This window comes from Chlorocebus sabaeus, chromosome 9 (assembly GCF_047675955.1).
Source record: "Chlorocebus sabaeus isolate Y175 chromosome 9, mChlSab1.0.hap1, whole genome shotgun sequence".
NCBI lineage: Eukaryota > Metazoa > Chordata > Mammalia > Primates > Cercopithecidae > Chlorocebus > Chlorocebus sabaeus.
In genome coordinates, this window is record NC_132912.1 from 72737924 (window position 1) to 72810012 (window position 72089).

General features: G+C 40.8%; 1 protein-coding gene and 1 non-coding gene across 2 annotated transcripts; one reads left to right on the top strand and one right to left on the bottom strand.

Moving 5' to 3' along the window:
- Positions 1-2431: 2431 nt before the first annotated feature.
- DNAJC12 (DnaJ heat shock protein family (Hsp40) member C12) lies at positions 2432-45381 on the top strand. The gene is made up of 5 exons (XM_007963296.3): positions 2432-2686; positions 15933-16011; positions 27312-27451; positions 36177-36381; positions 44832-45381. The coding sequence occupies exons 1-5, from the start codon at positions 2609-2611 to the stop codon at positions 44924-44926; spliced, it is 597 nt and encodes a 198-aa protein (XP_007961487.2). The 5' UTR covers positions 2432-2608; the 3' UTR covers positions 44927-45381.
- On the bottom strand, positions 33346-33452 carry LOC119628166 (U6 spliceosomal RNA). The gene has a single exon (XR_005244475.1). It is a non-coding gene; the product is annotated as a U6 spliceosomal RNA (small nuclear RNA).
- Positions 45382-72089: the final 26708 nt, after the last annotated feature.

A 72089-nucleotide genomic window follows, 5' to 3' on the forward strand; every position in this document is an offset into this window, starting at 1 on the left:
GAGCCACTGCACCTGGCCAATACTATACTTTTTTGTTTGTTTGTTTTAGACAAGATCTTGCTCTGTCACCCAGGCTGGAGTGCAATCTCAGCTCATTGCAGCCTCCACCTCCTGGGTTCAAGCAATTCTCGTGCCTCAGCCTCCTACGTAGCTGAAATAACAGGCATGTGCCACCACACCCAGCTAACTTTTTTGTATTGTCAGTAGAGATGAAGTTTCGCCATGTTGGCCAGGCTGGTCTTGAACTCCTGGCCTCAAGTGATCTGCCTGCCTCAGCCTCCCAAAGTTCTTGGATTACAGGCATGAGCCCCCATGCCCAGCTCTAACATTCTATTTGTTTATTCATCCATTGATGGACACTTGCATTGCCTCTACTTTTTGGCTATCGTGACTAATGCCTTGATGAACATGAGTATATAAATATCTTTTCAAATTCCTGCTTTCAATTCTTTTGTGTATTTACCCAGAAGTGGAATTGTGGGGTCACATGGTCATTCTATGTTTAATTTTTTGAGGAACCACCATTGCATTCCACCATGGCAACTTCACATCATTAAAAGGCCATTTATCGGTGATTTAGATCAAGATATTGTGACATACAAATAGAACTTCAAATACCTTAAAGGATGTAGTGAAATTTCCAAAACAAAATTAATTGTACTTTAAAATTCTTTTTTTTTTTGAGATGGAGACTTGCTCTGTCGCCGAGGCTGGAGTCCACTGGCACGATCTTTGCTCACTGCAACCTCCACCTCCCAGATTCAAACAATTCTCCTGCCTCATCCTCCTGAGTAGCTGGGACTACAGGTGCATGCCACCACGCCTGGCTAATTTTTGTATTTTTAGTAGAGACAGGGTTTCACCATGTTGGTCAGGCTGGTCTCAAACTCCCGACCTTCTGATCCGCCTGCCTTGGTCTCCCAAAGTGCTGGGATTATGGTGTGAGCTACCGTGCCTGGCCTTAAAATTCTATATAGAACTTTTAGCAAGATAGCATGTACAATGAAGGATTAGTAAAAATGATGCTTCAGTACTTTTTCTTGCTTCTCTTCAGAAATAAACCTTTAAAAAGATGTGTATAGGTGGGCTAAAAGAAAAACTATTTTTTCCCCTAAGATGGGGGAATTCAAAGTGTTAAGGCCAGGCATGTTGGCTCACATCTGTAATCGCAGCACTTTGGGTGGCCAAAGTGGGAGGATCACTTGAGTCTAGGAGTTTAAGATCAATCTGGGCAATACGGCGAGATCCTGTCTCTCTGAAAAAGGAAACAAAGAAAGTGTTAAGGCAGTTAAAGTGTTGTGTCCCTGACCACTCACCTTTTTCTCTAAATCCCAGACCTGAGCTGTGTTTCTTAGGGCCAAAATGAACTGAAACATAAATTGCTTGGACCCACCTCAGACCAGAGACACTCCTGAGTCTGGAGAACCAACCCAGGAGAGGCGGGCACAGCCATCTGACCTGAGTTATCATATAGTTCTTCTCATTGTCCTATTTTATTTTCTCTACAGTATAAATCACTATTTTATTATTTTATTTTTTGAGACGGAGTCTTGCTCTGTCACCCAGTCTGGAGTGCAGTGGCACCATCTCGGCTCACTGCAACCTTCGCCTCCCAAGCGAAGTGATTCTTTCTGAGTTCAAGCGATTCTTCTGCCTCAGCCTCCCAAGGAGCTGGGATTACAGGTGTGGGCCACCATGCCCGGCCTACAAATCGCTATTTTAAATGATCCTGTTTTTTTTTTTTAAATGTTTTTCAGCTGTCTTCCTTTGTCAGAACGTAAGCTCCATAAAAATCAAGACTGTGTTATTGGCCGGGCGCCGTGGCTCACGCCTGTAATCCCAGCACATTGGGAGGCCAAAGCAGGCAGATAGCTTTGAACTCATGAGTTCGAGACCAGGCTGGGTAACATGGCAAAACCCCCTTCTCTTAAAACAAAGCAAAACAAAAACCAAAAATGAGCCGGACATGGTGCTATGTGCCTGTGGTCCCAGCTATTCGGGAGGCTGAGGTGGGAGGATCGCTTGAGGTGGGGAGACGGGGATTGCAGTGAGCTGAGATCGCACCACTGCACTCCAGCCTGGGCGACAGAGTGAGACCTTGTCTGAAAATAAATAAATAAATAAAATGAAATATTTTAAACACTCAGAAAGGCTCCCACTATCCTTATTAACACATCCTAAGATTTTACCACATTGCTTCAAATTTTCTTTTTCTTTTTCTTTTTTTTTAAAGGGTAGAGACAAAAATATATAGGAGATGGAGAGGTAGCTAATGTGGCAAGTTTCTGAAAATAGACAGTCTTTATTAACTCATAACACAAATGGTTCAGGTACATCTCTTATATAAACTCAAACTACAGATCCCAGGCAGCACTGCAATAATAGACACGTGGACTATTCTTTTCTTCTCTGTAAACAGCCAATGAGAGGCAGAGTTTACAAAGGTCTAGGATGACATCTGCTGTATTGACTGTGGCCAGTCTTAAAGCTAGTTGTTGCTATTTGGAACGTGCTGCTCTAATTCAGATTTAAAGAGTTTCTTCCTGTTAATTTGAAGCTCACTGTGCCTCTTGTTTCCGAGGGAAGGAGGACTGATTAAGTCATCTAAATGGATGCAATACTGAATTACAGGTCAGAAGATACTGAAGATTACTACACATTACTGGGATGTGATGAACTATCTTCGGTAAGACAGTGGATAATGTTTTTATCACAACAGTATTCTTTTTCACAATAGTATTTCAAGTTTTTATTTAAGGTTTTAACTTTGAATTTTTGGTCACATTGCCTACAAACCTAACCTTGTATTGTTTTAAAGCACTTTTGGCTCAGAGAAAGTTAAGAATTTAAATGTATGTTGGGTTTTTACTTGAATAGTGTCCTATGGGAATTTTATGGAAGCTTCTGATTAAATGTGTATATTCTGGCACATGGCCATATGCTCTGTTTCACAATACAGTATATTAAAAATAAATATTTAAAATTTTATTGTAATTTCTGATGGCAGTGTTTCACACTATACATAAGCTATACCTTTATCATGGTGACTCATAATTGAGGTGAAATGAAATTTCTTATAAAATTAGGGATTTTAATATATTTTATTAAAATGTGTACTCCTATGTGAGCAGTCAAAATATAAACCAAGAAGCGTCCTTTTATGTTAATATTTCAAATTGTGTGACAGAAATTGCTTCTTGAAAGGGTGGCTTCTGAAACAAAATGTGTGGAACCTCTGTAGCTGTTCACTGGATCTGTAAGAAAACAAAATTTTTAACGTTCCCAATAAACAATTATAAAGGTTGTAGAGGTTTTTTAAATTATGGAAAAATAATTTATAATTCCCTCTCCCAAGGATAACACTATTGATATTTTGGCATATTAATCTCCAGTCTTCTTTCTATGGATATTCTTTAAAGACATGTTTGGGAGGATATTATATGTACTTGTTGATTCCTGCTTTTTACCCATTTATATTATAACAAGGACTTTTCCATGCTATTAAACTTCCCTTGTACACTTCTTAGTGGTTGCAAAATATTTTATTTTACTGTGTTACCACAGCTGAATTATTCTCTTATTGTTAAATATTTTATTTATTTCAAATTTTTGAATATTTCAAATAATGTTGAGATTAATATAAAATATACTCATTATTAAATTATATATTATTAAATCATGTTATTAGGATATATTTATGTTTTATAATTAATATATTTTATTTTATTTATTTTTATTAAAATCTAAGTAGTAAAATTAACATTTTAAAGCAAAATGTTTTTATATTTATTGTTGTTTCATAAAGGCATAGTTCATTAGTAAAATGTACTTAGGTTTGTTTTAAGAATAGAATGCATTATTGGATACAAAGGATTAAAATCTCTGTTTTTGCCATGCTGAGGAAGTTATCTTAGACACGTTGAAATTAAAAAAACTGCCCCGCCCCCATAATAGCTTATAATGGTCTTTCAGTTGCATAGTTCTTCTCAAGAATGTGTTACCCTTGTTTATGTTGGTGGTGATTTGCTTATAGCAATTGAGAAAGCTTATTACCATTTTTACCATGTGTTTCACAGTTGAAATTATACTATTATCAAACGATTTTTGAAGGAATACTTTAAAATCAAAGGAATATAATTTAACTTGATAAGGCTCACGATTTAGATTTAAAAAAATACATGCTAGCCTATAAAGTAAGGGTCATTATATCTCCCTTATCTTGTGACCTATTTAGTCAGTCTTTTATTTATTTATTTTTTTTAATTTTACTTTAAGTTCTGGGATACATGTGCAGAATGTGCAGGTTTGTTACACAGGTATACATGTGCCTTGGTGGTTTGCTGCACATATCAACCCAACATCTAGGTTTTAAGCCTCGCAAACATTAGGTATTTGTCCTAATACTGTCCTTTCCCTTGCTCCCCACCCCAGCGACAGGCCCTGGTGTGTGATGTTCCCCTCCCTGTGTCCATGTGTTCTCATTGTTCAACTCCCACTTATGAGACAGAACATGTCGTGTTTGGTTTTCTGTTCCTGTGTTAGTTTGCTGAGAATGATGGTTTCCAGCTTCATCCATGTCCCTGCAAAGGACATGAACTCATTCTTTTTTATGGCCGCATAGTCAGTATTTTGAAGTTTTGCTATTGTCTTTTCAGTCTACATAGAAGGAGGATTCATTCTGGACAGCCTAACAGAAAATAATCTCATTGTTAATGTGTAATATTCAAAATGTGGTTACCAGGTGGAGTCATACTTCCTTGTCTCAATTTTCCTTTTACTGGATGTATTTTACTAGTCTTTCAATAGCATATCATATTTAGATAACAATTATTTATTTTTAACGAAATATTTGTCATAATATTGTCACTTCTTTGTATATATATATCATTTTTTCTCTCTCTTTTTTTTTTTTTTTTTTTAGATGGAGTCTCGCTCTGTTGCCAGGCTGGAGCGCAGTGGCATAATCTCAGGTCTCTGCAACCTCTACCTCCTGGGTTCAAGCGATTCTCCTGCCTCAGCCTCCTGAGTAGCTGGGACTATAGGCACATGCCACCATGCCTAGCTAATTTTCATATTTTTAGTAGAGACGGGGTTTCACTGTGTTGGCCAGGATGGTCTCAATCTCTTGACCTCGTGATCTGCCTACCTTGGCCTCCTAAAGTGCTGGGATTATAGGCGTGAGCCTCCGCGCCTGGCTTTTCTCTTCTTTTTATAGGTATGCTTCTCATTAAAAAAATATTTTTATGACACTTTTTACTAATATGACATTTCCTTTACTTGATTTATATTGGATAGATTGCCTTTATTTCAGGTATTCCTTCATTTGATGCTCTAAAATTAACCAGAACTCATCATGCCCAAAAGCATTTTAGCTGTTATAATTTCAAAACAATTTGATATTTTAATTTTACTTATCACAATTGAATTGAGACACCCATGTAATACTTTTGCTTCGGTATATAGTTCTTACAATTTCAAGTTTGTGCTGGAAATTGATTAAAGTTATATATTCGATTCTCCTGCTTCAGCCTTCTGAGTAGCAGGGATTATAGGTGCATGCCACCACACCCAGCTAATTTTTGTATTTTTGTACAGATGAGCTTTCACCGTGTTTTCCAGGCTGATCTCAAACTCCCGACCTCAAATGATCTGCCCGCCTTGGCCTCCCAAAGTGTTGGGATTACAGGTGTGAGCCACCGTGCCCAGCCTCTATGCCTCAGTTTTCTAACCTGTAAATGGGAGTAAATAGTACCCACCTCACAGAGTTGTGGGGATTAAATAATATATGATATATAAAGTACTTTGAGCAGTGCCTGGTGCAGAGTGCTAAGTTGTTGTGGTTGTGGTTGTGGCTGTTGTTTTGGCCCCCACAGTGTTACTGTGCACTTGGAACTTAGTACACTTATCCTATCCTTGAGTTTGCATTATTTTAAAGATGTTTTATTTTGCAGTAATTTTTGACTTACAGAAAAGTTGTAAAAATAGTACAGAGTTCCTATATACCCTTAACCCAGCTTCCCTTTATGTTAGCATCATACCTAATGAAAGTACAATGATCAAAATCAGAAATTAAAAAAAAATTGTAGCTCTGAGGCATTTTATTATAAAAACTTGGTACTCATATACATAAACTAAAATGAACTTAAAATTCATCATACATTTACTTCATTTTTTAGCTTGACCTTCTAGTAAATCTCTAGCTTCACTGATTTTGACTGCTATGATTTAAGAGTATAATTTATTGCAGGGCGCGGTGGCTCACACCTGTAATCCCAGCACTTTGGGAGGCCGAGACGGGCGGATCACGAGGTCAGGAGATCGAGACCATCCTGGCTAATGCAGTGAAACCCTATCTCTACTAAAAATACAAAAAAATTAGCCGGGCGTGGTAGCGGGCGCCTGTAGTCCCAACTACTCGGGAGGCTGAGGCAGGAGAATGGTGTGAACCTGGAAGGCGGAGCTTGCAGTGAGCCGAGATTGCGCCACTGTACTCCAGCCTGGGTGACATTGCAAGACTCTGTCTCCAAAAAAAAAAAAAAAGAGTATAATTTATTAATGAGCATCTCTTATTTTCCCTTTATTGGCAGTAGGGCTTACCCTTGGTATTAATGCTCCTTCTTGTTTTGTCATTTTGGGTTCAAACTCACCTCAGTAATAGCCACCACTGAAGGCAGATTTTGGTAGACTTTGAAAAACTTGTTTTTCTTGAGGCTCCATGTGCTCCATGACTTGCAAAACATAACGGCCTGCAAATCCTGCAGCAGCAATGGTTGGTCCAGCTGCTACCATTGTACTGGCCATGGTTCTGACTGGGCTTCCCTGCCTCTACCGAGAGCATGGATCATCCCAGCCCAGAGGTCACGGCCAACAACTGCACATCTTTGCCAGAGAGTGACGCAGCCGCTGACCACAAGCACAAACCACCAAAAAATCAGAAAATTAACATTGCTACAATTAACCCTACCACGGTCCAGCAAACATTTTTTTGTAAAGGACCAGATAGAGTCAAGACTAGAATAAGGCAAGTAGGGTGTGTAGGATGCAAAATTTAAGGAGGCACTAACATTTAGGGTTGTACACATACAAAAATTTGAGAGAGAGAGAGAGAGAGAGAGAGAGGGAGAGGGAGAGGGAGAGGGAGAGGGGGAGAGAGAGAGGATATTTCCTTAAACCTAGGTGTCCTGCTTGCCTCCCCTGGTGCTGATCCTGAGATAGCAAATATTTTAGGCTTTGCAGGCTTTACAGTCTCTGTCCTAACTGCTCAGCTCTGCCATTGGAGAAAACAGCCATAGACGATATGTAAGTGAATGATCTTGGCTGTCTTCCAATAAAGCTTTAATTAAAAAACAAGTAGCAGCAGGCCAGAGTCAGTTAATCCCTGATCTAAATTATAAGTCTTATCTAATTTCATCAGTTTTCCTGCTAATGCCCTTTTTCTGTTCTGGGATCCAAGCCAGGATCCCTTATTACGCTTTGTTGTCTTGTTCCCTTAGTGACCTCCAATCTGATGCTTTCTTCTACCTTCTTTGTCTTTCATGACCTGGACACTTTGAAGAATACTGGTCAGTTATTTTGTAGAATGTCCCTTAATTTGACTTTGTTTGATATTTTCTCATGATTAGATTAAGGTTGTGCATTTTTGGAAAGAACTCAGAAGTGATGTTGTGCCTTTCTTAGTATCTCATGTGGGGGTGCATGATATGGATGTGCCTTACTGACCTTGAGCACTTCGTTAAGGTGATATCTGTCAGGTGTTTTCTGCTAGGTTTTTCCAGGTAGGGTTGTTATTTTTCCTTTTGTAATTAACAAATATCTTGGGGAAGATACTTTGAGACTGTACTGTTTCTCCTCAAACTTTTACTCACTAAGTTTAGCATCCTTTGGTGGATCTTGCCTGTAACAATTACTACTATGGTGTTTGCCTAATGGTGACTTTCTTTTTCTCATTAATGTTACATTTATTAGTATTCTACAGTAAGGAAATTCTTCAGTAAGGAAAAGCTATCCCTTCTCCCACATTTATTTGTTTATTCGGCTTAGTTTTTATCACTATCAATTAATAGCTACTGTATTTTAAGTGTTATAACCCAAATATTACCATTATTTATTTTGTGTCTCAAATTGTTTCTATTTCTCATGTCTTAATTAATTATCATTTGATTAGAATGATGTAGGAGGATCTCTCATTCATTTAAGAGATATTGCTAGTATCTGGAATTTTGTGGGAAAAATCTAGTTTTAAACCGAGTGAAAATAATATATATCAATTAAATCAGTATTAAAAAGGTGAGACATGGTGCTAATGTATAAAGAACCTGGTATCCAATTGAGGAGCCAAAGCTAATACACAGGAAACAATTTGAGAACAATTAAATATTGTGCTGTGTACTGTTCTATAAGTGCAGCAGAAATTAAAGAAAGACTATCTGAATAGATTTCAGAAAGAGATGGGACTTGAAATGGCTTTCCTACTTGGCCATAATTTTAATGCATGGTGGGAGAGACAGGGCATTTCTATGGCTAGGAAATCTTGGAGAAGATTCATCCAAGTGGGAATTGGATTAGTCTCCACAGCACACTGGAGTATTTCCTTGCTTAGACAAAAATACTTTGCTGCAGAATATGGAAAAGATAAGTTTCTAAGTTTTAAATTTAAGTTCTAAAATTAATATATGTTCAATAAGGAAATGTGGAATACAAAGAAAGCACAAATAAAAATGTTAACCTACGTGTTTAACATTTTGGAGTATGACTTATACAGGTTAATTATCTGTGCATATATGCTATATCTGTATATGTATATAAATAAGTAAATGCATATGTGTGTGTGTATGTATGTATGTATGTATTTTTGAGATGGATTCTTACCCTGTGGTCCAGGCTGGAGTGCAATGGTGCGATCTCAGCTCACTGCAACCTCCACCTCCCGGGTTCAAGCAATTCTCCTATCTCAGCCTCCCAAGTAGCTGGGACTACAGGCATGTGCTACCATGCCCAGCTAATTTTTTGTATCTTTAGTAGAGATGAGGTTTCACCATGTTGGTCAGGGTAGTCTCGAATTCCTGACCTCATGATCTGCCCACCTTGACCTCCCAAAGTGTTGTGATAACAGGCGTGAGCCACCACGCCTGGCCTATGTGTATGTATTTATATGAGTATTTTTGTATGTATTTGGAATCAGACTACATGGGTTCAGTTCCTAGATGTGCTACTTATTAGCTGTGTGACGTTGGGAAAATTCCTTAATTTTTCTATGTCTTGATTTCCTAATCTGCAAAATGAGAATAATGTTAGTATTAACCTCATACCGTTGTGGGAATTAAATGAAACACTCTATGTAAAGTGCTTAGAAAAGTGCCTGCCACATATTAAGTATCAATATTTTTTGAGACCGTCTTGCTCTGTCACTCAGGCTGGAGTGCAGTGGCGCGATCTCAGCTCACTGCAACCTCTGCCTCCCAGGATCAAGCGATTCTTGTGTCTTAGCCTCCCAAGTAGCTGGGACTACAGGCCATGCCAGGCTATTTTTTTATTTTTAGTAGAGACAGGGTTTTGCCATTTGGCAATTGACCAGGCTGGTCTTGAACTCCTGACCTCAGGTGATCTGCCCGCTTCAGCATCCCAAAGTGCTGGATTACAGGTGTGAGCCACTGCACCCAGGTCAATAAATTTAAAATAATAATAATTATCATTATTATATACATGCATGTTACATAATCCCTTTTGAGATAAGATGTGGATTTAAATTGCACATAATAGTTATATATTATATGCAGTATAACATAATATATTGCACGTAATATCTTACCTTTTCTCATAGAAATATTTAAATTTTCTCAGGTTGTTAAAAATCTTTTATGACAAGATAATTTTTTAAATGACTGAAGTGTTCTAACTTACAGTTACATTACAATCAACTCTAACAAATATCCTATTATTGGACATATAGATTGTAAGAATTAAAGAAAGAGGAGAGAAACACGAAGGGCGGCTCGACAGTCAACAGGGACAGGTTTATTTATTTATTTTTATTTTTTGTTTTTTTGAGATGGAGTCTCGCTCTGTCCCCCAGGCTGGAGTGCAGTGGTGCAATCTCGGCTCACTGCAAGCTCCGCCTCCGGGGTTCACCCCATTCTCCTGCCTCAGCCTCCCGAGTAGCTGGGACTATAGGCGCCGGCCATCGCGCCCGGCTAATTTTTTGTATTTTCAGTAGAGACAGGGTTTCACTGTGTTAGCCAGGATGGTCTCGATCTCCTGACCTCGTGATCCACCCGCCTCGGCCTCCCAAAGTGCTGGGATTACAGGCGTGAGCCACCGCGCCCGGCCTGACAGGTTTATTTTGAATAAACCTGAGAGGGGCGGCTGGCTGAGTTAGGTTAGAGACGCACTCTCTTACAGACTAAGAGTTTTTAAGGATTCAGGGTGGGAGAGTTTATCAGAGGGTTGGACTGCTTCTCTGTCTCTTTGTTGTGCTTATCTGGGAAGGAGAGTTGTGTGTCTGTTTCCATTCGTCTTTCTGCAGCTGCAGGCATACCCCTCGAGTCTGCTTTTTGCTTCCCTATCTTGGTACACCTGAAGAGAAAGGAATGTGCTTATTAAGGCCCACTGTTTTACTGGGGTCTATTGTATGAGGGTGAAGTTTGGCAGCTACTCCAGAGACTTTCCCCCACCTCCCTCTGTGCCTGAGCTGTCTTATTTGTGTTTTACTGTCTGCTCTTTCTGGCTACTTGCAGTTCGAAGAGAAGTGATTTCCTTGAAATGCATGAGGCTAGAAAGGGAGCTGGAATTTAAAGTGGCAGTGTTTGTCTGAGTTAATGGTGCTCCTGCTCTATCCTAGGTTTTTGTTTAAAATTTATATTTTATTCTTGGACCTTCTTACAGCTATTCTTTTCTTACCTCTGATTATCTCCTTAGACAAATTCGTAAAATTGGAATTGTTGAATCAAAGACTAGGAAATAAAGGCTCTTCATATACGTGTGTGTATCTATATACAGAGAGATAGAAAATAGAATATTTAACACTTTAAAATTTAAAAACAAGTCTAATTCTCTGTTTTATTTGTTAGATAAGCAGGTTATAGTGAGTAATGGTTAAAGACAGCACCCAGAAGGAGGAAACACATAGTTAATTACAGTTCTTAACAGGAAGTCATCTTTTCCTATTATTCGAAGGTGTTCTCAGAAGTTTAACAAAGAAAATAATAGAGTTATTAGTCTGGGTTTTATACATATGCCTATCTAATACAGCCTGACTTTGACTGTAAAAGTGAAGACATTTCTTATGACAGTTGGCTAAGGATGACATGGAGCTGATCTACATATACAGAGATAAATACACACATATATCTATATATATATAGACACACACATATATACACACACACATACAAACATACATGTCTCAGTTTTTTTCAAGAAAGTCTATACCTATTTACGTCCCCACCAGGAGAGCATGAATGTTCATTTCTTTGCACTCTCAGTAACACTGGTGATTACCATCCTTTGTATATTTTGATTTATTTGATTACGAGTAAAGTTGAACATTTTTTGTATGTTTACAGGACAACAGGGTAGGCAGTTTTGCAGACTACTGGACTTGGGTCAGGAAGGCAGGATTTGGTGGACCTTGACATGGAGGGCGTCAGCTCCAACAGACTGTACTTGGCAGTGGGCACATGGAGTAGGGAGACCAGAAGATAAATACAATGTGTTCAAGATAAACTAACCCACTTTACCAGTTTACATAAAGCCAGCTCTGTGGGAGCTTTGTAATAAACTTTATGATAGTAAAGCTATGAAAAATAAGAAAGAAAAAGACTTTCTTAATTTTTTAAAATATGAATTTGTTAAAACCTAGAAAATATAAGGAAGAAAATAACAATCATGCATGTAAACAAACTGATAATCAACCATTTTGACACATTTGCTTCCATGTACTAAATACTGGAATTTTTTTTTTTGAGATGGAGTTCCACTCTTGTTGCCCAGGCTGAAGTGCAATGGCATGATCTCGGCTCACTGCACCCTCTGCCTCCTGGGTTCAAGCAATTCTCCAACCTCAGCCTCCTGAGTAGCTGAGATTACAGGCGGCCGTTACCACGCCTGGCTAATTTTTACATTTTAGTAGAGATAAGATTTCACCATGTTGGTCAGGCTGGTCTCTAACTCCTGACCTCAGGTGATCCACCCACCTCGGCCTCCCAAAGTGCTGGGATTACAGGCATGAGCCACTGTGCCCAGCCCAGAATTTTTTTTTTTTTTTTTTTTTTGAGACAGAGCCCTGCTCTGTCACCCAGGCTAGAGTGTGTCAAAATCTCGGCTCACTGCAATCTCCACCTCCTGGGCTTAAGGAATTTTCCTACCCCAGCCTCCCGAGTAGCTGGGATTACAGGCTCATGCCACCATGCCCAGCTAATTTTTGTATTTTTAGTAGAGACAGAGTTTCACCATGTTGGCCAGGCTGGTTTTGAACTCCTGACCTCAAGTGGTCCACCCACCTCAGCCTCCCAAAGTGCAGGGATTATAGGCGTGAGCCACTGCACCAAGCCCAGAATGTTTTCTAGTGGGATAGAAATTAAAAAATAAAACAGCAGCAACAATAAAACCCCAAAACTTTCTACCTTTGATATATAGGTATAATTTTATCTATTTATATTATTTAAAAGCCCTAAGATGTATATACATATGCATATATGTAAATGCATTAAAAGTGCATCTTTAGGCCAGGTGTGGTGACTCATGCCTATAATCCCAGCACTTTGGGAAGCCAAGGCAGGCGGATTGCTTGGGCCCAGGAGTGGACAACATGGTAAAACCCCATCTCTACAAAACATACAAAATTAGCTGGGTGTGGTTGCCCATGTCTGTAGTCCCAGCTTTTTGGGAGGCTGAGGTGGGAGGATTGCCTGAGCTCAGGAGGTGGAGGTTGCAGTGAACCAAAATGGCGCCACTGCACTCCAGCCTGGGTGACAGAACAAGATGCTGACTCAAAAAAAAAAAAAAAAAAAAAAAAAGTATGTCTTCAAGGATATAACGTGTTCTCCTGGGTATATTCCTTGAATGAGGAATAAAAGGATTTTGATTTTTTCACTTTTTTTCTGTAGTGATAGAATGTTTTTCAAAGAGAGTTTGTAAGTATTTATAAATGACTTACTAATTTAAAAATGCTTACTACTACACTCTATAGAATATTTAATAATTTAAAATTTAAAAACAAGTCTAATTCTCAGTTTTATTTGTTATATAAGCAGGTTATGGTGACTGATGGTTGAAGACAGCACCCAGAAAGAGGAAACACATAGTTAATTATAGTTCCTAACAGGAAGTCATCTTTTCCTATTATTCATAGGTGTTCTCAGAAGTTTAACAAAGAAAATAATAGTTATTAGTCTGGGTTTTATACATATGCCTATCTAATACAGTCTGACTTTGATTGTAAAAGTGAAGACATTCCTTATGCGAGTTGACTAATGATGACATGGAACTGATAAAAATATGTTTCTACCATGAATCTTTTGACAATATTCAGCTGAGGTGCTTGAGATTTAATTTCTCAAACAAGAGCTAATTTGTTTTCACTAATTAGTGGTTAGTAAATATGGAACCCCATGGTAATTTCCTAAGCCTGATGAATTTGGCCATAGGGCATGGTGACACATGCCCGTAATCCCAGCTGCTTGGGAGGCTGAACCAAGAGGATCACTTGAGCCCAGGAGTTCTGGGCTGTCATGCTGCGCCGACGGGCTGTCCACACTAAGTTCAGCATCAATATGGTGACCTCCTGGGAGTGGGGGACCACCAGGTTGCTTAAGGAGGGGTGAACCAGCCCAGGTTGGAAATGGAGCAGGTCAAAACACCTGTGTTGATCAGTAGTGGGATCGTGCCCGTGGATAGCCACTGCACTCCAGCCTGGGCAACATAGCGAGACTGTCTCTGAAAATTAAAAAAAAGGAAAGAAAAAACAAAGTTTGACTGTTAAGTTAACAAAAAACTCAGCTCTTTTTAGTAACTATCTGAATGACTTTAGACTTTAACCACCTATATTTAATAATAGCCACTATTATTGAGTTCTTATGATGATCAGGTTTTGTGTTAAGTGCTCTACTTATATTATTCATCTGATGTAAAGATGAGTAAACCTAGACACATGGATGTTATGTAACTTGCCTAAAGCCTTGTGGCAGAACTGGGATTTCAAACCAAGCCATCTGCCCAGGTGCGGTGGCTCACGCCTATAATCCCAGCACTTTGGGAGGCTGAGGCGGGGGATCACCTAAGGTCAGGAGTTCGAGACCAGCCTGGCCAACATGGTGAAACCCCTACTAAATCTCTAGTAAATCTCTACTAAAAATACAAAACTAGCCAGGTGTGGTGGTGGGCACCTGTAATCCCAGCTAATGTGGTGGTGGGCACCTGTAATCCCAGCTACTCGGGAGGCTGAGGCAGGAGAATCACTTGAAGCCAGGAGGTGGAGGTTGCAGTGAGCCGAGATCACACCACTGCACTCCAGACTGGGTGACAGAGCGAGACTCTGTCTCAAATAAATAAATAAATAAATACATACATACATAAAACAAAAATAAATAAAATAAAACCAAGCAGTCAGATTCTAGAGCCACATAACCACTATTGTTTCCCGCTGCTGTCATTGCAATTACAATTAATAAACCCAAGTCTTAATAATTCATGATAATAGGGATTAGATGGGTAAGTGAAATCAAATCAAATCATTGATGCTGCTCAAATCTCATTTTAGTTTGAGCTGGAGTTTCTGTTTTCCAAATCAAAATCTCTAATGAAGCTCCTAATTGGTAATAAAATTATCACGTTTAGATTATGTTCTTTTTCATTTAATTCTGAAATTATTAATAAAAAAGAGACCAAAAGACAGGAAGAAGGAGCTTTGTAATATATAATTTATAAATTATAACTTATAATTCAGAGACAGTTATCCTTGAGTAATGGTGGCTAAGCATCTTTGAAGAATTTGGATATTTTATATATTCCTAGGAGAAACCTACCTGACCATTTTGGGTATGTATGTATGTATGTATGTATGTATGTATTTATTTATTTAGAGACAGAGTCTCACTGTGTCATCCAGGCTGGAGTGCAGTGGTGTGATCTTGGCTCACTGCAACCTCTGCCTCCCAGGTTCAAGCGATTCTCCTGCCTCAGCCTCCCGAGTAGCTGCGATTACAGGCACCTGCTACCACATCTGGCTAATTTTTGTAGTTTTAGTAGAGACAGGGTTTCACCATGTTGGCTAGGCTGGCCTCGAACTCCTGACCTTGTAATCTGCCCGCCTCGGCCTCCCAAAGTGCTGGGATGACAGGTGTGAGCCACCACGTCTGGCCTGGATATTTAAATATTTTGAGCTCATAGATCTCTTGGGCCATCATTTAAATTAAGTAGTTAAATTGTCATCACAACAACTATTTCAGTAGGAGTGTTTATTGGATGCTTTCTGAATTTCATTATTGAGGAAATTATTTCTTAGAGGAAAAAGTCAAAATAGAAATATAGGGATCAAAAAAAGTTGGGTTGATCATGGCTGTTTTGGGGAGGATTGATGCCCCAACTTCTTCCTTTATGACATTTAAGTTTGACCTTTTTTTTTTTTTTGAGATAGGGTCTTACTGTGTTACCCAGGCAGGAGTGCAGTGGTGCCATCATAGCTCACTGCAGCCTTGAACTCCTGGGCTCAGGGGGTCCTCCTGCCTTAGCCTTCCAAGTAACTGGGACTACTGGCATGTGTCACCATGCCCAGCTAATTATTTTATATTTTGTAGAGACTGGATCTCGCTTTGTTGTCCAGGCTGGTCTTATTCCTGGCGATCCGCTTGCCTCAGCCTCCCAAAGTGTTGAGATTACAGGCGTGAGCCACTGCGCCTGGCATGACACCTTATTTTAAACACTGATTTTTGTTTTAGGTTGAACAAATCCTGGCAGAATTTAAAGTCAGAGCTCTGGAATGTCACCCAGACAAGCATCCTGAAAACCCCAAAGCTGGTAAGAATTTAATAAAGGCTGTTTCTCAAGAAAATGAGTAGTATATAGAACCAAAAGCCACTGAATAGTAACTTAATTTTTTCTTGTCTATTATGCTGAAACGTATTCTTTCTTTGCATTATTGGATGATAGAAAGGGAGAGGGCTGTGCAGGATCTTTTCTAACAGTAGTCGTTTAAGATCCATTTTTCTTTCTGCTATAATGTGTTGCTTTGTGGTTTAAAATTCTTCTAGTTCATGCTTTATTTCACCAGTTATTGAGTGTTAACATAACTTAAGTATATTTGTAACCAGGTGGTTGTCTTTTTTTTGTTTTGTTTTGTTTTTGAGACAGAGTCTGTGTCACCCAGGCTGGAGTGCTATGGTGCGATCATGGCTCACTGCAACCTCTGGCTCCCGGGCTCAAGCGATTCTCCTGCCTCAGCCTCCCGAGTAGCTGGGACTACGGGTGCGCACCACCATCCCCAGCTAATTTTTTTTTTTCTTGTATTTTTTTAGTAGACAGGGTTTCACTATGTTGGGCAGGCTGGTCTCGAACTCCTGACCTCAAGTGATCCGCCCGCCTCGGCCTCCCAGTGCTGGGATTACAGGTGTGTATCCGGCTAGGCGGTTGTCTTGATGAAAAACTTGTGATTTCTTCGTTACTGGGAACTCGAATATATCCATATAGTCATACTTTTGTTTCTTTCCTTCACTATCACTTAAAGATGCTTATGCCTATCCAGGCTTGTGAAAAATGTGAACAAACCAATAATCCCTCGGCAACCTGTCTCTCTTCTCTACTTCCCTGCCTCTCTTCTTCTCTTCAGACCCAGACTTCCTGAAAAAGAAGTCCACAGTTGATGTCCCTATTTCCCTTCTCCCTATTTTTCCATTTATTCCACTCTGACTTCCCTAGTTTCTCAGAAATAGACCAAGGACTGCCTGAGTATCAACTCTAGTGGTTACCTTTTGGTACTTATCTCTCCTGAACTTGCATCAAAATTTGGCCCTGGTGACCATACCTTCCTCCTTGAACGAAAGTTTTTTTCTCCTAGCTGTCAGGATACTATGCACTCGTGGTTCTCCCCCAGCCTCTTTGGGCTGCTTTCTCTCAGTCTGCTTTGTGACTCCTCTGTTGCCCCAAGGTTCCCTCCTAAGCTCTCTTCTGAGCCCACTCCCCATTTTATCCTGAAGCCTTGTCCAGGTCTGTAGCTTAAATCACCAACTCTTTTGATGGCCCCCAAATCTATCCTTAACCTAGTTCTCACTCCCCATGTTAAGACTGTAGTTTTGACTGTTTCTGGGAAATTTCCATTTGGAAACATTTCAAAGTCACCCTGTCAAAAATTAGACTCACTATTGTCTTACCCCCTCTGAAATCTTGTTTATTTTTCTGTGTTATCCCATCTCTGTAAATGACACCACCATCCATTCAGGTGGTGTCATGGAAGCCTTGTCTCCTTCCTCTCCCTCATGTCCATATTTGGGCAATTGCCAAACACTGTTGCTTTACTTTCCGGGTCTCTTTCCACTGTGTCCTCCTCCCTTCATCCTGGGTGCCATTGCTGTAGGTAAGCCCCCATCATTTCATGCCTGGATTGCTACAGCATTCTTTAAGTGCTTCTCATTGCAAATTTTTCTTTTTAATTATGGAAGAAAATAATATGCACAAAAAGGAATAAAGAATACTCTAACAGATGTCCACATATGTTCCACCCAGCTTAAAACTTTACCAGTGCAGTTGAAGTCTCTTGTGTTTCCCTACTCTGATTTTATCCTCAGGGTAGGTAATATTATATCTTAATTTTTTTTTTTTTTTGAGACGGGGTTTTGCTCTTATTGCCCAGGCTGGAGTGCAATGGCACAATATTGGCTCACTGCAACCTCTGGCTCTTGGGTTCAAGCGATTCTCATGCCTCAGCCTCCAGAGTAGCTGGTATTACAGGCATGCACCACCACGCCCAGATGATTTTGTATTTTTAATAGAGACAGCATTTCTCCATGTTAGTCAGGCTGGTCTCGAACTCCCGACCTCAGGTGATCTGCCCGCCTTGGCCTCCCAAAGTGCTGGGATTACAGGTGTGAGCCACTGCGCCTGGCCTTAATTTGATGGTTATGTTTACTATATGCATATAGCATGTGAGTATATGTGATTTTTCTACAAGGATAATATCATACTAAGACCTATCTATAAATCCACATGGCACAAATCCAAACTCTTCTTTATTTAGAAAATGTTTTCTTTGACTGGGCACAGTGGCTCACGCCTGTAATTCCAGCACTTTGGGAGGCCGAGGTAGGCGGATCACCTGAGGTCGGGAGTTCAAGACCAGCCTGACCAACATGGAGAAACCCTGACTCTACTAAAAATACAAAATTAGCCAGGTGTAGTGGCGCATGCCTGTAATCCCAGCTACTCGGGAGACTGAGGCAGGGGAACTGCTTGAACCCAGGAGGTGGAGGTTGTGGTGAGCAGAGATTGCGCCATTGCACTCCAGCCTGGGCAACAAGAGCGAAACTTCATCTCAAAAAAAAGAAAAGAAAAAAAAAAAAAGAAAATGTTTTCCTTGTCTTAAAGTTCTTTATTTATTTTCTCTAGAAATCATTGATTCCTTTGATTTGCAAAAACAGATCATTTTTCTATATGTGAGGTAATCTTTTGTTAGATATTTAACTATTGCTTCTGCTCATTTGGTTTTTTTATCCTTTTTATTAACTTGTTTAAGGTACCATGAGCAAATAATAAGTGTGAGCTTGATAAATTTGTGCATATGTATAACCGGGTTAACCACTGCCCAGACAGATGTGGAACATCTTCAGCACCCCAGAAATCCCTTTCACTTCTTGTTCAAAGTCAGCACCCTCTCTCATTTTTTGATCTCTATCACCATTGACTAGTTTTGCAGTTTTGGATTTCATATAAATCAAATCATATGGTATGTACTCTTTCGTGTGTAGCTTCTTTCACTTCGCATTATGTCTGTGATGTACTGTGCGGTAGTTCATCCTTTGTCATTGTTGATAATTTAGGCACAAATCCCTTCATGCTGTGTACCTTAATTCTCCATCCCCTTTTGCTTTCCTTTGCTGTGTCTAGAATTTCATGTTTCAGCCACTCAGAACTACAATAGTTCCTTCATGTGCCCTGCTCTTTCTATACCCCAGCCCTCTATGCTTGATGCTTTCTGCCTGGAACACTCTGTGGCTCACACATGTCCCTGACTACTTGGCCAGGTTGTGTTTCTGTGTCAGGTCTCAGCTGACCATCAGTAGGGAAGTCCCGTGTGTCCCACCTACCAAGAGCACCCTGTACGTCAGGCAGCAGACTGTGTGTCACACTGTCTCCTTATTGCATGTTTACTTATTAGTCATTCTGGAAGCTCAGTAAGGCAGACGCCCTGCTTGTCTTGTTCACAGTTGTATGCCCCTAGTGTGGCACTTACTGAAGAGGACATCTATTCTGCACAATTTCTTGAATAAGTGAATGCATAAACATTTCTCTGTCTCTCTCTTTTTTTTTTTTTTTTTGCATCAGTCTCACTCTGTTGCCCAGGCTGGAGTGCCATGGCACAATCTCGGCTCACTGCAACCTCCGATTCCCAGGTTCAAACAATTCTTGTCCCTCAGCCTCCTGAGAAGCTGGGATTACAGGCATGAGCCGTCACACCTGGCTAATTTTTGTATTTTTGGTGCAAAAGGGGTTTCACCATGTTTGCCAGGCTGGTCTTGATTTCCCAACCTCTGGTGATCCGCCTGCCTCAGCCTCCCAAAGGGCTGGGATTATAGGCATGAGCCACCCAGCTGGGCCTGAACATTTCTTTTTTTTTTTTTTTTTTGAGACAGAGTCTCACTTTGTCGCCCAGTCTGGAGTACAGTGGCGCTATCTCCGCTCATTGCAAGCTCCGCCTCCCGTGTTCATGCCATTCTCCTGCCTCAGCCTCCTGAGTAGCTGGGACTACAGGCGCCCACCACCACGCTCGGCTAATTTTTTTGTATTTTTAGTAGAGATGGAGTTTCACCGTGTTAGCCAAGATGGTCTTGATCTCCTGACCTCGTGATCCGCCCGCCTCGGCCTCCCAAAGTGCTGGGATTACAGGCATGAGCCACCGCGCCCGGCCCCTGGCACAAACATTTCTTTAGGGAACATATTAACCACCTGTCTGAACCGGAGTTAATATTAAGATAGGTGTCCTAGCATAAAATTATAAAAATTTAGGTCAGGTTCGGTGGCTCACGCCTGTAATCCTAGCACTTTGGGAGGCCAAGGTGGGTGGTTCACGTGAGGTCAGGAATTTGAGACCAGCCTGACCAACATGGTGAAACTCTGTCTTTACTAAAAACGCAAAATTAGCTGGGCGTGGTGGCGCATGCCTATAATCCTAGCTACTTGGGAGGCTGAGGCAGGAGAATCGCTTGAAACTGGGAGGCAGATGTTGTAGTGAGCCGAGATCATGCCACTGCACTCCAGCCTGGGTAACAAGAGTGAAACTGTGTCTCAAAAAAAAAAAAAAAAAAAAAATTATAAAATTTGATAAATAACTTAAAAACAACCACCACCTAGGTTATTCTTTAACTGGGTTCTTTTCAGTGAAGCATGACTGTGAGTTGTTTCTCTGTCCCTGACAAACAATCTTTATTCAGGATACATGATGAATCACTGTGTAATTATTGCCATTTCTAGTTGCCATAGTGATGGGGGTTTTCATGTATGGGCTGCCTCAAGGCGTCTTGTTCAGAGAAACACTGGACTGTGTAAATATTGTTTAAAATGAAAAGGCACACAGACATCAATATCTTCTCTAGTCAGGCATGCATTTGATATATGATTCAACCTTTGGGTAGAGGGTGTTTTTTAATCTATTTAAGCATCCGTTTACTCAGTTTTCATTAATACAACTTTCTGAACATTTATGTGGATCTTTATACACTTGGATGATTAAGGTTACTTAATGATGAAAGTATTTCAAATATACATATGAGACAGGATCTCGCTCTGTCTCCCAGGCTGGAGTGCAGTGGTGCAATCTTGGTTCACTGCAGCCTCAACCTCCCAGGCTCAAGCAATTCTCCCACCTCAGCTTCCCGAGTAGCTGGGACCACACATGCGTGTCACCACACCTGGGTAATTTTTTTGTATTTTTAGTACAGACGGGGTTTTGCCATGTTGCCCAGGCTGGTCTCAAACTCCTGGACTCAAGCAGTCTTCCTTCCTTGGCCTCCCAAAGTGCTGGGATTACAGGAATGAGCTGCTGTGCCTGGCCAGACTATTTCAAAATCTACTTTTTTATTTTTTGTGGGGGACAGAGTATTGCTCTGTCGCCCAGGCTGGAGTGCAGTGGCACAATCTCAGCTCACTTCAACTTCTGTCTCCTGGGTTTAAGTGATTCTCTTGCCTCAGCCTCCCGAGTAGCTGGAACTATAAGCGTGTGCCACCACGCCCAGCTGATTTTTGTATTTTTAGTGGAAACGGGGTTTCACCATGTTGGCCAGGATGGTCTCAAACACCTGACCTCAAGTGATCCACCTGCGTCGGCCTCCCAAAGTGCCAGGATTACAGGAGTGAGCCACTGCACCCAACCTCAAAATATCTTTAAAAAATCACTTGGATACTGAAGTTTAGCTTGACAGAAATCCAGAATATAATGGACAGATTGTGAAATGTATCTAATTAAGGTGAAAAGCTAGACAGTAGAGGAACTTCAGGTAGGAGAAATTAAACTCATATCTATACCTTTTTGGTCCGCTAAATATAGCCTCAACTGTTGCCATTGAAATTACTGATGTGGTAGCATGATGGAGTAGTGGATATAAACACAGGCTTGTTTGTCTGGATTGCTCCCATTCCACTTACAGTCTAGTTGATCTTGGGCAATCTTTCTGAGCCTCAGCATTCTTGTAGGTAAAGCAGGTAGACTAGTAGTATATTACTCCAAGCATCTGCTGTGAAGATTAAATGAGGAGTCCCACATGTGGGAAGTGCTTAATGGATGCTGGCAATTTTAATTCAGTGGATTGTCTTTCCTTGCTTTTATGTAGCAGCCCAAGGTAGACATTTCACATGATGGGATAGTTTTCTCTTTTTATAAGTAATGATTAGATCATTCTTTTATTCCCTGAAAAAAAAAAAAGTAAATCTAAGGCCACTAGAAATCCCTTCCCCTCTGCAGATGTGGGTGCTGCAGACAGGACTGACTTTGCTATAGAAATAGTGTCCCTGATCCCCAGAGCTCCTGGCGGGTGCTCATGCCAGCGCTTTGTGTGGGTGACAGTAACTGTTTCAGATTAACACTTTATTAACTTCTCCATGGCTATGAAGAAAGTAGACTTAAGGCTGGGTGTGAAGGCTCACACCTGTAATCCCAGCACTTTGGGAGGCTGAGGTGAGCAGATCATGTGAGGTCAGGAGTTTGAGACAAGTCTGGTCAACATGGTGAAACCTACTAAAAGTACAAAAAATTAGCTGAGTGTGTTGGTGGGTGCCTGTAATCCCAGCTACTGTGGAGGCTGAGGCAGGAGAATCACATGAACCCAGGAGGCGGTGGTTGCAGTGAGGTGAGATCGTGCCACAGTGCCCCAGCCTGGGCTATAGAGAGAGACTCTATCTCAAAAACAAAAAAAAAGAAAGTAAACTTCAGACTAAATTAAGAACCTGTGGAATGGCATTTTTGTTACTGATGTGCAAACTTCAAAGACATTTGGATATTAGAAGAAGGGGAACAATTTGTCCTTTGTTAACTAACATCTTTTAATGTCTCAATTTTTTTTTTTAACTTTACAGTCTTTACTGTTTTTCCCCATAGAATAAAAGTAATATAATTAATAAATAAATTGGAAGAAAAAGTCTGCTTTTATCTTTCCCTGATAGAGAACTGCTATTAACAGTTGGTATATTTTCTTCCAGATTTTTTCAAAGCGTATTTTGACATCATAGCATTATTATTTCTCAAGTAATTGTAAATGGCATACAATTAAAATGTGACTGTTATAATGCAAATTCTATTGTGAAATATGAATTTAAAATAACCTCTGTATTTTGAAGGTAGACCCAGGAGTTAAATCAGAATGTCTCGCAAGACTTCCAGCATCATTTTCTCATATAAGCTTACAAAATGAGATCTCTCTTCCCAGAACTGGCACATGTTTACTTTGTGTGACTCATTTGATTAATTGCTACATTAATGGAAAAATATAAACCCAAACTTACCTTTGTTAAATGTGGTGAAGTGGATGGAACAAGAGAAAGGTCGTGTTATAGGAAAGATAAGGTTTCTTTTTTCTTTCTGCTTATCAACTGTTGTTGAGGGACTTACATCAGAATAATTCTAAGCAGCTTCTTTCATTCTGGGAATTCTGGAAAGTGAAGCCAACAATGACGAAGGTGACTCACAGATAAATACATAAATTTTTACAAGCACCACACGAGTAGCAAGTGGCATGTGCATCCTTGGTGGTAATTTAATAAGCTTTTTATTCCCATTGGGAAAAGTGACATCTCATTTATATAATGGGACATTTGCATTGTCGTCAGCAACAGGAAGGATTGCTCTCACTGGACCAAGCTGCTATGGCAAGATACTTTTATTCATTCATTTATTTTCCTGTAGCGTTCAATAGCCCCATCTTTTTTTTTTTTTTTGAGACTAAGTATTGTTCTTGTTGCCCAGGCTGGAGTGCAATGGCATGATTATGGCTCACCGAAACCTCCACCTCCTGGGTTCAAGCGATTCTCCTGCCTCAGCCTCCCAAGTAGCTGGGATTACAGGCATGCACCACCATGCCCGGCTTATTTTGTATTTTTAATATAGATGGGGTTTCTCCATGCTGGTCAGGCTGGTCTCGAACTCCTGACCTCAGGTGATCTGCCCATCTCAGCCTCCCAAGGTGCTGGGATTACAGGCATGAGCCACTGCACCCAGCCTCATTTAGCATATTTTCAAGACTCATTCATGTTGTAGCACATATCAACATTTCATTCCTTTTTATGGCTGGATGATAATTCTTTTATGTGGATATACCATATTTTGTTTATCAATTCACAGTTGATGGACATTTGTGTTATTTTCACTTTTGACTATTATGAATAATGCTGCTATTATATGCTAGTTTTTGTGTGGACATATGTTTTCAATTCTCATGGATATATACCTAGGATTATACAAGTTGGGTCATATGGCAACTCTGCTTAATATTTTTGAAGAACAGCCAAACTGCTTTTCAAAGTGGCTATACCACTTTACATTCCCACCTGTCATGTGTGACAATTCCAACTTTTTCACATTCTAGACAATTATTATCCTTTAATTTTAGCCATCCTAGTAGGTATAAAGTGGTATCTCACTATACTTTTGATTTGTATTTCCTCGAGGACTAGTTCTGCTCAGGATCTTTTCAGGTGCTTATTGGCTATTTGTATATCTTCTTTGGAGAAATGTTCATTCAAGCCTTTTGTCCATTTTGCATTTGAGTTATTTGACTTATTATTGAGTTGTAAATGTTCTTTATAAATTCTAGATATAAGTACCTTATCAGATATATTATTTGCAAATATTTTTTCCCATTCCATGGCCTGTCATTTCACTTTGTTCATGGTATTCTTTGAGACACAAAAGTTTTAATTTTGATGTAGTCCAATTTATTTCTTCTTTTGTTGCTTGTGCTTTTGGTGTCATATCTAAGGAGCTCTTGCCTAAGCTGAGGTCACAAAGATTTATTCCTATGTTTTTTTCTCAGTTTTTTTTATGGTTTTAACTCTTACATTTGGATCTGTGATCCATTTGAGTCAATATTTGTTTATAGCTTAAGGTAGAAATCTAAATTCATGCTTTTTATATATTGATATTCAGTTGTCCTAGCACCATTTGTTGAAAAGACTGATTTTTCTTCATTAAATTGTCTTGGCATTCTTGTTGAAATCAATTGACTGTAAATGTGAGGGGTTTGTTTCTGGATTCTCAATTCTATTCCATTTATAAGTATGTCTATCCTTATGTTAGTACCACACTGTTTTCACTACTGTAGCCTTGTAGTATAAGTTTTGAAATTCAGAAGTGTGAATTCTCCAACTTTGCTCTTATTTTTTTCAAGAGTTATTTTTGGCAATTCTGGGTCCCTTGTATTTGCAAACAGATTTTAGGACTAGATTGTCAATTTCTGCAAAAAAGGCAACTGGGATTTTGATAGCGATTATGTTGAATCTGCAGATCAGTTTGGGGAGTATTATCATTTTAGCAATAGTAAATCTTTATGAACATGGGATGTCTTTTCATTTATTTAGATCTTTTTTAGCGTCTTTTGACAATATTGTGTAGTTCCTTCTTTTGTTCAATTTAAAAAAATATATTCTTCTTGAAGCTTTTTTTTTTTTCTTTTGAGAAAAAGTCTCGCTCTGTCGCCTAGGCAGATTAATGGTGTGGTCTCAGCTCACTGCAACCTCTGCCTCCCAGGTTCAAGTGATTCTCCTGCCTCAGCCTCCTGAGTAGCTGGGATTATAGGCACCTGCCACCATGCCCAACTAATTTTTTTTTTTTTTTGTATATTTAGTAGAGACGGGGTGTCACCATGTTGGCAAGGCTGGTCTCGAACTCCTGACCTCATGATCCGCCCACCTGGGACTCCCAAAGTGCTGGACTACAGGCATGAGCCACCGTGTCTGGCTCTTGATGTTCTTATAAATGGAATTTTCTTAATTTTGCCTTCAGATTGTTCATTGCTAATGTGTAGAGACATCACTGATATTATTTGTATATTGATTTTTTTATTTTTTGGAGATAGAGTCTTGCTCTGTCGTCTAGGCTGGAGTGCAGTGGTGTGATCTTGGCTCACTGCAACCTCCACCTCCCAGATTCATGCAATTCTCCTGCCTCAGCCTCCCGAATAGCTGGGATTACAGGCACCTGCCGCCATGCCCAGCTAATTGTCTTCTTGCTGTGTTTTCGCATGGGGGAAACAGAGTGAGCAAGTCGTATGGGTTTCTTTTATGAGGGCACTGATTCCATTCGTGAGGGTTCCACCCTCATGACCTAATCATATCTCAAGAGTTAGGAATTCAACATGTGAATTTTTGTTTGTTTTGAGACAGAATATCGCTCTGTCGCACAGGCTGGAGTGCAGTGGTGCGAACTTGGCTGCCTGCAAGCTCTGCCTCACAGGTTTCAATGATTCTCCTGCCTCAGGCTCCTGAGTAGCTGGGATTACAGGCGTGCACCAGCACGCCCGGCTGATTTTTTTTTTTTTTTTTTTTTTTTGAGATGGAGTCTCGCTCTGTCACCCAGACTGGAGTCCTGTGGCACAGTCTTGGCTCACTGCAACCTCCACCTCCCAGGTTCAAGAAATTCTCTCCCTCAGCCTCCTGAGTAGCTGGGATTACAGGTGCCTGCCTCCACCTCCAGCTATTTCTTTTTTGTGTGTTTTTAGCAGAGACGGGGTTTCACCATCTTGGCCAGGCTGGTCTTGAATTCCTGACCTCGTGATCCACCCACCTCGGCCTCCCAAAGAGCTGGGATTACAGGCGTGAGCCACTGCACCTGGCCTATATATGGATTTTGTATTCTGCTCTGCAGAAGGTTTTTACTTCACTGAGGAGCAGAAGAGATTTTGGAGGTGTTTCTAACAGAGCCATAAAAGGTTTCTATTATATGCCATCTGGTCAAGTAGATTAGTGACAAGCTACCATTTGTCCCAGCATCTACCATGTTATTTATTATACTTAAGGCCTCTCATTTCTCTTAGGACAAAAAGCAGACCAGCATCCTTAACATGACATCTCAGGCCCTAGTTGATTGAGCTATTGTCTGTCTACTGTATAGCCCTCCATCCTTCATCATTCTGCCCCTAGCATTGTGTCCTCCAGCCACACTGGCAGTTCCTACTTCCTCTAAGTCACCGTGCTCCTTCCTGCTTTAGGGTCTTCAGTTTTACTGTCCCTCTAGCCTAATTACTGCCCTCTCTCACACCCAGCACTAAAAAAGGTAGTTTTCTTCCTACAAGGTAGAACAGTATTTTTTCAAGTTTACAAATGTCTCTTTCCCCTGCTAATAATGTCTATTGTTCACATCTATGTCATCAGCACCAGGAGTAGCATCTGGCACATGACTGAGGCACAATACAGGGAGTGGATAAACTGTGTGCCAAGCACTTCACATCCATGATCTTGCTTGTCCTTGTAATACCCTTTACAAAAGCTTAATGAGGTAAATTGGCCCAAGGTCACATAGCTAGTAAGTGGCAGAGTCATGGTTCTAGTAAGACCAGTTGGATAGTTTTGGAGTTTAAAATATCCCCTCCGAGAAAGAAGTGCTCATTTCTTGATTTGTTTTCCAGTGGAGACTTTTCAGAAACTGCAGAAGGCAAAGGAGATTCTGACCAATGAAGAGAGTCGAGCTCGCTATGACCACTGGCGAAGGAGCCAGATGTCGATGCCGTTCCAGCAGTGGGAAGCTTTGAATGACTCAGTGAAGACGGTGGGTTTCTTGCTGGGGATGACGTGAATTTGTGAAGCTCGGGATGCCCATGGATTAGACTCATGTAGTAGCTTAAAGAGTCATTTGGCAATAGGAGGGAGAAAACCAAGAAGTTAGCAGAGTCTGGATGTAATTTAGTGTCCATAAATCCCATGAAGAGAAATTCACCAGAATAGAGGCAATGAATTTGTGCCAGAAGATCCTGTGACTACATTTTTTTTTCAGTCTCTTTGGCTGTTTGTTTCAGTATACACACTCCCTGTTATTGCTTACTGTTTTATGAGCTCTAATAAACGTGCTTCTCAGGTTGCTCATGAATTGCTGAGTTTTAACCATTGTAAATTCATATTCTCCATCTTTTTCATTTATGTCAGCTTGTTCTCTTTTTAAGGCTTAGAATTTTCATTAAAAAGGCAGGATCTGATTAGTCAAAGAAAGTCATGAATTATTCCTATTAAACATTCTGGTGAAAGAATTGTTAGACTTTAAAAACATTGTGTTATCTTCTTCCTGTCATTAAAAGGCATAAATATCAAAATATTCACTCTAATTACTGTCATATGTTTATTTTGTTCAACATTGACCTTTGTATATTATAGACAAATTGTAATTTTAAATATTTAGGCATGATTTATTACCTAGATTCTCTCCATTGGAACATTTTTCTATGACATGGGACTTATAATACAGAAATTACCTCATAGGTAAGTTTTCAGGGACAGTTATTAGAATTAGTGTATAAAATGATTCACATCTCTTAAATTATAGTCCTTCAGGGTTACATTTAGATTTCCTTCTTCAGAGTTTTTATTTTTGAAGACTTGAGCAAATTGTTGATAAAAGGCCCATAATACTGAAGGGTGTTTTTGAAATAATGGGGAAGAGCAATGAAAAATTCCAAAGTATATGATTAAAGCCACTCTACATAAAGTGTAAGCTGTTTTCTTCTTTGCATTTTGGAAAGAAGTGTGCATTCATGTGGATTTAAGATGGGCTAATTATTTATGAGAGACTAACCATATGATTATCGTATAAATGCACAAAATTACTAGAGGGAATCTTTCAAAAAATTGTGACTTTATGTATCGAAAAATAAAATTTTTGTCATTTTCGTTGCATAAATTCAAAATTCCTTTTTGACACTAGCTAAATATTTTTCTACCAACTCTGCATAACCATATTTCCCTGTCTTCTAAGTGTCACATACTGTAACTGCAACTGGATTCCTGACTCTTGCTGTTCTATTCTATTCTATTTATTTATTTATTTATTTATTGAGACAGAGTCTCGCTCTGTCGCCCAGGCTGTAGTGCAGTGGCGCGATCTCGGCTCCCTGCAAGCTCCGCCTCCTGGGTTTGCGCCATTCTCTTGCCTCAGCCTCCCGAGTAGCTGGGACTACAGGCGCCCGATCCCAAGTCCGGCTAATTTTTGTATTTTTAGTATTTTCAAAAACTCTTCTCCAAATCCCCACTTGGATTTATATTGCCAACATCTTTCCATTAAATACTAATTTCCTGTCTCCAAACACATCATTTCTGCTTTGAATGTAGCTTAACTGTGAACTGTTCAAGGTTTTACAATAATTACATCTTAGATACTACTGGCTGCATCATTTCTCTTGTCAGCAAAGTTGAAATAGTATGCTGGGCTATATTTGGCTTTAAATTTATTTTTATTAGTGGTACAAAAATGATGAGATGCCTATCTCTCTGCTTCAAATTAGCATTGATTTTTTTTTTTTTCTCATATAGTCTTCTTTGTTTGGGCTAAACCTTATTGTTTCTGATATCCTTCTATTTCTATTCCACAGTGGACTTTGAATCGTATATACCAAGTATTACCTGTTCTATACCTCATTTGATAGACATTCTATAACTTTCCTTTCATTCCTTTTTGTTCTTTTTTTTTTTTTTTTTTTTGAGACAGAGTCTCACTCTGTCGCCAGGCAGTGGTGCAATATGGACTCACTGCAACCTCCGCCTCCCGAATTCAAGCGATTCTCCTGCCTCAGACTCCTGGGTAGCTGGGACTACAGGCACACAACACCACACCCAGCTAATTTTTTTTGTATTTTTAGTAGAGACAGGGTTTCACCATGTTGACCAGGATGGTCTCCATCTCCTGACCTCGTGATCTGCCCGCCTCGGCCTCCCAAAATGCTGGGATTACAGGTGTGAGCCACCGCCCCCGGCCTCCTTTCTGTCTATGCCTTACAGTAACTTTTGCATGTGAGAGCCTCACTTCTTTCTGTAACATTTTAATTGTCGCCTTGTCTTTTTGCATATTTCATCTGTTCATCATTTTGCATTTGCTACTCTAGAGACATTAATAACAATGATCATACCTAGTATTGTTCATCACCTAAGAGATCACGTCTATCATTTTGTAGATAAATGTCACCATTAGGGTGTTTGTGTCAGGTATTCAGTAGTGTCCCCTTTATTCCCAGTTTTGCTTTCCTTGGTTTTAGTTACCTGCAGTCAACCCCAGTGCAAAAACAGGTGAGTATAGTACAATAAAATATTTTGAGAGTGTAAGAGCACATTCACATAACTTTTATGACATATATTGTTATAATTATCCTAGTTTATTATTAGTTATTGTTGTTAATCTTTTACTGTGCCTAATTTATAGCTGTGGCCATGCGGGCGTAGTAGGAAGCTTTCCTGATAGGTAGTCTGTGGCCAGTTGGACCCACCCCAGAGACACCTTGCCCAGCTGGGAACCAAGAAACAATCAGCAGACAAACAGGCCCACGTGGGGCTGACCCAACCAGCCCTCCCAGAGGCAATCAATTTGTCAAATGATCAGTTCACCAAAAATGTGTTTCCATTAACTCTTTATAAAATTTGTAGCAATTGAAGTGGCATGAGATAGTTTTAACAGCTTATGAGAACTATGCCCATATGGCCACAGTTATAAATTAGGCACAGTAAGAAATTAGTAACAATAACTAATAATAAACTAGAACAATGATAACAACATATGTAATAAAAGTTATGTAAATGTGCTCTTACACTCTCTCAAAATATTTTATTGTACTATACTCACCTTGTTTTGGACTGGGGTTGAACTATAAACTTTATCATAGGTGTGTATATATCAGAAAAAGCATAGTATATGTAGAGTTTGGTACTACCCAAGGTTCAGGCATCCACATGGGGTCTTGGAATACCCCTTGAGGATAAGGGTAGACTATCATATATGCCATTCTGACGATAAAATGATTATAACTTTATTATTTCAATTTCAGTGACATGTATCTAAAACGCATACCCAGCACATTTATACATTCTTTTTTTCTTTTTTTTTTTTTTGAGACGGAGTTTTGCTCTTGTTGCCCAGGCTGGAGTGCAATGGCGCCATCTTGGCTCACTGCAACCTCTGCCTCCCAGGTTCAAGCAATTCTCCTGCCTCAGCCTCACGAGTAGCTGAGATTACAGGCATACGCCACTACGCCCGGCTAATTTTGTATCTTTAGTAGAGACAGGGTTTCTCCATGTTGGTCAGGCTGGTCTCAAACTCCCGACTTCAGGTGATCCGCCCACCTCGGCCTCCCAAAGTGTTGAGATTACAGGTGTGAGCCATCACGCCTGGCTAGATTGTTAAATCTCATAAATTCCCTTTCCTTCATACCATCAACCCTGTGTTTCTGCTTTTTATTTCAACAGTATAATCCCTCTGGAAGGAAAAGCATTGTTTGGGAGCATTATTAGTCCCTGTACCCACAAGGCAGGCCAAATCACAGTATACTTTTGTAGCATCACACACAGGATCATATCTTGGGAATTTCCTTTCGGAAAATTCCTCAAATGAGCCACAGCCTCAGGGGTGCCACATTTTTGTAAATTAAAAACTTAAAAAATTTTTCAATAGCTTTCAGGGTACAAGTGGTGTTATGGTTTGGATTTGTGTCCTGCCCAAATCTCATATTGAATTGGATGAGGGTCCTGATGGGAGGTGATTGGATCATGAGGGTGGATTTCCCCCTTACTTTTTTCATGATAGTGAGTTCTCATGAGATCCGATGGTTTAAAAGTATGTGGCACTGGGGCCGGGCACGGTGGCTCACGCCTGTAATCCCAGCACTTTGGGAGGCCGAGGCAGGTGGATCACGAGGTCAGATTGAGACCATCCTGGTTAACATGGTGAAACCCCGTCTCTACTAAAAATACAAAAAATTAGCCGGGCGTGGTGGCGGGCGCTTGTATTCCCAGCTACTTGGGAGGCTGAGGCAGGAGAATGGCATGGACCTGGGAGGTAGAGCTTGCAGTGAGCTGAGATCGCACCACTGCACTGCAGCCTGGGCAACAGAGCAAGACTCCGTCTCAAAAAAAAAAAAAAAAAAAGTGTGTGGCACTTCTCCCTTCTCTCCCTTTCCTGCCACCATGTGAAGAAGACCCTTTCTTCCCCTTCACCTTCCACCATGATTGTAAGTTTCCTGAGGCCTCCCAGTCATGCTTCCTGTTAAGCCTGAGGAACTGTGAGTCAATTAAACCTCTTTCCCTCATAAATTACGCAGTCTCAGGTAGTCCTTTACAGCAGTGTGAAACGGACTAATACAAACGGTTTTTAGTCACATGGATGAATTGTATAGTGGTGAAGTCTGAAATTTTAGTGCACCATCACCTGAGTAGTATACGTTGTACCCAATATGTAGTTTTTTATCCTTCAGTCTCCCAGCCTCTTACTTTCTGTATATTATACCACTCTGTATGCTTCTGTGTACCCATAGCTTAGCTCCTATTTGTAACAAAGAACATACAATGTTTGGTTTTCCATTCCTAAGTTACTTCATGTAGAACAATGGCCTCCAGCTCCATCGAAGTTGCTGCAAAAGATATAATTTTGTTCTTTTCTAGGGCTGAGTAATATTCCATGGTGTATATATACCAGATTTCTATCATCCAGGAGTGATGCAGCTGAACTGGTATTTTTTCCCCACACTGTCTGTCACTTTACTACCCACTTATTTATTTCTCTTTTCGTTTTCTAGAAGTTCCTCCTGATAGTTTAATTTGTAAAAATATTTTAAGACCTCACCCAGGTCAATGAATATGTTGGCAGTTTAAATTTAGACATGTAGTATTGGTCTGAAAAAAAGGGTTTGGAGTAAGGAGGATTCAGTAATCCAGGTCTTTGGGATCCTGGGATAACCTGAAGAGTTATCCCAGGATTCCAAAGAATCTTAGGGAAATGTATCTTTGTCATGCTAAATGGTTTTACCCACAGAGACCCAGGGTGTGGATGGCTCTCCCTTTAGCACCAAAATATATGGCAGCATGGATTTAGGATGCCTATGGGAAAAAGAAGCCACAGCAAAGGCACAATCAAAATGAATGGCTGAGAAAAATTCTCATAAGCCGCTAAAACTATCTCATGCCACTTCAGTTGCTGCAAATTTTATAAAGAGTTAATGGAAACACATTTTTGGTGAACTGATCATTTGACAAATTGATTGCCTCTGGGAGGGCTGGTTGGGTCAGCCCCACGTGGGCCTGTTTGTCTGCTGATTGTTTCTTGGTTCCCAGCTGGGCAAGGTGTCTCTGGGGTGGGTCCAACTGGCCACAGACTACCTATCAGGAAAGCTTCCTACTACGCCCACATGGCCACGGTTTCACCAGCCAGATGGGAAACAGTGTGCAATTCAACACCTTCTGCTAGTTCAGAAGGCAATCTGTCTTAATTGGATGTTATCCAAAAGCAGGTCAGAAATCACCCTGACAAATAAAAAATTCACTCGTGGTGATCGCTGATCCAGGATAATAATAACCAGTCAATTCTGTATAGCTACTTAGCTGATCTATGGCTCATCTAAGTCAATGGATTTAAAAAAATTTTGTGCCAATGTTTACTGGAATGTAAACCAAATTTTTTATTTCCCTGTGTATGTGTTTTTTAATGAATACTTCACGAATGTGCCTGTTATCTTTGCACAGGGACCATGATAATAATCTTTGTATCATTCCAATTTTGGTATATGTGCTGCTGAGGCAAGCACTATTTCCTAGTATTGACGAAGGTCTAGAATGTAAGAAAAAGACTTCCTAGAGAAAAAAAACAACTCATTTAAGAAAGCTGGTAAACAAGTTAGTTGTGAAGGCAGAATAACAACATAGCAATTTCATAAACTGTTAAGATTAGTGGCCTTTGCACCTAGGTTTGCTGTCTGTTTAGTGTTAGTTCCTTCCATGCATATATAGATTTTCTGTCTTGTGCATTTTATTATCTTGCTCTACAGACTCTCCCCTTTCTAGTCTCTCTCTTAGTCGGTATCAATTGCTGTCATTTGATATCTTTTATTGCTGCTGATCCTATTGAAATGAGTAGCTCCATAATAGACTAGTTCGCTTGATGTTAAATGTTGTTCTGTGCAACTAATACCCTTGTGGAGTTGAGATATATGCTTGTGAACACAGAAATGAGTGATTTGCAGACTATCTAACTGTGTCCCAGCAAACAGTGATGCTTAGCATCACTCTGATGTTAGTCCTTTGATTGAACTACAAAGCATGAGAAGCACTTGTATCTGAGGTTAGATACAGTTTGGGTATTTCTTCTGTATATTTCTTTAATGAGGATCAGCAGATGTGGGATTCTGATGATAACATATTTTATTCTGATTTACTCACAAAGGAGATGGATAAGACTACTATTTCAGAACATCTTTTCACTGAAACCTTTAAAGCATTTACTGTGGGTTAGACATTAATTCTATCTAAGGCAGACCACAGGTACTTTGATTTCAAGAGAGAAGTACTGAGGCACAGAGATCAACACATCATGTACAGGCCACCTTGCTGGCTTGTGAAGCTCACAGTTTACATTTTCAGCTCTCTGGGCCCTGAATTCTCGAACGTCTTATTCCCTGCTTTTCACTAACCTTCGTAGTATCGTTTTGCAGAGGAAGTCACTGGCAGCCGTCTTTATTTTGTGCATATGCGAAAACCAAATCAAAACAACAAATCTAAACCAACCAAAGTCAATTTTTTTTAATACCAGCTGAGGCATTGCCTCTTTAAAAAATTAACATTTTTATTTTGAAATAAAATCTACAGAGAAATGGGTAGTACTTGCATTTACAATTTAGCAAATGGTTTTGAAGTGTTTGCTCTCTAACTATTCCCTTCCCACACATATTGTTGGCACCAGGAACCTCCCTCCTTAAATGTTTTTGCATCGAAACTTCATCTAATTTTAAAAATAGAATATTTTCTTTTTTTTTTTTTTTTTTGAGACAGAGTCTCGTTCTGTCACCCAGACTGGAGTGCAGTGGTGCAATACCAACTCACTGCAACCCCCGCCTCCTGGATTCAAGTGATTCTCGTGCCTCAGTCTCCCGGGTAGCTGGGATTACAGGCACATACTACCTTGCCCAACTAATTTTTGTTTTTTTAAGTAGAGATGGGGTTTCACCATGTTTGCCAGGCTGGTTTGGAACTCCTGACCTTGTGATCCACCTGCCTCGGACTCCCAAAGTGCTGGGATTACAGGCGTGAGCCACTGCGCCCAGCCTAAAATAGAATGTTTTCTAATTGTAGATATACATAATCTTCTCATAGAAAATTTGGGAAATACAAAAACAAAAGATGTAATTCTGTTACACATATATAACTACAGTTACATTTTGGTGCCTTTCATTCCCATTTCTTTTTCTTTCTCTTTCTTTTTTTTTTTTTGAGACCGAGTCTTGCTCTGTTGCCCAGGCTGGAGTGCAATTGTGCAGTCTTGGCTCACTGCAACCTCCGCCTCCTGGGTTCAAGCAATTCTCCCGCCTCAGCCTCCTGAGTAGCTGGGATTACAGGTGTGCGCCACCACGCCCAGCTAATCTTTGTATTTTTAGTAGAGACGGGGGTTTCACCATGTTGGCCAGGATGGTCTCAAACTCCTTGCCTCAGGGTTGCCTCAAGTGATCCACCCACCTTGGCTTCCCAAAGTGCTGGCATTACAAGCATGAACCACTGCGCCCAGCCTCTATTCTTTTTCTTGTTAGGGTGAGAGCTGATTACATTTATTGGTGGCAATGACTGCTTTATGGGGTGGTTCTTGGATCTTGGGATTGATTAGCCTGTGGACTGGTTATATTTGAAGAAGAGGATTCAGGATGACCCTTCTTTGTAGTTGGGAAGAGATAGGTTGAAGGTGGGAATAAATGACTTCTTTGATTTGAATAGGGCATAGAGCTAGAATATTTATAATTTTAGGGTGTTAAAAGGCTATGTTTCCCTCTAGTCTTGAGTTTTGGTAATAGAACCAGTATGTCACCGTTTCTTAGTACTTCAGGAATAGCTTCCCACAGTATCCAGATGAGGTTTTAAGAAATAGTTAGGCATTATTTTGGTTGATGGTAGGGCTAATGATTCCACTTGAAATATTCTTGACACAGCAAATCAAAAGCGCTCTTTTTCACTGTATTCATTTGTTAATTCGTCCATCCATCTCTCCATTCATTCATCCATCTGTCCAATTTTTAGATCTAATAGGAAATACCTATACAGAACAGAAAATAAAAAAGGTACAGAAGGGTGTATGGTGAAAAGTAACTATTAATAGTTGGATTAATTACTATTTGGATTAATTTGAGTAACTTCTTAATAGTCAAGTCTAACATGTTGTTAATTAGCGCTACAGTAGTAGGTCAGGTGTTACTACATATCAAACTTTAAATATAGAAAATCATATAACATCAATTTAATTTTTGTATCTCTGCTTTACATTAATTTAGTCCATGCACTGGGCCGTCAGAGGTAAAAAAGACCTGATGCTGGAAGATTCTGACAAGACTCATACCAACAAGATTGAAAATGAGGAATGGAATGAGCAAAGAGAAAGAAAGAAAGAGGAGCTGGCTTCAACCACAGAGAAAACGGAGAAGAAAGAACCCAAGCCCCTGGAGAAGTCAGTCTCTCCGCAAAATTCCGATTCCTCAAGTAAGTCATGTTCTATAACTGCAGAATGGAGAAAGTCTGAAATTAAAGAGCTTTGTTTATAATGCATTTATTCTTAACTTTTCCAATTTGCACAGCAGTGCCAAGTTTAAAGATTGGTTTAGCATCTTAAAAGAAACTTAGCATTGACACCGAAACTGGAAGGCATTCCTCAGAAGGGAAACCTTGAGACAATTCTCAGTGTCTTTGGCTTTACTGAAATAACACTAGCTAACATTGATTGAATGTTTACTATGTGCAGGAACACTCTTTACATATATTAGTTTACATTTATTATCTCATTTAATATTAATTTTACATATATTAACTTATTTAATTCTCACTACAAGCTTGTAGGCTGATATCAATATTATTCTCATTTTATAGATGAGAAAACCAAAGTCCAGGAGGTTGAGTAATTTGCTTAAAGTCATACAGCTTGTATGGGAAGGGAAAGGGGTCTGAACCAAGGCAGGTTGGCTTCAGAGTCAGTGTTCCGAGGCATTGCCCTATCTTGTGATAATGCCTTATTTAATTTAATTTTTTTTTTTTTGAGATGGAGTCTCACTCTGTCATCTAGGCTAGAGTGCAGTGGCATAATCTCAGCTCATTGCAACCTCTGCCTCCCAGGTTCAAGCGATTCTTGTGCCTCAGACTCCCCTGTAGCTGGGACTACAGGTGCCTGCCACGATGCCTGGCTAATTTTTATGTTTTTAGTAGAGATGGGGTTTCACCATATTGGCCAGGCTGATCTCGAACTCCTGACCTCAGGTGATCCTCCTGCGTGGGCCTCCCAAAGTGCTGGGATTACAGGTGTGAGCCACCACGCCCAGCCCAACAATGCCTTATCTGTAAGTAGCTCTCTAGACATTCTGAATCATTTATAAATCCACTGAAGCAGATGGTATTATAGAAGTTTACCTCCTGGTTACCAAGCTACACTACCTGAGTTCACATCCTAGCTCTACTGCTTATCATCTGTATTACTTGGCAAAGTTACTTAACTTCTCTAGACCTCAGTTTCTGCATCTATAAAATAGGGATTATAATAGTACTTGCTCATCCAGGTGCATTGCTATGCACTTGTAGTCCTAGCTACTCAGGAGGCTGAGACGGGAGGCTGGCTTGAGGCCAGGAGTTCAAGGCTGCTGTGTGCGATGATCACTCCTGTGATTAGGTGCTTGCATTCCATCCTGGGTGACATAGTGAGACTCCATCTCTTAAATAAAAAATAGTACCTTCTTATAGAGTTACCATGAGGATTAAATGGGGAGATACATACAAAATGCTTAGCACAGCGGTTCACCTCTAGGAAGCCCTAGGTAAATGTTAGCTGTTTGTGTCATTTGTCTATCTGACAATCTATCTAGCCATCCGACTAGTTTAGATGTGTTATATATACACACACACATTGTAACTGTCCTTCAAATTATGTGTTGATTCTCAGGGTAGTGATGTAACACCCTATTCGAATTTAGCCTTTAAGCAGAACATTCCTGAACACCCTAGAACACTTGTATTAAAAAGAAGATAGTTTGATGGCTTGTGATGGATTATAGTCTTTTGAGAAATAGTCACTTCAAATCTCTTTTTGGGGAGAACTTTTACATGTTCTCTTCTTGCTGGAAATAAAGTTTCATAGTGTTTGATTCAGATGTCTCTGTTGGTTACCCAAGAGATGGCTGTGGAGTCTGCACATTGATTGCATCACCCAGTAACTGGAAATGGTTATAATATAACAAACTGATCAAAGGAGAAGCCCGAAATGTAGAAAAACAGTGTTTTAAGCAAACACAGGAGTACAATCACTCCTCTGCATGTAAACACGATGAATGTTCAGTTATGTGTGTCTTGAACCCCTGGGGGTTCCCTGAGTCATTCTGTTTTTGTCAGATGTAGACCAAGTCTGTGCACACCAGAATTAGGTGTAGTGTGGGTGGGGTGAGAGATACTTCAGAGACTCAGGCATAATGCTGAGGCCTCATGAGCCCCTCTCATAGGAAATTTTCCTTCTTTTTAAAAAAAATAGTCATTAGATACTGAATAAAAACAAAAGAAGTATAGACTTGCTGTTAAAAAATTCAAAGAATCATATATAGGCAATAACTTAGTGTCTACCCCAGGCTGCCAACCTTCTCTGCTTCTATTTCTTTTTTTCTTTTTTTTTTTTTTTTGAGACGGAGTCTCACCCTGTTGCCAGGCTGGAGTGCAGTGGCATAATCCTGGCTCACTGCAACCTCTGCTTCATGGGTTCAAGCAATTCTCCTGCCTCAGCCTCCTGAGTAGCTGAGATTACAGGCACACGCCACCACGCCCAGCTAATTTTTGCATTTTTAGTAGAGACGGGGTTTCACCATGTTGGCCAGGATGGTATCGATCTCTTGACCTTGTGATCCACCGCCTTGGCCTCCCAAAGTGCTGGGATTACAGGTGTGAGCCACCGTGCCTGGCCAACTCTGCTTCTATTTCTTGAAGTAACCAAGGCTGATACTCAGATGTGTTTCCTTCCACTACTCTCTATGCTAATACAAGTGTGTATATGTGCATTTATGAGAGCTTTAAAAGTAAAGAATGGGGTTATACTGTACACATTTCTGTGTGTTACACGGTGGTTAAGAATGTGGGTTCAGCTTTTCACTGATGAGTTGTATGACCTTGGGCAAGCTAGTTAACCTCTCTGCATCTATGTCTTCTTAATTATGTAATGGTCAAAATATTAGTGTCTACCTCATAAGAACTTTTTTTTTTGAGGAGTAAATAACTTAATTGTCTGGGTGCAGTGGCTCACACCTGCAATCCCAGCAATTAGGGAGGGTGAGGTGGGTGGATTGCTTGAGGCCGGGAGTTTGAGACCAACCTGGGCAACATGGCGAAACCATCTCTAAAAAAAAATACGAAAATTAGCCAGGAGTGGTGGTGCGTGCCTGTAATCCCAGTTACTTGATCCCGGGTGTGTGGGGGGATGTTGAGGCCGCAGTGAGCTGCAATTGCACCTCTGTACTCCAGCCTGGGTGACAGAATGAGATCCTGTCTCTCACACACACACACACACACACACACACACACACACACGTAAAATATTTAGACCAGTACCAGGCACATCATAAACACTTTTTTAGTGTTAACTTTTATTATTAGGGACTTCTTTTTAAATCCTTACATTCAGAATGAATTCTTGCTTTTTAACAGCTGATAACATTCCACAGTGTGGATATATATTATGTCAAAGTCAAACAAAAATATAGATTCGAATCTCTATGTAAAACATTTTACTTGGGAAAATATATAAAAACTACATTGCAATTCAGGGCATACACACAGATGGGTGGTCTTTGGTGTGTCTGAAGAACAAATAAAATGTTGTGTGTTTTATTAGAAAGAGAAATGTTACATATTGTTATGAAAGAAAACTCATTGGCACTAGCAAAGATTTTGGAGCTAGCAAGCTCTAATTGGTGAGTGATGGCAATAGGTAAAACTAGCCTTAGAGGCAAGGCAGGTCATTTCAGCAGCTGGCTTGTGATAGAATTCTTGGGCAGGCATTTGTGTCTTGAGTGCTTTTCTTTTCCTCTCCCTGGTTCTTGACTCTAATTTACTTGGGTAATAACAGATAATGCCAATTCATATAATTAATTTTCACATATAATTTACTCAGAACAAATTGTGATACCAGTTTTGATGTCTTCATATTGTGATATGTATGCTTTTTTTTGAAGTGAAGCCAGCCCTGCAGTCGCTTGGGCCTGTACTCCTAGAATTTTGGGAGGCTGAGGTGGGAGAATCGCTTGAGTCCAGGAGTTTGGGACCAGCTTAAGCAACATAGCAAGAGCCCTGTCTCTACAAAAGTAAAAAAAACATTAGCTAGGTATTGTGGTGTGTGCCTGTAGTCCCAGCTACTTGGGAGGCTGAGGCAGGAGATTGCTTCAGCCTGGGGGTTTGAAGCTGCAGTGAGCTATGATCCTGCCACTGTATTCCAGCCTAGGTGACAGAGTAAGACCCTGTGTCTCCCTGTGTCAAAAAAAAAAAAAAAAAAAAAAAAAAAAAAGAATGAAGTAGAGGGGATGGGAATCATTGTTCTTTTTTTCTGAAACAGAGTTTCACTCTTGTTGCCCAGGCTAGAGTGCAGTGGCACCATCTCAGCTCACTGCAACCTCCACCACCCGGGTTCCAGTGATTCTCCTGCCTCAGCCTCCCAAGTAGCTGGGATTACAGGCACCCACCACCACACCCGGCTAATTTTCATGTTTTTATTAGAGATGGGGTTTTACCATGTTGCCCAGTCTGGTTTAGAACTCCTGACCTCAGGTCATCTGCCCACTTTGGCCTCCCAAAGTGCTGAGATTACAGGCATGAGCCACTGCACCCGACTGGGAATCATTGTTCTAAGAAGCTGTTGTTGGAGAATTATGAAATTCTGCCAAAGGTTGCATTTGCAAGTATTTTCTTTATGCTGTTTAAAAAATTATTGGCTTTTCTGACTAGTGCCTTAAAGCTGGAGTTGGATATATCAAAGCGCTGTTGCATGATTATTTATGATTTCATTTTACTGCAGTGTAAATTTTTGTAATGTCAGCATTTAAGAAATATTATTCCCGTCAACTTTACCAAGCCCTGAGTGGCTTCTTATATATTACTTTTCAGCATATTTGCTAATTTCCTCAAGCAGTGCTAGATATTCACTTTGGAATTTGCCTTTTGATGTCTCTTCTGTGATGAGCAGCCACCAAACAGCCCCCACCACATTCTAATTCTTTATTGCAAACAGTAAAATATGGAGCACTGCATCTGAAAACCACTGTGCGAGACAATCTCATTTTTACTTTCTTTCTGCTTAAATATGCAATAAATATGCATTCTGATAAATACAGTTCTAGAATAAAATAGTTTCGTGTAACATCTTGGAATAAAAAAGAGAAAGAAAATGTTTTTTTTTTTGAGAAGGAGTCTTGCTTTGTTCCCCAGGCTGGAGTGCAGTGGCACCATCTCGGCTCACTGCAACCTCTGCCTCCCAGGTTCAAGCTATTCTCCTGCCTCAGCCTCCCAAGTAGCTGGGATTACAGGTACCTGCCACCATGTCTGGCTAATTTTTTGTGTTTTTAGTAGAGACGGAGTTTCACCATGTTGGCCAGGCTGGTCTCGATCTCCTGACCTTGTGATCTGCCCACCTTGGCCGCCCAAAGCACTGGGATTACAGGTGTGAGCCACCGCGTCCCACCAAGAAAAATTTAAATGTATGCAATTATTTTGGTGTGCTGCCATGTCCCTGGGCACTTGCCTTCCTAGGCATTGCCAACCCTGTGGCTCCAACCACAAACATTGTGACTCTGCCAGAGGGCTTGCTCTGGCAATGGAGCCTGCTTGGCAGCAAATCAGCAGGCAGTAAGTGCCAGGAAGTCAATGCCCTTTGGATGACAATAATGAGTGGGAGTGGGAGGCTAAATTCCCCACGTCCTTCACCCCTCACATGAGATAACTCTAAAAAGTTTTATATTGTCTCCCAGGGTTCCCCAGTGGGATCATTTGCAGTTTGATAATGTACCTTTTCTAGATTTGGTTCTAATTCTGTTAAGGTGCCACCTAGGATCACCTCCCAAATTAGCCACTTTGTTTCAAATTCTTTTTTTTTTTTTTTTTTTTGAGACAGAGTCTCATTCTGTCAGCCAGGCTGGAGTACAGTGGTGCGATCATGACTCACTGCAGCCTCGACCTCCTAGGCTCAGATGATCCTCTCACCTCAGCCCCCAAATAGCTGGGACTGCAGGTGTGCACCACCACATCCGGCTAATTTTTTATAGAGATGGGGTTTCGCCATGTTGCCCAGGCTGGTCTCAAACTCCTGAGGTCAAGTGATCCATTGGCCTCAGCTTCCCAAAGTGCTGGGATTATAGATGTGGGCCACTGTGCCCAACCTGTTTCAATTTCTTGTCTGCATGTCTGTTTCTACAGGAACCCAAACTAGAAACTACATCCTTTTTTTTTTTTTTTTTTTGGATGGAGTCTCGCTCCGTTGCCCAGGCTGGAGTGCAGTGGCGTAATCCGGGCTCACTGCAACCTCCACCTCCCGGGTTCAAGCGGTTCTCCTGCCTCAGCCTCCTGAGTAGCTGGGATTGCTGGTGTGTGCCACCATGCCCAGCTAATTTTTGTATTTTTAGGAGAGATGGGGTTTCGCCATGTTGGTCAGGCTGGTCTCAAACTCCCAACCTCGTGATCCGCCCGCCTTGGCCTCCCAACGTGCTGGGATCACAGGCGTGAGCCACCATGCCTGGCCATAAACTACATCTTTTTAAACAAAAATGACACTTATTTACTATATAAAATGTGAGAAAATATGATCAAGCAAAAGGAAGAACATGTAACTCATAATCTTATCATTTAGAGAAATATGTATTACCGATTTTTTGGTATGTTTTCATTTGTGTTAGTATGTTTAAAAGGATCATACTATACATATTTTGTGAGTAAGTTTTAATTATAGGAACAATTATAGCAATCAGAAACAATTTCCTTTTTGCTTTTTCCCCAAGTGAAAATTCTTTAGATTTGTTTTCTCCAATAATTCTTTAAAAAGTGTCAGTGTAATCTGTTTTTCTGAGATAACCATTGTTAACTATTCTGTGTATGCTTTTTCTGACTACATATTTATATACTGTATTAAAATATCATATTTATATACTATATATCATATTTATATACTTTATTAAAATATACATATATCATATTTATATACATATTTATATATCATATTTATATACTATATTAAAATATCAATGGAAGCATATTTTATATATTATTCTGTAACCTGCTTTTTCATTAGCAATATTATTAACATAAAAAGACAAAAGGTATAGCTGTTTATTGCAGAAAAATAAGAAAGTACAGATAAACAAAAAAGAGTATAAAAAATGAAAATTGGCCAGGCACGGTGGCTGATGCCTGTAATCCCAGCACTTTGGGAGGCTGAGGCGGGTGGATCACCTGAGGTCAGGAATTTGAGACCAGCCTGACTAACATGGAGAAACCCCGACTCTACTAAAAATACAAAAATTAGCTGAGTGTGGTGGCTCATGCCTATAATCCCAGCACTTGGGAGGCTGAGGCAGGAGAATCGCTTGAACCCGGGAGGCGGAGGTTGTGGTGAGCTGAGATCGCACCATTGCACTCCAGCCTGGGCAACAAGAGCGAAACTCTGTCTCAGAAAAACAAACAAAAAAAGAAAATCACATCTATTGTAACAATCCAGGGATAAATACTATTAATTTTGGTGTACCTTTTCTTATCTGTTTGTTTGTTTTTTGAGAGAGTCTCACTCTATTACCCAGGCTTGAGTGCAGCGGCACACTCTCGGCTCCGCCTCTGGGGCTCAAGTAATCCTCTTGTCTTAGTCTCCTGAGTAGCTGGGACCACAGGCACATGCTACCATGCCCGTCTAATTTTTTGTATTTTTTTGTAGAGACAGGGTTTTGCCATGTTGCCCATGCTGGTCTCGAACTCCTGAGCTCAAGAGATGCACCTGCCTCGGCCTCCCAAAGTGCTATGATTACAGGTGTGAGCCACCATGCCTGGCCTTCTCTTTTTAGATTTAAAAAAATTTCACATAAATACTCATGTAAATAATGAGTTCAGGAATGAGATCATACTATATAAACAGTTTTTTTTTTTTTAAACTGTCACTTAGCAATATGCTATGAGCATTTTTCTATGATGGTAAATATTAAAATATTGTTAATGATGATATCAAAACCTTTTAACCAGCTTTCATTTGCTAAAGTTTAGAATGTTTCCTGGTTTGCAAATAAAATTTATAAATGGTATCATTATAAACATCCTTACAGTTAAATCCATAATGGTGCATCCATTATTATTTCCTTAGGATACATTTCAAGAAGTAAAATTATTGGGTCAAAGGTTTATACATTTTAACAAGTTTGATAAATATTGCCAAATTGCCTGCCAGAGGAGTTTTGCCAATTTATACTTCTAGTAGAGAAGGAAAATTACCTTCTTTTCCTCTGGTTTTCAACAATGTTGTTTATTGTAACTAAAAAAGAAAAATCTTATTACCATGGAATTCAATTATAGTACTTGTATTTCCAGGGATCCTTTTACCACTGACTTTTAACTTTTGAAAGGTTTTTGAAAACTGTGAAATTTGTTTCGAATTTCTTTGCATGTGAATTGTCAAAATCCCCACCACCGGAGGCATCTATGTATTTCCTCTTACTAAGTATTTAAGCATGTGAGGTCTTATCATCCATATAAATTGTAATTCCTGTTCATAAGAATTCCAGTCTGCTTAAGTTAATCCATTTCTCTAAGATGTTAATAATTCATACCAAAGTCTTACCCTTACATTGTACCTGTTGCAGTGAAATTTTATCCCCAAGCTGTTTTACTGTAACAAGATTGACTTTTCCTACTTCTGATTTTAAATATTTATTTTTTTTCCTTTAAAGGTTTTTCAGATGCGAATGGTTGGCACCTTCGTTTCCGCTGGTCCAAGGATGCTCCCTCAGAACTCCTGAGGAAGTTCAGAAACTATGAAATATGAAATATCTCTGCTTGAAAAATGAGGAAGAGCAAGACTGTCTTCTATGCTGCCAACATGCAGTCTTTGTTTATATATTAAAAATGTCATGTTTATATGTCATGTCTGTGAATTGCTGAGTACTAATTGATTCCTCCATCCTTGAATCAGTTCTCATAATGCTTTTTAAATGAGAAAAATTCAGAAGATGAATTTCTCCCAATATTTGAATAAATTAAAGCTCTTAGATACAGAGTAGATTGTATTGTATGCTTTTTCCTGTTAACACTACTTATAGAAATCCATTAAAAAATCAATCTCTGTATAGTGTATTTAAATATTTCATCGACATACTGTGATCTCTATTGTGATGGATGTACAAAAAATGTTTTCTTACCCTTGACTTATAATGAAATGTGAAATTACTTGTCTAAATCCTGTGGAGAAAAATAAATAATTTTCCCAAAGTTCATAATGAATTTATAATTCAATTTTTTTTAGGGTCTTGCTCTGTCACTCAGGCTAGAGTGCTGTGGCATAATCATAGCTCAATACAATCTCAAACTCCTGTGCTCAAATTATCCTCCTACCTCAGCCTTTCTAGTAGCTGGGACTAGAGGCACACACCACCACGTCTGGCTAATTTTTTATTTTTTGTAGAGATGAGGTCTTGCTATGTTGCCCAGGCTAGTCTTGAACTCCTGGCCTCAAGTGATCCTCCCATCTTGGTCTCCCAAAGTGCTCGGAAAACAGGCGTGAGCCACCATGCCTGGCCTTGATGGTATTTAAAAAATAATTTGAATAGATATTTCTAGTTTAATTTTAAAAGTTATGATTTATTTGAAGAAATTACATATATGTGTGTATATATATGTGTGTGTGTGTGTGTGTGTGTATGTGTATATATATTTTCTTTTTTTTTTGAGATGGAGTCTCACTCTGTCACCCAGGCTGGAATCCAGCAGCAAGATCTCAGCTCACTGCAAACTCCGTCCCCCAGGTTCAAGTGATTCTCCTGCCTCAGCCTCCCAAGTAGCTGGGATTACAGGTGCTTGCCACCATGCTGAGCTAAATTTTGTATTTTTAGTACAGATGGGGCTTCACCATCTTGGCCAGGCTGGTCTTGAACTCACATTGTGATCCACCCACCTCGGCCTCCCAAAGTGCTGGGATTACAGGTGTGAGCCACCATGCCCGACTGGAAATTATATTTTTACAAGATTTCTTGTGTTATATAAGCAAGTGATATTTTATTTTATTTTTTTGAGATGGAGTCTCACTATGTCTCCCAGGCTGGAGTTCAGTGTTGTGATCTCATCTCACTGCAACCTCCGCCTCCCAGGTGCAAGTGATCCTCCCGCCTCAGCCTCCCAAGTAGCTAGGCTTACAGGAGTGTGCCACCATGCCCGGCTAATTTTTTTGTGTCTTTAGTAGAGACGGGGTTTCACCATGTTGACCAGTCTGGTATCAAACTCCTGACCTCAAGCGATCTGCCCACCTCAGCCTCCCAAAGTGCTGGAATTACAGGCATGAGCCACTGTGCCTGGCTGCAGATGATAAATTTATAAATTACATTCTAACTATGAAAATGAACCTGTTAGGTAATAGAACTTCTTTAGGTTGGAATTATTGATGAAAACATGTAGTCTGTATTTACTTTTTAGCTTGCAAACGAATGAAAAATAAAGAAAAAAAAAGGATTTTGGAGTAGAGGTTCCCTAGTCAGTGACAGAGTTTTCACTGGGCTACAGCACACTGAGAAAGATAAGAGTATAGCAAGTGCTATGGTATGAATGTTTATGTTTCTCCCAAATTCACATGCTGAAATCCTAACACCCAAGGTGATGGTATTAGGAGGTGATGACTTTGGGAGGTGATTACGTCACGCGGGCTCACCCTCACGAATGGGATTAGTGCTCTTATGAAAGAGGATTGAGAGAGACAGACCTCTTGTATTCCTTCCACCGTGTGAGGACACAGCAGGAAGTCACCATCTGTAAACCAGAAAGTGGGGCCTCACCAGATAATGTATCTGCCCTGATCTTGGACTTCCCAGTCTCCAGAAATGTGAGAAACAAAATATAGTTGTTTATAAGCTACCCAGTTTATGGTATTTTGCTAAGTAGCCCAGTGGACTAAGACAGCAATTTTGTTTTCCATTTTTTTCCCACTCCCCTCTCCCACATACAGCGTCTTTTATTTTATTTATTTATTTATTTATTTATTTATTTATTTATTTATTTATTGAGACGGAGTCTCTCTCTGTCGCCCAGGCTGGAGTACAGTGGCACAATCTCGGCTCACTGCAACCTCCACCTCCAGGGTTCAAGCAATTCTCCCTGGCTCAGCCTCCTGAGTAGCTAGGATTAAGGTGCCCACCACCACAACTGGCTAACTTTTGTATTTTTAGTAGTCACTCGAGGTTTCACCATGTTGACCAGTCTGGTCTTGAACTCCTGATCTCAGGTGATCCACCTGCCTCGGCCTCCCAAAATGCTGGGATTACAGGTGTGAGCCACCACCCCTGGCCACCTGTTTTATTTTTTATTTTTTATTTAAATTTTTGTAAATTATTTTATTTCTTCCGTGGTGATTTAGAGGGACTATCTTCAAACCAGTACAAATATTTCATAAACAATATCTGGCTGTTTTGTAACCAACTGAGTAATTTGTTGCACAATAAGCCACCTCACATCTTTCAGCAAGAAATACATTAAATTTGAATAGTAAAAACGTTACACAATGAATTAGGACACGATTAAATTTGCTGTAAATATTTCTTCGGGGGAAAGGACACCACACTTCTACTCAATGAAAAGGAACATTTTTACAGTTCAGAGGTCTTTTATTATTTTTTACACATATTATGCCATGAATTCATAGGGAATAGATTCCAGCAGCTCAGGCGCCTTCCCATTAGTTCCCACAAAGTGCGCTTCTCTGGGTGGAGCAGGCTGGCACTTCAGTTGAAACCAGGTACCTTTCTCATGGACTTCCTTATTTTTCGGATCATTTTCCTTCACGCGTTTCAGGAGCTATCTTGGCTCTTAGAGTGTTTAATGTGGTCAGCAAGCACATTGATTCTCCCGGCAAGAATCTTGCCCTTAACTCATGTGTTTATAACAATGCCAACAGCATGCTGGGTAACACTGTAGACTCTTCCGGTTTTGCCCTGGTCACTCTTGTGGGGCATTTCTTTTTGAACAGTATCCATTCCCTTATGTCTACAGTGTCACCTTTCTAATAGATTCGCATATATGGGGTCAAAGGAACAAGTCCACGTTTTCTAAAAGGCCTAGAGAACATCTATGGGTGCCTCTCCTCTTCCTTTCCCTTTGTGTTTGTTATTTTGGCGAATTACCGGAACCCGCCAAAAGGCAACGGTTGCCTATTATAAGGCCTGCCTCGCCCTTGTAGGCACCCAAATAAATACTATATCGAATAAGTGAAGTTTTGAACCTAAGAATCAGGGTTTTATTTATTTTTTCTCTTTCTCCCAGACCGTCTGATTTATAACACTGATGACTTTTAATGACTTGTCAAAGGCAAAAACACTTCACTCCCACGTTCCACTCTATTTTTGCTACAGACTCGTTTCCCAATTGTCGACAAGATTGAGCACCAGCTCTTGTTTACTTTTTTTCCCATAATGCCTGAAGCCTCCAACATGAAAAAGAGACGTTGCTCCACTTTAAGGGAGGTTTATGATGGGGCAGGCTTGTACTAAGCACTTTATATACTTGATCCCATTTAACTTAGTAGCAGACCTTTTACACTCAAACACTTAAAAATAGTCCCCTGAACTCAAAGTATGAAAAGGGAGAGGACTGTGCTGTGATAACACAGCCTTTTGAATGGAAAGTAAGAGGAAAACAGGACGTTTCTTCAATAATTCAGTTCAGTTCCCTGGTTTGTCCAGCACAACTATAATCTGGTGTACTTATATAGAATAGCACACTTTCAACTCCACTTATTTTTGCATTGTGGTTCAACTTCATGCCATAGCAGACTCATTATGAAAAGATATTTTTACTTAACGATTATTAACCTCTAAAATCAGCAGCTCTAAATGGTGAAGATATTTTCTCATATTTGATACTGACTGAGACACATCTTGAGAACATTATGTGATAAATAATATACTAGCATTTGTGTAGGATACACACACACACACACACACATATATAAAATACACAATATACATATTTTGTAGAGATGGGGTCTTGCTGTATTGGCCAGGCTGGTCTCAAACTCCTGGCCTCAAGTCATCCTCCTGCCTTGGCTTCCCAAATTGCTGGGATTTTAGGTGTGAGCCACAACACCTGGCTTGTGTAGGGTATAAAAAGGCTTATGTCATGTTTATGCCCTCAAGGAGCTGATATTCTAGTGAAGTAAGACAGGTATGTGAATCTCTGTCAGTTTGAAAGGAGTATATCGAATTAGTTTGAATATGTAATGTACTTAGAATACGAGGAGTAAGTGCTATGTGTATTAGTTACCATTCTTACTGCATTACTATGTGTTGAGGCACTATTTCTTGCATATCATTCCTTAGATATCCCATTCATTTACACACATATATGTGTTTCTGTTCTTTACACACATGGTAGCATAGTATATCCACTGCTGAATAACTCCCACTTACTCAGTTAATACATCTTGGGAGTTTTTTCATTTTATTGTGTGAGTGCTGCTTTATTCTTTTTACCTGCTATGTAGCATTCCACTGTGTGGATGAAACATAGTTTTTTCTTTTCTTTTTTTTTGTTTGAGACAGAGCTTTGCTCTTGTCGCCCAGGCTGGAGTGCAATGGCGCCATATCGGCTCACTGCAACCTACGCCTCCCGGTTTTGGGCTACTTCCAAGTAGCTGGGATTACAGGTGCCCGCCACCATGCCCAGCTGCTTTGGAACCATACTCTTTATTTTTTTTTTTTTTCCAACTTGTCCTCTATTGATGCCTTTTCAGGCTATTTACAATTTTTTTTGCAATCACAAATAGCACTGGAATGAACAGCTTTGTAAAAAGTATTTCTTCTATGTAAAGTATACCTGTAGGATAAATGCCTAGCACTGGAATTTCTGGATTAAAGAGTACGTATGTGCATTTAGAATTTGATTACCATATTCTCAAGAAAGCAATAGGTGCAATTTGACAGGTTTCAGAGATCTTAGGTCCACTGAATTGAAAAACCCTGGAAACAATGCTTATTCATTAAGATTCTTGCCTTTAGATTTTTTTTCACTTGAAACTGGACTTTGTTGAGTACCTCAGTCTGAAGCTCTGTGCTTATGAAATAATTTACCCAGCACCTTCGCTAGCACCGAATACCAGGGACTGCCCAAGATATAAAGCAATAATAAAACCAGAGTACACATTTCTTCTGGCACCTTCCACAGAGAGAGAGGAAAACAGGGTTTTTTTGTTTTTGTTTTTGTTTTTTTTCCCCCAGTGCTATGGCTACTTGCCTTCTGGGTATCCTGAAATGTTGAAATACAATTTTAAAACATTTTTGCTTTTTTAGGTAAAGGGTAATTCAACAGAGCAATGCTGGAAAACCTAGGCAGAATTCATAATTTCCAATGAATCCAAATAATTTTCAGTACCTGGACATATTCCCAGCCTGACAAAAATATGCTCCTCGATGAGCAAATTAGAAATACAGAAAAGACTTTGCAGATATTCCTTCTATATCACAGAGCTGGATAAGGAGAAGATAAGGTTGTTTTTCTGCTGATGAATTTTCATATCCTTTCCCTGCCCAGATCTGATGGTTGTTACAAGATCAATCACAGCAGCAAGCGTTGATGACTAATACAGTTATTGAGAGGAGTCTTTAATTTCCTGGAGGCAAACACCATTACTTGCCACTTCTACATCACAGATGGGAGTTGCCAGGACTACTGGGGAGTCAGTGATGGAAGAAATTATAAAACTGATGCAATTACTGAGAAAATGATGAAATGTTTCACAATGAAAGGCTTCAATTCCCTTCAATTTCAGGTTCTGTGATATGCATCAGTGTGGCCTTGTCCACAGTATTACTACTTCTCAGTTCTCTGTGGCAACTCACCCTCATTGTGGGAGATTGTTTTGCATCAGGCAGTTCATTCTTACCGTTTCTCCTCCCACCTGGCCTCTTTTGTTTCTTCCAATATTTTTGCCTTGATTATTTCTTATATTATTTGTGGAATTTAAGAGAGGTTGTGAAGAAATGAATCTTTCTCTAGTTCTAAACTACTGTGGTACTTAGGGCAAATTATTTGTGCCCCCCGATACAGTTTCTTCTACCTGTGACTAGATAAAAGGATCTCCCCTTTGTAGAATATAGGATCCTGGCCAAGCACTAGCCCCAAAGTTGGCCAGTTTAGGACCTTGAGTGGGAGCCAGGATACTTTGGGAACTGGCAAGGAGTTTGTAGGCCAAAAGTGGAAGTCGAGGATTGTCAGGGACATGGAAGGCAGAGAAAGAGGATGTGTTTTCTCCATCATTCCTTTCTAATAACTCATCCTTTCTTACTAGTCTTTTAAGTAAAAGGACAGAGACAGAAAGGGAAAGATTATATTTAATTAGGTACATCTATAGACAACCGCCCCAAACACCTCAATTATCTTTTCACATTCAGCTGAATTTGATGCCATTCTAGACAGCATCCCACCTTTAAAGACAAGGGTGAAATTTCTACCCTTGTCTTTAGAGCTAATTTCTCATTAGAGCTGGAAATGAGGCTCTAAACCAGGTCTAATAATAATACCAACAGTAACTACTACCTTTAATATTAATAATTTCCAAAGCATTTCCTGATATAACTTGTTTGAATCTCACAACTAATCTCATTTCGATGCAGCTTTTGTTACATTCCAAAAACCATAATAGAATGGAAAACATTTTCTTTTTTGTTCTATTTTTTTTTTTTTTTTTCCTTAAACCACTGGTTCTCAACATTGGATTCAATGGGGAATATGAAAACCCTGGTTCTCACCAGCGACATTGTGAAGTATATATTTGGTCTTTGTTTCTATTTCCTGTCATAGGGCTCTTAAAACCCTTGGAATCTCTTTTGTATGTTAATGAGATGACTGGTGGCAGAATGCAACTTGGTCACTGGAAAGACCATGGCAATGATTAGAAGGTTGGGACTTTCCTTCTTACTCCCCAGGAGAAGGGAGAAGGGCTGAAGGTTGAGTTGATCACCAATGGCCAATGATGTAATCAATGATGCCTACCTAATGAATCCTGCATAAAAACACAAAAGGACAGGGCTTGGGGAGGGGCTTCTGGATAGCTGAACACATGGAAGTTCTTGAAGGGTGGTGCCTGGAGGGAACACAGAAGCTCCATGCCCCTTCCCACATACCTTGCCCCACCCATCTCTTCCACCTGGCTGCTCATCTTGGGAAAGAAAAGAAACTCCTTTTTTTTTTTTTTTGAGATGGAGTCTTGTTCTGTCCCCAGACTGGAGTGCAGTGGTGCAATCTCGGCTCACTGCAACCTCTGTCTTCCAAGTTCAAGCAATTCTCCTGCCTCAGCCTCCCAAGTGGCTGGGATTACAGGCGCACACCACCACATTCAGCTAATTTTTGTATTTTTAGTAGAGACGGGGTTTCACCATGTTGGCCAGGATGGTCTTGATCACCTGACCTTGTGATCCGCCCACCTTGGCCTCCCAAAGTGCTGGGATTACAGGCGTGAGCCGCTGTGCCTGGCTGAAAAATAAACTCTTTATATTAATTTTACCTCAGTCTTTTTTTAGGTCGACAATCTGTATTCTTTGTAATATCCTATATAATAAATGAGTGAATGTAAGTAAAGGATTTCTCTTGATTTCTCTGAGCCACTCTAGCAAATTAATGAAACCCAAGGAAGGGGATGGTTGGAACCCTGATTTACTGCCAGTCGGTCAGAACCATAGGACACAAGCTAGGGCTTGCAATTGGCATCTGAAGTGAGGGAGAATCTTGTGGGACTGAGTCCTCGCTCTATGGGATCTCATGCTGTCTCCAGGTAGATAGTGTCACAATTAAATTGAATTTGAGGACACCTTGCTGGAGAATCTGCTGGATAATTGACTAGTTGGTGGTGGGGAGAAATCCCCACACATTTTAGTTACCAGAGATGAAGCATTCTGCATTGTAGAGGAGGGCAGGCAAAGCGGTTTGGTTTTCCTGATATCTCAATACCACCCCATTCCACCAACCCCAGATTTCATGTTTCTGGGTAGGAATTTTACAGCTCTCAGGTAATTCTAACTGCCACTAAGGTTGAGGATCATGGTGGCTTAAACAATACAAACTGTAAATGAAATGGTTAATGTCTTGGTGGCTCTCCCTCTTCCATGTCATCTGTTATTTCTAGGAGTCGCCATGACCCGAGAGGCACTCTGCTTGGGCTCGCAAACGAGTCTAGGACCTACGGCGGCCCCTGTCTCTGCCCTAACTCTCTGATTCTCATCTCCATCTTGGAGCGCCCCCTGCTGCTGAATATACCTGCTGGTGGAAGAAAGGCGGCCTCCCCTTCTAGCAGCTTCCTTCTCAGCGGACTTCTCTTGAAGAGTTTCTCGGTGTCCGGGACTCACCCTTTAACCATGCAGTCACAGATCCTGACTGTTGGGTCTGGTGGGGAGCACAGTCCTAGCTTTCTCTGACCATCTCCCTCCTCTGTCATCTTGTTCCCATGCAAATGCCTTTCCTCCCCAGGCTTCAAAAAAGAAACATCTGGGCCAGTAAAGGACAAAAGATTTCGCAGTGTGTGCACGTAGAGGGAGGGTGATGTGTCTCCACTAGTAGCAGGTAGCTAAAAATGCTGTTTTAGAAATTCCATTAGTGTTCAAACAAGGTGGGACAGAAAATGTTAGAAATAGAAGCTGTCAATCATTTGATGTGAAGGTTGTTCATCAAACAATACTTAAAGAGAAATAGCTGTGTGGTGTTAGGCAAGTCCCTTCTGAGTCTGTTTCCTCCCTTGTAAAATGAGGAAATATAAAATTAAACTAGGAAAATTGTGAATCAAAATCAGACTGATTTAAAAAGTTATTTTCAGGTTTAAATTCAAGGACTCAGGGAGTTTCTTTGTCATAGCAAGGCCGCTACTGGCAAAACACACATTGTTCATGGTGTAAAGTGTGTTGGTGAAGAAGGTAGCTCTGGGGATGGCACCAGCAGTGTGATGTTAGGCAAGTTCATTAACCTCCCTGTGCCTCAGTTTCCTTTTCTGTAAATCTGTAAAATGGAGATGGCAACTACCTTTGTGTAGGACACAAAATATTAACTGTTAATAGTAGTGCTATAGTTTTCATTTTTTTTTTTGTTTTTTTTCTTCAAGACGGAGTCTTGCTCTGTCATGCAGGCTGGAGTGCAGTGGCACCATCTTGGCTTACTGCAACCTCCGCCTCCGTGGCACCATCTTGGCTTACTACAACCTCTGCATCCCAGGTTCAAGTGATTTTTCTGCCTCAGTCTCCTAAGTAACTGGGATTACAGGTGTGCGGCACCATGCCTAGCTATTTTTTTTTTTTTTTTTTTTTGAGACAGAGTTTCGCTCTTTTTTGCCCAGGCTGGAGTGCAATGGCGCGATCTCGGCTCACTGTAATCTCTGCCTCCTGGATTCAAGGGATTCTCCTTCCTCAGCCTCCCGCGTAGCTGGGATTACAGGCGCGGGCCACCACGCCTGGCGAATTTTGTATTTTCAGTAGAGACGGGGTTTCACCATGTTGGCTAGGCTGGTCTCAAATTCCTGACCTCAGGTGATCCACCCACCTCGGCCTCCCAAAGTGCTGGGATTACAGGCATGAGCCACCGTGGCCAGCTAGTAGTTCTATAGTTTGAATGTGATGTCCTCTCCAAAATTCATGTGGAAATTTAAATTTTGTTGTGGTGATATTAAGAGGTGAGGCCTTTTGAGAAGTGATTAAGTTGTTGTAGAGCAAGCAATGGGCTTGCTGCCTGACATCCATAGAAGCCAATACTGTAGCGCTGACTTTTGAGAAAAGAAAGGCCCTATTGTAAGTCAACTGGAAAGGACATGGGAGGCAATGCTAAAATCTGTCTCTCCAACCTGGGAGCTGGGGCAGATTTTATAGGCAGAGGGTAATAAGGCATGATCTAATTAGATCTTGCCATGAGATGATGCCAGGACGTGTCATCTGACTTGATCATGCCATGGGGTGATGCCAGGGCTTGATCTGATTGGATCATGGATCATGCCATGATGTGCTTGCTTCTTAATTCAGTCCCCGTTCCTTGGTCCAAGCGCTTAGGTTCCACCTGTGGTTGCATGCTTGGTTTATCTGAGCATGATCAGGTTACATAACTTGCAACCTCAGAGTCCATGGCAATTGAAAAACAACTCACCATTTTATCACACAAAGAACCAGATTGGATTTGTTCCATGGTTAAGAGTCCTTAAGGCTCTACCCTCATGTATGTATGAATGCCCTTATAAAAGGGACTTCAGAGAGAGTTTGCCTTCTTGCTCTCCCCTTCCTTCAGCCATGCGAGGACACAGTGTTCCTCCTCACCTAAGGATGCAGCAACAAGGCACCATCTTGAAAGCAGAGACCAGGCCCCCACCAAACACCAAACCTATGATGGTGGACTTCCCAGCCTCCAGAACTGTAAGAAATAAATTTCTGTTATTTGTAAACCACCCAGTCTGTGGTATTTTGTCACAGTGGCACCAATGGACCAACACAAGTAGCAACTGGGAAAGAAAATTAGAGAGTCACTAAAACTATTTTTTTCATCACTTTCCCATTTTCTAGAATAGTGCTCCAGCATCACCCAGAAACTTGTTACAAATGTGAGCTTCTGGGCCCCACCCCAGACCCATTGAATCAGAATCTGTGAGGTCTAAGGCCCATGAATTTTTTTTTTTTTTTTTTTTTTTTTTTGAGTCAGGGTCTTGCTTTGTCACCCAGGCTGGAGTGCAATGGCACGATCTTTGGCTCACTGCAACCTTTGCCTCCTGGGTTCAAGCCATTCTCCTGCCTCAGCCTCCCGAGTAGCTGGGATTACAGGAGCCTGCCACCGTGCCTAGCTAATTTTTGTCTTTTTAGTAGAGATGGTGTTTCACCATATTGACCAGGCTGGTCTCTTGGCCAGGTTGGTCTTGAACTCCTGACCTTGTGATCTGCCTGCCTTGGCTTCCCAAAGTGTTGGGATTACAGGTGTGAGCCACCATGCCTGGCCAGAATTTGTTTTAACAGCCTCTCTAGGGGATTCTTTTGCATGCTAAAGTTTGAGCAGAGCTGTTTTAGAATCCTGCTCCTCAAAATGTGGTCCAAAGCTCAGCATCATCAGCATTTGAATTTATTAGACTTGCAGAATCTCGGGCCCCACTTTGGATCTGCTAAACTGTAATCTGTGTTTTAACAAGATCCTGGTGTTTTCATGCTCAATAAACCTTGAGATGCACTACCCTAGTAACGTATCTCTAATATGATAGCCAATAAGCATACATGGCTATGAAAATTAAAATTAATTAAAATTAAATAAAATTCAACGTATAGTTCCTTATTCACACTAGCCACATTTCGAGTACTCAATGGTCACATGGAACTAGTGGTTCCCATATTGGACAGTACAGATTATAAAACATTCCCATCATCTCAGGAAGTTCTATAGGACAGTGCAACTTTACAATAATCATTATCATTATATTTTATAACCATGGGGCATCTGGGAGGAGCAGATTGCATGAGACAAAGTTGACAACTAATGTTTATAAGAGCCAGGCGGGTAAAGTAAATGAGTGAAGTAGTAAGAAGTAAATGAGAGACCCAGGAGCACAAACACAATAAGTGACCAATGACACTCAACCCACATGCTGGGGCTACAGTAGGAAGTGGTGGGGACTGTGGTAACCTAGAAAAAGCATGTTTTGATACAGCCAGTGGTTACTAGGGAGGAGGCTAGGCCCAGGATAGGCTGGGCTAGGCAGTTCTATTTTTGTTTGAGAAGCTAGAAATTCGGATTTTTATATGATTCTTAAATTTTGATCACTAAATTAAAAATTAAAAAATGCTGTACTGAGGCCGGATGTGGTGGCTCACACTTGTAATCAATTTGGGAGGCCAAGGAGGGAGGACTGTTTGAGCCCAGGAGTTCAAGACCAGCCTGGGCAACATAGTGAGTCCCTCTCTCTATAAAACATTAAAAAAAAATTAGCCAGGCATGGTGGTGCATGACTGTAGTCTCAGCTGAGGTGGGAGGATCACTTGAACCCAGAGGTTGAGGCTTCAGTGAGCTGTGATCACAACACTGTATTCTGGCCTGGGGGACAGAAGGAGACTCTGTCTAAAAAAAAAAAACAAAAAAACTATACACTATACACTGTACTGGCCAAGGAAACATTCCTGAAGGCCTAATTTCACCTTGGTGTTGCAACCTGGAGTTCACACTGGCCTGTTCTGCCTTGTGATAAAAGAAACACTTCAGCCAGATTACATTTAAAGGAGTTTAATGAGGAATGAATGATTCACGAATTAGGCAGACCCCAGAATCATAGCAGATTCACAGAGACTCCAGTGCAGCCATGTGGAGGAAGAAAATTTATAGACAAAAAAGGGGAAATGACGTACATAAATTAGAAGTGAGGTACAGAACGGCTGGATTGGTAACAGCTCACATTTTCCCTATTTGAACCCAGTTTGAACACGCAGTAGTCTATGAGTGGCTGAAGTATGGCTCCTGGGATTGACCAACACTCAACTACTGTTATAGATACATACTACTAAGTTAGGTTTTCAGTTTTGTCTGCCTATTAAGCTAGGTTACAGTTTGTCCACAAGGACTCAAACATACAAGTACGGAATCCTTCCCAGGCCATGTTTAGTTTGCTTTAACACTTGCCAAGGTCAGCTGTTTGTCTTGTTTATATCTTCCTTTCCTGCCTCCTTTTCTTCTTCCTCCTCTTGTTTTGATCTTGTCTTTGCTTTCCCTTCCCTTTTCTTCTTCTCTTCCTCCTCTTCTAATTTTCTTTCATTTAGTAAGCATTTATTGAATGTGCCAGGCACTGTAGTAGAGACTCAGGATAGAAAGATGAACCAACATCGCCCCTTCCCTCTAAGAGCCCGTAGTTTAGTGGGGGACTCGGACATACATGTAGATAATGACAGGGCAATTTGAGAAGTGCTATAGTAGAAGTATATTCAAAGCCTTATTATAGAGCGTAAAGGAGAGAGCCAACTTTGGCGGGGAGGAGTCAGAGAGGTCTTCATGGAGGTATGGATAGCTGCGCTGGTTTTGTTTTTTTTTTTTTTTTTGCGATGGAATCTCGCTCTGTAGCCTAGGCTGGAGTGCAGTGGCGGTCTCGGCTCACTGCAAGTTCCGCCTCCCGGGTTCACATCATTCTCCTGCCTCAGCCTCCCCAGTAGCTGGGACTACAGGTGCCTGCCACCAGGTCTGGCTAATTTTTTGTATTTTTAGTAGAGATGGGGTTTCACCGCGTTAGCCAGGATGGTGTCGATTTCCTGACCTTGTGATCTGTCCGTCTTGGTCTCCCAAAGTGCTGGGATTACAGGCGTGAGCCACCGCGCCCGGCCTGCACTGGCTTTTGAAGAATGCATAGGAGTTCTCCAGGATGGAGAGCTAGGATGAGAGGCAAGAGGGTATTTTTAGCGGAAGGAAGAGCGTGGAGGCTTCGCAGCACTTAGCATGTTTGGAATGAGAAAGTTTCTAGATGGCTGATGTGTAGGGCATGCACAGTTGCTTATTAGACTTCCTTGTTCTTAAAAGTCTGCTGGCTAGCCACTCCCCACTGCTGGCTAGCCACCTCACCGCCTTTCTGCAGGTTCCTTTCACCGTGGCCTTGAGGCTCCTGGATCCACCATCTTCCTCTTGGCTCCTCTCTTCACCTTACCTCTGCTGTCTGTCTTTTTCACTCTTTCCCTCCTGGTAAGATCTCCCTCCATCCACTTTAAATTCTTGTCACTCAGAGCAGTTTAGAGATCCTGAAACCCCCACTCCCTCAGTCAGTTTCAGTGAGTGAAGTCATCTAGGGTTCAACTCCACCAGAGGGAGAAAAATGATGCTGAGATTGTTAGCCCACCTCCTAGGAAGGTGGTTTAAATATCAGTGACTCTGAGGACCTTATCTGAATCCTGATTCAAACTGTTATAAAACCAAGATAATTTATGAGACAATGCAAATCTGAATACTGACTGGATATTATTGATCAACATTTTAAAGTGTAATAATGTTATTGTGGTTGTGTTAAAACAGAGTCTTTATCTTTGGAGATAGATCAGATGTTTACAGGTGAAGGGATATAAGGTCTGAGATTTGCCTCCGAATAATACAGGAGAGGACGGGGATTGGATGGGGGTACAGATGAAATGAGATTGGTAGAGAATTGATGATTGTTGAACCTGAGAGATGGATACTTAAGGGTTCATCATACTAGACTCTACTTCTAAATATGTTTGCATATGTGTTATGCTTGAAATACTCCATGTTATTGAATTATGGTCCCCTAAAAGGTAGGTTGAAATTCTAGTCCCCTCTCACTTCTGAATGTAACCTGATTTAGAAATGAGGTCTTTGCAGATTTAATCAAGTTAAGATGAGGTCATTAGTGTGTGCTCTAATCCAGTATAACTAGTATCCTTAGAGGAAAACCCCATGTGAAGACAGAGACACACAGGAGAAGGCCATGTGATGACACAGGCAGAGACTGGGGCGATGGAACTGCAAGCCAAGGAATGTCAAAGATTGATGGCTACCACAAGAAGCTGTGACAGGGCAAGGAAGGACTCTCCCTTTCAAGGAGCATGACCCTGCCAACACCTTGAGTTCTAGGCTCCAGAACTAAGACAATAAATTTCTTTTAGTTTAGGCCAGGCACAGTGGCTCACACCTGTAATCCTAGAACTTTGGGAGGCCAAGACAGGTGGATTGTCTGAGCTCAGAAGTTCAAGACCAGCCTGGGCAACATGGTAAAACCCCGCCTTTACAAAAAATACAAAAAGTAGCTGGGCGTGGTGACGTGCACCTGTAGTCCCAGCTACTAGGGAGTCTAAAGTGGGAGGATTGCTTGAGCTTGAGAGGTCGAGGCTGCAGAGAGCCGAGATTGCACCACTGCACTCCAGCCTGGGTGACAGAGCGAGACCCTGTTTCAAAAAAAAAAAAAAAAAAAAAAAGAATAAATAAAAATTTTCTTTTGGTTTAAATTACTTAGTTTGTGGTTCTTTGTTATGGTAACTCTGGGAAACTAATACACTTTATCATAAAAAATTAAAAAAATAAAGATTAACTACTTTCCTCCCTTAAATAATTCTTCTTTTCTTTTTCTCTGCTTCCTCTAAATAATCTAAATACGTTTATTATGTGTAGGTACATAATAATCTAAATACCTTCGTTATGTGTCCACTTTGGGTATGATTCTCTGTTTCTTTCTTTCTTTCTTCTTCTTCTTCTTCTTCTTTTTTTTTTTTTTTTTTTTTTGAGACAGGGTCATAGCTTTGTTGCTTAGGCTGGAGTGCAGTGGTGCAATCATGGTTCTCTGCAGCCTCAACCTCCTGGATTCACTCAGTCCTCCTGTCTCAGCCTCCCAAGTAGTGGGGGCCACAGGCATGCAACACCACACCCAGATAATTTTTGTATTTTTAAAAAAATAAAGATAGAGTCTCATTATGTTACCCAGGCTGGTCTCGAACTCCTGGGCTCAATAATCCTCCTGACTTGGCTTCCCAAAGTGCTGATATTATAGACATGAGCCACCACACCCAGCCTGCTCTGTTACTTTGAATAAGGAGGATGACACAGAACTAAAAATCCAAAAGTGAGAGGTTGAGGGGGAGATAAAGAAAGAGGGATTCCTAGAAAACTAGACAAAGGTAATAAACAAGAACCTTTAACTCTACACAGCCTCACCAGGCCACTTGCATGTCCTTAATAAGCCATGCTCCTTTGAGCCATTGTTAGTTCCTCTGGGGGTCATGAGACTCGGTTTTTGGTTCTAGTACTGCCATTTTCTAAGTCTGAGATGATGGACAAGCTGTTACATACAGAAGACTTGTTTTCTCCTCAGGAAAGTGAGGGAGATGAGTTACGTGAGGAAGCCTTCTTTACTTCTCTTACACTGGCTCGGGGGCTCCTTCAGCCATCACCTGCTCTAGTGTACATCACACTGTCTTGTCCTCGGTTATCATCTGTGGCTATGGCAAGCCTGGGAGCTCTCTGAGGTAGGAACTGTATTGTTCACCACTGGATCTCCTCTCCAAGCAACTGGGCTTGCAGCATAGCAGATGATTAATGAAAGTAGCCAACATAACCACATTGTATTTATGGTAAATCTATACAAACATTTGGTAAAAATTCTCTTTTAGAGGACTAGAGAAGAAATCATACATCTGTGTGTATCTGTTTTAACTCTTTACTCTGGGCTCTGCTAAGGACTGTCCTTCCACATTCCTATTTGGAGATCAGTCTCGCACATTCCTATTTGGAGATCAGTCTCGGAGAGATCCCCGTCCTTACTCCCAGCACCAGAGCTTCCACCCTAACCGTGCTACGGTGTTGGTTATACATTTGCTGCAATGCCCAGAACTGTGCTGAGAACAACTAAAGTGCTTGTCCAGGCTAGACTTTGTGTGTGTCAAAAGTTTTGTGTTTTTTAGTGCTGAGGGTTAAACTTCACAACTGGTTCAGAGAGGAAACAAGAAAGTGACACAGTACTATGGGTGTTTAACAAGAACTTGGAAGGAGGATTTTTCTTTGTTCAAGGGAAGAATCAGCACTCTAGATATGCATGTACAGTTGAAGCCTTGGAGAAAAATGAGCCTGGGAAAGCACTTCAAATAAATGCATGCTGGTTTCTCCAGAGCATGGAACGAGATTTTTCCTTAACAGTGATTCCATTTCAGAAAAAACAAGAATTTCAGGATGCAAAGTTACCCTATGATAAATGTGAAATCTGATATTATAGTGATTTTAGTAGAGTATACATCAAGATTTTAGCATTTGGGCAAACTTGTCTTACAAAAAGCCTGGCCCTTTGGGAGGCTGAGGCAGGCGGATCACTTGAGCCCAGGAGTTCGACACCAGCTTGGGCAACATGATGAAACTTCATCTCTACAAAAAATACAAAAATTTAGCCAGGCCAGTGGCACGCTCCTGTAGTCCCAGCTACTCAGGAGGCTGAGGTGGGAGGATCCCTTGATCCCGAGAGGTTGAGGCTGGGATGCGGTGAGCTATGATTGCGCCACTGCACTCCAGCCTGGGCAACAGAGAGAGACCCTGTCTCAAAATGAAATAAAATAAAAAATAAAAAAACCCCCAGCCATCTCTTTACAAGGTGATTTCTAAGACCTAAGCTTCTCTGCTTAGAATTTTTAGTCCACTTTCAAAGTTTCCCAAAGTAAGTTCTACCTAGATGAAAAATTGATAGAGGACATGATAAGGAAGTGTAAAGGTTTCCCCCCACCCCGGCAAAATATTGACATGATCCCCAGAAAAAAATCTTCACCGTCTGTAAACTCTGGCCACGTTTCTTTAGACGGCCACAAGATGGCAGCATTGGGCTAATAGTAGCAGAAGACTCCACCTAGAAAGCATTTCCAAGTGGCTGTGATGGTGCAAAAAGACTCCAGATCTGGTTGTTTCTATAACCCTACGGTGTGGTCTGCTATTATTGTTGTCCACTGTAGACATTTCATGAATAAAACCTAGCGGGGCTTGAAGAAATCTTAAACAATCTAGCAATTCTGCAGTTGCTCAGGCCAGTGCTGTCAGTGCAGAAGAGAAATACTTTTGTTCACAAGGGGAATATGTGTGTGCCAAGAATCTGAAAGTTTTTGCTATCTGAAAGCATTGTAGCCAGAGGTAAGATTGATGTGGAAGCTCAGATGAACATTTTAGAATGTTATGAAATAGGTGATACAGCACTGAAAATATGTTAAATATCACCAAATGATGTCATAATGGATTGTCACTAGATGGTGGCCTTCAACAAGGTACGGATACGTCTGTTTTGTTGACCACCCTATCCTTAGCATACAAAAATGTTGCCACAGTCTGGGCATGGTGATTCATGTCTGTAATCCCAGCACTTTGGGTGGCTGAGGATTGCTTGAGCCCAGGAGCTCAAGACCAGCCTAGGCAACATAGTGAGACCCTCCACCTCTACAAAAAAAGTTAAAATATCAGCCAGGCATGGTTGCATGCCTGTAGTCCCAGCTACTCGGGAGGCTGAGGTGGGAGGATCACTTGGGTCCAGGAGGTTGAGGTTGCATTGAGCTGTGATCATGCCACTGCGCTCAGCCTGAGCTACAGAGTGAGATAGTGCAGTGGCATGATCATGGCTCATGGCAGCCTCAGTCTCAACCTCCCGAGTCAAGCCATCCTCCTCCTTCAGCCTCCATAGTAGCTGGGACTACAGACGTGCACCACTTACTCCAGCCTGGGGGACAGAGTGAGACTCTGTCTCCAAAAAAAGAAAGAAAGAAAGAAAGAAAGAAAGAAAGAAAGAAAGAAAGGAAAGAAAGAAAAGAAAGAAAGAGAAGGAAAGAAAGAGAAAGAAAGAAAGAAGAAAGAAAGAAAGATAAGAAAGAAGAAAGAAAGAAAGAAAGGAAGGAAGGAAGGAAGGAAGGAAGGAAGGAAGGAAGGAAGGAAGGAAGGAAGGAAGGAAAGAAAGAAAGAAACGTTGCTACACACAGATTACCTTTTCCACCACCAAATCATGATCTTATAGTTTCTTCCACAATGATACTTTTGGAGAATGGGTCGAGAAGGAGCTGTTGCTGGGCTACATTCCCCTTCTCCCGCCTCCCATCCTCATTTCCCCTGCCACCTCGAATATTCTCAGTATAGATACGCTTTCTATGCCAAGAATCTATACTAGTTTCCCAAAGTGTGATCAGGACAGCACTGCATCTCAGTTGTTTTAAAAAGTGTAGATTCTTAGGTTCACCCCACATCTACTGAATCAGAATCTCCAACAGTGAGGTCCAGGGATTATGTTTTTAATAAGCTTTCTTAGTTGATTCTTCTAATGTTTGAGAATCTCTGATATAAGAAGAATCTTCTACAGCCTTAGAGCCTGGTGGGTCAAGGAAGATACTTCCTCAAATAGCCTGTGAGGTAAGAAAAGAGAGAGGAGTGAAAGTTTAGACCACAACAGACCCACATGTATCTCAGAATCAGTCAGTCAAGCCTAGCTACCCCTAATATCTCCCAAAGTGGATGCTGAACCATTACATTGCCAAGGAGGAGCAGAAAGTAATGTGAATTAATTACTGTTATCTTTCAGGCTGAATTTTGCTTTGTACCAGTTATTTTTAATGCTGGAATGTGGGGCAAGATGGGTAAAATGGGGGAAGCGGTAGATAAATCTTAAAATTTAGCAGAGTTATAAACTTTCCAAAAAGTAGATATTAAGACTACATACCCTCAACTTGAAATTTACTAGTCTCTTTCCTTTGAAATTACTATGTTACCACCATGATGCTCAATTGTTTTCAGTAAGGATGCTCCAAAGAGTCAATTTCAGCTGCAGTTTTAGGGCTAATAACTGATTTGGTAGAAAGTCAGAAAGCCAGAAATTGAATAGCAAATTCAATTTACTACAACTAGTAAATATATGGTAAAACCTAGAAACTCTACTAGTAATCAAGGAAAAGCAAATTAAACAAAACTGAGTGTGTTTGCCTAGTAAATTACCAAAAAATATAAAAGGGAAAAAAAGCTGAAAGAGATAATACTCAATGTCAATGAGGGTTCCATGATTCTAGTTTTCTTATATATTCTTGGTGGCCCTAAACATGGGTATAATTCTTTAGCAATGCAATTTAGAAATACATATTTGGAGCCATAAACATGTTCATATCCTCTGCCTCAATATTTGCATTCTTGGAACTATAGAGGTAGGGCTAAAGGAATGACATGAATTATGGAAAAAAGCTTGTATCATAAAGATACACATAACAACATTACATGCAAAGAAAAAAGAGTTTAAGTGTGCAACAGTTGATTTCTTAAATTTGGTGCAGCTACTGTGTAGTCTACTGTAGAACTGTTAAAAACAATGATTATGTCTCCAGAGACAGAACCAAAAAGGAAAAATTTAAAAAAAAATCATGATTATGAAGACAAAGGAGCAGCAAAAAGCCCCTAAGATAATTTTAATGAAAAATACAAAATGTATGATGTCTTTTGTGCATCTCTGTATGTTTGAAATATTCAGTGATTTAATGATTTAATTTGTAATTTTGTAATTTTTATTTTTTTGAAATGATTAGCCATAGTGTTAAGAATTTTTTTTTTTGTTAGGGCTAGGGGCAGTGGCTCATGCCTGTAATCCCAGGGCTTTGTGAGGCAGGGGCAGGAGGATCACTTGAGCTTAGGAGTTACAGATCAGTCTGGGCAACATAGCAAGATCCCATCCCTACAAAAAAGAAAGAAATTAGCTGGGCATGGTAGCACATGTCTTTAGTTCCAGCTACTCTGGAGGTGAAGGTGGCAGGATGGCTTGAGCCTAGGAGGTCAAGGCTGCAGTGAGCTGTTATTGTGCCACTGCACTCCAGCCTTGGCAATTTTTTTTTTTTTTTGAGACAGAGTCTTGCTATGTTACCCAGGCTGTACTAGAACTCCTGAACACCAGTGATCCTCCCATGTCAGCCTCCTGCCTTAACCTCCTGAGTAGCTGGGACTACAAGCACATGCCACCATGCCCCTAATGATTTAATTTTTAATGTAACCGTATATTAGACAATATAAATATAGGAAAGATCAATGTGTTAAGGTGCTGGATTATGGATGATTATTTTCTCTATTTCCCAAGTTTTTTGTAAGTCAGAGTCCCAGCTATCTCCTATTTGTCTTTCCAAACCCACTCTGTGTCCTGTTCTCAGACACAGAGGTTGAGCAGTTGCATTTGGCCAACAGGGAGGCCTAACTGGGGAGCAGAAGGGAGATGAGTGAGGTGGTGTATTACCACCACAGCTCCCTCCAGGAAGGATCACCTTGCCCTGGTTGTGTCCTCTTTAGCAATGCAATTTAGAAGTATATATTTATTCCTCCTCAGGGGCAGCCCTCGCCTCAGAACTTTCTCTTTCAGGAGTCTGGTGGCTGCTCTCTCCCTTCTTAGGGGTGATGGCAGCTCAGTGTCCCTTGTGGTTTCTTTATATTCTCCCTATACCTTTGTAGTCTTTTTATTAAATCTGAATAGAATTGTTCTAAATTGACTGTACTTTCTGTTTCCTGCTGAGACCGACTCATATACGAAGTCTGATACTTTTATCATTTAAAAAATGTAGACAGCATCCATCAGAACCTGTGACATTGCAGCCTGAAGAGTCATGACAAGAAAATGTTACAGCTTTGTGGTAGATTTTAGCTGGAAAGATGAAAACCTCCCTATTTTCCCAGTAGCCAAACATTACCCCCACTGAGAAATCCTCAAATGTAGTAATAATAATAATAATAGAGAGTAAAAAAAAGCAACTAAAAAACTGAGATGTGAAGGTACAGCCTAGCCGGTTACAGGTTGGATGTTTTATAGAGACAATCTTGAGAAAAATGGTTTGAGTGTTATTTTTTTAAATGAAGTTTTAAAAGCAGTGGGGGGAAAAAAACCCAAAGAATAATTCAGAAAGACATACTACTTGAAGGTAGTGCTGATGTATTAATATGTGCTAGAAATGAGTGGCTCAGGAGGCATCAATATACCTCAGCCCTGGTCATTTTTCAAGCCCGGATGAATGTAAACCAAAATCAAATTGTCAAAAGTAGATTTGAACGATATATTGGCTAATTTTCGTGGCAAAAGCAGGAATAGGAGAAGCAATAGATAACAGCATCTCTGAGCCTCTTTGCCTGCATTTTAGAAATAAATTAGTTTCCAGAGTGAAAGTACCTTCAAGTCAGTCTTGCAAAGGAGTTGGGATTGTGTCATGATATACATGTGCGTACAGAAGAAAATTCATAGGGTTATACATCTTACCCCTGAAAGGTTCTGCAAGCTGAAGCGGGGACTGAGAGTGGGTCTCACGGACCTCCCATCCCTCTCTTGCTTTATAAATGACCCTTGACACTCTGCAGGGAAGGCTCCAGACCTACTTTCTTTGTAACTCCAGTCATTATCTGTCCCTCTTATGAGCCGGAGGCAGTGAGTGCTACACCCAGAAGGTAGTTGAGTTAGCAGAGGCTATGGTCACAGAAATTATGACTGGAGCATCTTGAATTGCTAATAAAAAGTTCCAGGAAGTCCAGTCATTTCTGGGGAGCTAATGGAGCTAAGGAGAAGGCAGGGGAGACAGAAGTAGTAAGGAAGGGAACAGTTTCTAAGAATTGACTCATTTGAGAAGTCATGAGGTAAAGGAATACTTTTCCTTCTGGCTCTTCATTTTCGCTGGAAATGGAATAGACTGAGGTGGGAGTGAGTGTGCTTCCTTTTTCTCAGGTATGTGTGTAGGCTGTGCTTCTAGGACTGCTGAACTACAGTGATTTCTTGTGCGCAATTTCTGATACCTGAACAAAGTGCTGACCCCTTCTAATTCTAATTCTGGATGACTTGGGTTAAGATTCCTGCTTTAGAAAAATCTCACAAGAGTTTTTTTTTTTTTTTTAAGCATTTGTTTTTCGAAATCAAAAGATTAGAAACAACTTTAATGGTCTTCAGTAGGGATTTGGTTAAATAAATAATGATCTATTCATTCTGAGGCAGTGAGCTCTACCTGCAGCTGGCATTTGAGTTAGCAGAGGCCAATTTTAGTGAGCAAACTCTTCATACAGAAAGATAGTGTATATCTTTAAATAACAAAAGCAGGGTTCAGAACATTTTGAATAATATGCTAACATTTGTGAACAATATGTATATGTTCTTTTATGTGCATAAAGAATACACCAAAATAAAAGGTGAGAAACTGATGATGGGTGGCCTTTGGGAAGGGGACCTCGGAGGACAGGGGTGAGAGGGAGCCATTGTGATTTTTGAGCCATGAGAATATATGACCTATTCAATAAGCAAATTAATATTATTTAATAATAAAAATCACTGCTTTGTCTTGCCATGAAATAAGATTCTTGGTGTTTTAATTCTTGACTGTTTTTCTAGTATACCTGGCTTTTCTGGAGTATTTCTTTTTCTTTTTTAATTTTTTTGAGACACAGGCTTGCTCCATTGCCTAGGCAGGAGTACAGTGGCGTGATCTTGGCTCACTGTAACCGCTGCCCATGGGGTTCAAGTGATTCTCCTGCCTCAGCCTCCCAAGTAACTGGGACTACAGGTGCCCGCCACCACACTCGGCTAATTTTTGTATTTTTAGTAGAGACGGGGTTTCACTGTGTTGGCCAGTCTGGTTTCGAACTCCTGACCCCAAGCCACCTGCCTGCCTTGGCCTCCCAGAGTGCTGGGATTACAGGCATGAGCTACCATGGCTGGCCTTGGAGTATTTCTTGAAAATGAGACCGAACATAAGTTAGTTATTGCTTATATATACCTATTTAGATTTATTTGTGTGTATGTTCTTAAATCCATGTGTGTGCATGTGTGTGGAGTGTGTGTGTATGTGTGTGTGCATGTTGAGGAGTCTGTATGTTCCAGGAAACCATTAAGATCTGGAGAAGTTTCTAACCAAGGATTTCAATGTGTGAAAGGACCAGAAATTGCTATTCGGTTCTGTGGGAGTGTGTAAGGCAGCCTAACTGGTCTTATGGAGTCATGCTGGGCAGTAGTATGAGACAAGGTTGAAAAGATGTTAGGGCCAAATTATGAAGGGTCTTGTGAATGAAACTGGGAAGCTTGGCCTTTACTCTGCCAGCTATCTACTGGAGGTCTGTGGGCAGGAGAGAGAGGTCGTCAGAACGGTGTCTAGAAAGAGGCCATGGCAGTTGGGCGTGGTGACTCACGCCTATAATCCCAGCACTTTGGGAGGCCGAGACAGGCAGATCACCTGAGTTCAGGAGTTCGAGACCAGCATTGCCAACATGGTGAAAACCCCTCTCTACTAAAAACAGAAAATTAGCTGGGTGTGGTGGTACATGCCTGTAATCTCAACTACTTGGGGGGCTGAGGCAGGAGAATTGCTTGAACCTGGGAGGCAGAGGTTGTGCCATTGCACTCTAGCCTGGGCACTTAGTGCAAAACTCCTTCTCAAAAAAAAAAAAAAAAAAATGAAAGAGGCAATAGTGATGGTGACTAAACAGCCTTACCGAGTCCAGGGATGCCAGGAGAGAAGGCTCCTCCAAGTCTTTCCTTTCAAGGATAGAATATCTCACATTCAGGGGTCATTGACACATATCATGCGGTTGATATATATTTTTTAAAAAGTGTTTGGAGCTGAACCTGGAATGATGAGTGTTACACAGGCTGGGGAATTATATTGTAAAACCAATCATGAGCTGTAATAGGCACCAAAAAAAAAAAAAAAAAAGGCCTAGATCAGAGAGAATGTCAGGGCAGCTGCTGTTAGCTTCTCAGAGACAACCTCATGCAGTCCCAAACACATTCTCGGCTAGAGTCAACTCTGGGCAGCTTTGTACATCAACTCCCAGGGAACTTGTTCCTCCTTTTATCCAGCTCGGAGAGACAAAAGAGCAAAGAACATTCCACTCCTTCAATAACATGAGTCAAATAGCCTTTTTTTCTTTTTTTTTTTTTTTTTTAAACCCCTGTCTAGTGGCTCCCTTGAGTTGGTTGCAGATACCTCTATGAGGGACCCATTTTGGCAAAAGGGGAAGAGAATACCAGCATGTGATCTCATCTTCACCTCTTCATCTGTAAACTAGCTGTGGTCTGTTTTGGAGGTTAAATGAATGAACCCTCATCACAGTGCCTGACCTGTGGTTAGAACTTAGAAAATGGCAGTTACTGCTGACAATGTCATGAGGTAGAAGTAATTATTATTACCACTTAGTGGATAAGGAAATTAAGGCTCAGAGAGGTTATGCAAACTGCCCAAAGTTACATAGCAAGAAAGGGAAGGAGCCTATATTTGATGCTTGGTTGCTCTGACTTCAAAGCCTCCGTTTTTCCTATTCCTTCAAATTCTTCCTATTCCTTCAAATTACTTCACAAATAAACTTGCAAACCTGGATTCAGGTTACATCTTAACATGCTCAAGGGCTGAAAGCCTTTGTTTACAGCAGCAGATACAGTACTAACTACAGAGAAAGGAGAAACTAGGTAAGCAGGAGCTGCACCCCATCCACTGGCAAGTGGAGCAGAGAATCACAGTGTACAGGAGAGGATTCTGGAAGGCTTGGGCCATTCTGATGTATTGAGATAAAACGATCTTGAAAAACATTCATTCGCAACTTGCCTCATGTGTGTATTACTGATGTCCTTTCTTGGTGTCTTTGTGTTAATGGAAATCATGAGATTTCTTGGATGCGTATAAACCAGGAAGAACTAGTGAAATGTTAACCGGCCTCTTGACAGTGTCCCACTTAATGATATCTTCACAGTGATAAGTTAGGGAGAACTTTTTTATTATAGTGAGGAGAGTCCTCTAGAGCAGAAATAAACTATAGCCACAGGCCAAATCCAGCCCATTGTTTTTGTTTTTGTAAATAAAGTTTTATTGGAACACAGTCACACTCATTTGTTTACAGATTATCTATGGCTGCTTTTGTGATACAAAGGCAGAGTTGAGTAATTGCAACAGAAGCCATATGGCCTGCAACACCTAAAATATTTACTGGCTGACCTTCTGTAGAAAAAGTTGCTAACTAACCCCTGCACTAGAGGTGGGTACCAAAGTTAAGTGCAACATTTCTGTGCTCCAACATCCTAAGCATATGTTATTTCAAAACACTAGCATTCTGTCTCCAATGATGCATGTGTCTTTACATCTGGAAGACAAGTAGCTTTCAGAGGGCCACTGTGTATATTCATCTCTTGGAATGATTTGTGATGTCAGATAAAATGTGTCTAAAGTTCGTGTGCTGAACAATCTTTTTTTTTTTTTTTTTTTTTTTTTTTAAGACTGAGTCTCACTCTGTTGCCCAGGCTGGAGTACAGTGGCACAGTCTCAGCTCACTACAACCTCCACCTCCCGGGTTCAAGAGATTCTCAGACTTCAGCCTCCGAGTAGCTGGGATTATAGGCATGCGTCACCACGCCCGGATCATTTTTGTGTTTTTAGTAGAGATGGAGTTTCACCGTGTTGGTCAGGCTGGTCTCAAACTCCTGACCTCAAGAGATCTGCCTGCCTGGGCCTCCCAAACTGCTGGGATTACAGGTGGGACCCACCGTGCCTGGCCTGAACAAATGTTTTGATAATTTTGTCTCAAATGAGTATGTTTGGGAGGGAAATATATTCCCCAAGAGTCTTTGTAGACCTATGTTATGTAGGAGGTTTTATTAGAATAAAAATTAAAAGAACAAAGGGAGCCTCTGAGATCCCTGGGGTGGGGACCAGGGGATTTATGAGTCCAGCAGACAGGAGCTGTGCCCTACCTCAGCCCCTGAGTGAGAAGCTTGTCAGCCCTAGTCTCTTCTCCAATCCGACCTCAAGCAGCAGAAAGCATCACGAGCATAAAATCCACAGGCCACATCCTCTGTCACTGAATTCTTCTAAATGGTCTGAGATATGAATGGAGAACTGGCCTTACTCATGCATGCCTCCTTTGGCAACCCAGCACCAGACAAAGCAACTGAGGTAAGACTAAGTCCATCACAACTACTCTCTGGGCTGTGAGAGCCTGTCTCAGCACCTAGGACCTGAGGGGAGGGAAGGGAATGGATATTTTAAGAGCATGTGTGTGGGATGGTGGGAAGGAAACAGAAATAATTCATTTCCTGGGGCTTCTAGTCTATGAGCTTGGGTGAGCTTGACTGATTAACTTCATGCAGATTGGGAAAGAAATTAGTCTTTGGAACAAGAGCTGAAAGCTCTATGTTTTCTCCATCAGTGCTTCAGATAGAACAGGATATCTGCTTTAACTGAAAATTCCAGTGTCAGAGCCTCTGTCTCTCTCACCCCTGCAGGAGCTAAGACTTAGGTATTATTATTAGTTGTTTGCACTCTAATATGTAGAAAGAGCCTGAGATCAGATGTTTTTGGGGACATGGGCACACTGGGAGACAAGACTTCAGAAATGGGCATTCCCTCCAGAGGGGACTTGAAATGCAAGCTTTACACAGGTCGTAGGCCAGCCCTATCTCTCACTTTCTTTTTCTACTGCCTCACTACACAACAATGCCTCCATTAACGAAAACTCTGAGGATGAAACTCCTTTGCAATGAACAC

Coding starts and splice junctions, on each gene's coding strand:
- DNAJC12 (XM_007963296.3), top strand. CDS start 2,609: ATGGATGCAATACTGAATTACAGGTCAGAAGATACTGAAGATTACTAC. Junction 2,687..15,932: donor GATGTGATGAACTATCTTCG/GTAAGACAGTGG, acceptor TTTTTGTTTTAG/GTTGAACAAATCCTGGCAGA. Junction 27,452..36,176: donor TGAATGACTCAGTGAAGACG/GTGGGTTTCTTG, acceptor ACATTAATTTAG/TCCATGCACTGGGCCGTCAG.